Source organism: Pituophis catenifer, unplaced genomic scaffold (assembly GCF_029215685.1).
Source record: "Pituophis catenifer annectens isolate HBS135680 unplaced genomic scaffold, rPitCat1.0.hap2 SCAF_6, whole genome shotgun sequence".
NCBI lineage: Eukaryota > Metazoa > Chordata > Lepidosauria > Squamata > Colubridae > Pituophis > Pituophis catenifer.
In genome coordinates, this window is record NW_027256886.1 from 45,377,004 (window position 1) to 45,446,226 (window position 69,223).

Sequence of the window (69,223 nt, forward strand, 5' to 3'; positions counted from 1 at the left end):
TTGTTTTTTCTATTATAAACTTGTCCATACACTAAGATCTTCAGACTAAAATCTTAAATTATTTTTTTTAAATTGGGCATTCATGAACTGTTCTAAAGAATTCTTTGTTCTATTTTTTTTAATTGTGCTATTTTAGCTTACTTTCCATATATTTTATAGTGCCTACCTTGAATATTCTGTTTGTTTAGAAGGGCAGAATAGTGAAAATACTTTTCAGTGAAATAAATCAGCGCTCAGAACTATTCGGGCAGAGATGTGATCTTGCTTTCATGTTAATAAGAGTCAACTTATTTATTCTGGAGCAGATGGTTTTGGGCAATATAGATAGAGAGGGTCTCTTTAATTAATAATACACATCAGAAATTTGGACAGTTTTCACTCATGGATTGATACTAAAGGCAAATATAGTCATTTTTCATGCTTTACTGAACTGCATCTGCTTCTGCAACTCACAGACAGCAATACAACAAGGAAGGTCCAACAATAAGAACCTGTCCAAGAAAAAAAAGAAACTTCAGTCAACATATCATCTAGCGTAACTTTTATTTAAGACTCAATGAGGAAACGGATGTATAGGCAGTCCTTGCTTATCAACTTGCTTTGTTTAACCACCATTCAAAGTTATGACTATAAAAAAAGCTATGTGATCAACCCTCACATTTATGACCATTGCAACATCCTAGTCATGTGATTACCATTGCAAGAAGCAAGTTAAGAGAGTGTGGAAATATAATTGTAACTTGTGGTCATAAAATGCTTTGCTTAGCAACCGCAGGGCTTCACTTAACCAAATGGGAAGGTTGTAAACTCAATGAAGCCATTTGATCTTCTGCTTAGTGACCATAGTGCTTAGTGAGCAAGTTGCAATCTCAACTATAATCGCTAAACAAGGACTATCTATAGACACTACATATAAATAAAAACAGGCTCACTAACGTTTATCAGAAGTGACAGAAAAGTTCTTCATTAAGTAAGGAATTACAGAATTGACAGTATGGAATGATATATTATTAGACTGAAAATAAAATAGGGTAAGCTTCAGTACATTGACTAAAAATAGCTAAAACAGGTAGACCTTGCTTAGTGTCTGCCTCAGCCAGTGATCATCTGAAGTTATGACAGTGAGGAAAAATAAACTTTGTGATCAAAGCCCACTTTTATGATCTCAGTGTCTCTTTGTCACGTTTGCTGATTAGTAAATGTTGCCCTGCGCCTGACCCATTGTCCTCAAAGAGGATAGGCTAAACAAGTGAGCTGTTTTGAGCTGCTTTTCTCCAACCAAGTGCTAAGTAATTAAAAAGGGCTAAGCAGAAATTAACAAGTTCAGCTAACAAGCAGAAGTTGACTGCCTGTAGCTGACTAGACTTGAATCAATTTCACATCTTTGGGTTTTGTTTGCAGCTCAGGAGCTTGCTAGGCAAACAGCTGGTGCCAGCTCATTACTTTCAATATGTATTCCCCATTGTGTGCCTCCTTACTCCTTGAAATTCCTTCATCTCCAATAAATATAAATGCAAACATTAATTCCCTTGCTAATTATCCCAATGCTGGGGTGAGCATTCTAAAAGGCGGAGAAGTGGGGGGGCCGGGGCAAAGGATTTCAAGATTTGCTCTCAGAGTAAAACTGCCTGAGAGACAAATTCTGGAAACCTTTTGGGCTCACTCAATTGTTTCAGGTCAAATCCTTCTGATACTGTAAAGCAAAAGAAAGCTAAAGTAACATTGTAAGCTGATTGTGGTTATATGATTTTCTATGTTGTGACTGCATCACTTAGCAACCAAGTAGCCACTTCCAACTATGGTCACTCAATGAGAACTAGCTGTAATTAAACCCTTTTCTTAAGCAAGCTTCATAAAATCTTTATGTAACGAGAAAATTAGGAAAAAAGTGTTACTAGATCCAAGTTACTGTTTATTTACCAAATTATGACACTTACTTATTTGTGTGAAATTTCCTTAGGTTTCCTCATTTTATATCCAAGGAAGAACACTAGAAGGCTTCCATATGTAAGGATCACATACTAAAGACAGAATGCATACAGGTCAGATCAGCCAAAATTTCAAATGGATACTGTAAAATTATAATGGCAGATACTTACATTTCTTCTGCCTATTATTGTGTAGCTATTGAAGTATTTCTTAAATCCTGTAAATTGGTGTTGTATTCCAGAATCGTGTCCTGCCATTATTGCTTGATCTAGATGCAATAGAAATTAACCTTAATTTCAATTTAAAACAATTTTGTTATATTTATCTGATGAACTTCTAATACATAACAAAATTACTGGTAACTGGTAAACAAATAACAATTGACATACTAACAGTTACAAAGCAGCCATACTTGCTTTCTTGTAGTTCTGTCTCAAGTAAGTAGTCTAACAGAAGACCCCATGGATATTTAGCCCAGGACTGAAGCAGGTATACAAATAAATGAACAACTAAGACAGGTAGAAGTATTACTGATTCTAGGAGAAATACCAGTTATGAACAGGTTGCATTCTCTCCCGAAGATCAGAGATTTGCAGATTGGGGCCCTCCTGGATCCAACACTTGTGCAGTATAGCAATGACACCAGTAGCAAAGAGAGCCTTTTATCACTTTTGGCTGATAAACCAACTGCTTTCCTACCACGAGACAGACTTAGCTTCAGGATTGTGATATTGTGGTAAATCTCAAACTGGATTACTACAGTGTGTCCCTTAGTTTTTCAATCTAGTTTGAAAATTGCAGCAAGCATACAATGCAATGGGATGTAAAATTATCAACTTTTGAAGACGCTACATAACCCTCTACCATGTATAAAAAAGCTTACTGGTTATTGTGTCCAACTCAAGGTTTATATGCTGTATATGCTGTCCCAACTCCCAGTGATACTCACATGGTATATAAAGGCTTATTTAGCTTAGGGCCAAGACCCTTACATGACCATCCAATATAATCTGCCTTCCACTCCTAAACAATTAATGGGGCAAATTTTAGATATGTTGCAGATAATTCTGCTTTGGCAAAGCTCATAGTTGAGGAACAAAGTGCTATTGGAGTTGAAACAATCCCTATCCTTATTACAATTTAGGAGGAGTTAAAAACATACCTAGTAAGCCAGGCTCTCAATATTTTAATTGTTTTAAAATACATTATTTTAATTATATTTTTAATTTTAACTTTAATATTTGTAGAGTAGGTTTCTAGTTAGCCAGTTTTATAAAAGATCCAATCTCATGAACCAAATAATCCAACTGCTCCGGCTTGATGAAACAACCACATTTTGATTAGTTTTCTAGAAGCCAGGTGGAAGGGGCCTATCACACACAGGGGCAATGCTATTCCCATGAGTGGGGCAGCACTGAGAAAACATGCTGTAGAGTCCCTAAAGTAATAAATTTGTTATTAAGAAACACATAAAAGATCTGCCCTATTGAATCTTATCAAGTGGATAGATGTTATTGGGAGAAGGCTACCCCATAGATACAGGCCCCAAAACATTGAAAACTTTAAAGGTGACAACAAACTAAACCTCAGTCTCAGACTAAGCCAGAGTGGCTTTGAATTGCACCCAGAAACCAATAGATAGCCAATGTGGCCATTAGAAGTGTTACATGTGCGTCTAGAGATGCTAATCACTACCCAATCATTGCAGGCCCCAAATTCCATACTAAGCTCATTCCAATAGTCTAGTTGAGAGGTTATTAAGGCATAGGCAACAGTAATGCCTTTCATTCCAAGAAAAAGTGCAACTGAAATACAAGATGAAACTGTACAAAGACCCTCTTGGTTACAAATACTACCTGTTCTTTGCGCAGGGGCTATGAGTTCAAGAAGTCTGCATTGTAAACCAATTCCACCTGCTCAGATTTAACAATGGAATCTCATTGAAATTGACAGATCTTGAAACCCAATGCCACTCTGTCTTGCTAGGATCTGTTCCTCTCCATCCAGTCTTGGAGAGTCTCCTGGCAATTTGACAGCATCATTTATTTGATCATAGTTGAGAATTACATTATCAATGACCCATGAAGGATGTTAACCAGCTGTTTCACCTAAATGTTGAATAGGATTGGGGAGAGAATAGAGTCCTACACCATCCCCCCTATTACCAATTAAGGCTTTAAGTTTGATCACTCCCCCCTCTTCAACCCTTGAAGAGAACTTAAAAGAATACTATAATGGATGGTATTGAAAGCAACTGTGAGATCAAACAAGGCCAGAAGGACCAGAAGCTATACATAAATGCAATGAATGCTCTCTCTTAAGCTGAATGTTGACTTAAAATAGGGGTGTCAAACTGGCAGCCTGCGGACTAGATGTGTCACCTGCAGGCTACAACCACCCTAGCTCTGCAAAAGTTAAAAAATGTGATACATCACGTGACGTGATCAAGTTTGATACCTGTGACCTAAAATCTGTCTGAAATGTGTCCAGATGTTTCCTCCAGGCACCTCTACAGTTAAAGTTCAACAATGACTTGTTCCTCCCACTGGAAGCCTTTAGCAAGTTGTTAGTGCTAGACAAGACAGTGTACAGATTTTAACTTCTTTGGTGTTTGTTTCCACAATGGACCAATCTGTTTCCCAGTACCCTCAAAAGCAACCTATGACAATCAAGATACCTAGCCTAGCTTCATCTTCTCCTAGGCTAACCACATTTCCAGACATCCAGTAAAACAAAAAGTTGCATGCAACTAGGAGAGGGAGCTACGATGTACAATAGGTAACAAGGGAGTATTCTGCTTAGGCTGGGGTGTAGGATAATGCTGTTTTTGGCACAGGAGGATGTTGTAGGTATTCTTAGAGCACCAAATTTTTCAGCCAGTAACAGAAAAAGCAAAAGCAACATCCTATTTAAGGATCAATTAACATTGTACTCAATTATGAACTTTGAAGTGAATGACAATTCATTTCCCCAGATAAAGGGGCAAAATGTCATAGCATTCAACACATCCGTATCTGATTACAGTGAATAGAAAAGTAGGGAGGTATATTCCATCCCTTTAGGATTTGAGATGGGGGGCCTGGGGGGGTATAAATCAATCCAGTACAACAACTGAAGCAAAGTAGTCCATTATATGAAAACCACTTAACAAGTATTTTACTTTTCTATCTAGATGAGCACAGGTAGATTCCTTTTCCACCTGAATTTATATTTATATTATATTCATATTTTAAGAACAGAAAATATGAAATATGAAGGAGACGGTTCATCTCCTATAGACAGGCAGCACTGCTCAAACATAAATTCAATTTAACCATCCAGGAACAAAAAAAATCACTATACAATTCCAGGATGCCGGTTGAGGGAAATAAGGTAGCTCTGCATACCCCAGTACATAGTCCCATTTATCAGGCAGCAAATGATCCTACTGACCATTTTTCGTCCTTCTGGTGCCTTTCAAAACTGTTGGACTGTCACGTTGCCAGATATTGTAATTACAAAAGCTGTGATTCAAAACAAATGGAAGACTCCGGTTGAGAAGGATGCTATAAAAATAGCCACGTTTGTAAAATAGAATAGAATAGAGTTTTTTTATTGCCCAAGTGTGATTGAACACACAAGGAATTTGTCTTGGTGCATAATCATGCAGGCATAATCTTTCAAATAATTGCAGAACAAAATTGGTATTCAACCCCTAGTTATTTATATATTGCAATAGGCAAAGTTTAATTTACTTCAAAGCATGCTGAGAAATATTATTCACAAATACCAATAACAAGACAAGGCGGCACCCACCGCGTTTCCTATCCGCTGCCGCCTCCTGCTCTAGGTATGAACGACTCAATGCCCTTCATGTACAAAATGGAGTCATTCAATTGACCAACCTTCCCTAACCAATCTTCGATAAGCTGGGGCGGGACTTTATTTATCCAAACCGGAACTGTGGCCAACACCGGTTTTTTTAATTGGCCGATGAATATGCTCGTCAAATTACTAGTGCCTACCTTCTGTGACGGAAATCAGTGCCGTTGCTCTATGGTTACTTAGTAATCGGCTTCACTCCCTTCTACCTTTTTTTTTTTCCCCGGCATCGTTTTCCATTCCGGGTCAAGGAACAAATGGTGTCTCTTCTTCAAGCGTGAGATTGATACGTTAAAGTAAGTTTGAGGAATGTAAGATGGGTTCTTTGGAAGAAGGCGGGTGGCGGGGAGAAGGAATGGAGCAGGAGGTAAAAAGGGAAGGTTTACCGAACTGGGAATGGAGGAAGAAAGCAACGCGAGTTCCACGTGTTGAACTTGTGTGAACCACAAGCGTTGCGGAGTGGATTTATAGTCTCCGCTGAAATACACGAATAAGACTAAATATGTACCTGAAAGACCATTCCAAACAGTGAATCAATCATACCTTTTAATAGGAAAGCATAACAGCATTTTCCAGAATGCTTGTTTTAGATGCCAAGTGCTTCAGACATTGTGTTTGCTCAATATTTTCTGTAATATGCTGAAAACAGCATCCCAGTTTTTTACTTATTTTTAACATTTTTTTTAAAAATCATGGAGACAATGCTTAGTGGGGTTTGCTTTGGATTGAAAAAGTTCTGTACAAGAAAATAATAACAATGTTACTTAAAGTTCAGAAATATAATAACAAACCAAAGTAAACGTTAATTTATTTTTATTGCAGTTTTATGCTGATAGTGAGATATAAAAATAGCTAATTAAATGTTTGAGAGGCCAGCTGAGGTTAACATTTCTTTGAAGCAGACACATAGCAAAGACTGTTACTTTCCTTCTCCGTTACAAATTCATATTTATTTGAATTGACTATAAGGATTGTTTCTATAGATAATAGTAATAGGGACACTGTGATGCTGTACAAGGAATTTCAGGATCTAGATTAACTCTTCAGAATTTCCAGGATATTGTTTTTAAGTAAAGCTCATTTTAACTACTTTCACGATATGAATTCAATAATTGACTATGAATTCAGTTGAAACGGTTTCCATCCCAAATTGAAAAGCTTTAGTTTAATAAGTCATAGAAAAATCATCTGTCAATCTTGACAACTAGCCATTGTGAAACTACAGCTCACTGATAAAAAGAACTGAAAATTGTCAGCCACTGCTAAAACACTTGAATTTTAGAATATTTGTATAATGTAGTCAATTAAAATGTCTATGGTCCCTCTGGCCCAGGACTTAGTTATTGATAAAGAATGAATCTTGATTATCAGTATCCCATAATGCATTGGCCTTCCCTTATCTCATGTCTTTTGGTTGTTTTGAACTTCCCATCATTACCCGCTTAACTTACCCAGAAGATGACATGGGGATCATATATATATTTGGATGGTTCCAATTTTTGACACTGTTAGAATGGCTAAAGAGCTACCAGTAATATTTTAATAAAATGAGTCAAATATTTTATATTCTTATGATTTAATGTCTGTCATCTCATTCCTAAAATGAAATAATACTTATGTTCTATGATTTTATCCTGATGATATATAAACTCTAATAGTTTAGTTTCCTTTTATACAGAAAAACAACCATGTCATCTATGGAGGAGACTTTTCCAAGAGGTGGTACACAGAAGAAAGGACAGGAAGAAAAAACAGTCAGACAATCAACAGAAAAAGATGATAATTTATTCAAGGTATGCAAATTAGAAACATTTAACTTCTATTGTCTCAGGCTGTTGATTCCTCCAAATACCGGTAAATAGTTTTGTGACTGATATCAATTGCCTTATTCCTTGACTTTCTTAGAATCATAGGGCTGGAAGGGATCTTGGAGGTCTAGTCCAATCCCCTGCCCCCTTATATCATCCCAGACAAATGGTTGCCCAGTCTCTTCTTGAAAGCCTCCAATGACGAGTATCCGCAACTCCATCAAGCAAGCTTTTCCATTGATTAATTGTTGCCACTTTCAGGAAATTTCTCTTTATTTCGAGATTGAATCCCCCTCTAATGAGCTTCCACCCATTGCTTCTTGTCCTACCCTCAAGTGCTGTGAAGATGAAATCGATACCCTCTTCCCTGTTACAGCTCTTCAAGTATTGGAAGATTGCCATCATGTCTCCCCTAAGCCTTCTCTTAGGCCAAAGCAGAGGGTCACAACCTTTTCTATACCCCGTGCCCCTAGAACACTTCTGATATATTCTCGCATCCTTTAAAATAAATAATTAAATGCATATAGTTATACATATACACTATAATTTTGAAACTTCTAAACCCAAGTTTTTGTACCCTCTGGAATATCGTCTCGCACCTCCTGTTGGGAACCCCCAGGCTAAAGCATAACTTGTTCCCTTAACATTCATCATACTTTTTATCATTTTTGTTGTTGTTCTCTGCACTCTTTCTAGGGCCTCAGCATCTTTTTTTTAATCTTGGTGACTAGAACTGGATGCAGTATTCCAAATCACTAGTATAATATAGAGTGCTCCTATCGTTTCCTGTGATCTTGATGCAGCGGTGGGATTCAAATAATTTAACAACTGTTCTCTGCTCTAATGACCGGCTGGGTAGGCATGGCTGGGTGGTCATGTGAGTGGGTGTGTGTGGCCAACTCAACATCACTCATGCCTGGCCCCGCCTCCCGGCTGCTTGCCTCAGAAGACCTCAACAAGATACAATCTCTATTTACTACTAGTGAACATCACTTAACGGTGGCAAGGAAAATCACAAAACGGTGCAAAACTCACTTAAATCTTGCTTAGCAATGGAAATTTTGCCTCAGTTGTGGCCATAAGTTGAGGATTACCCCTAATGAGAATATGTAAGAAAGCTCCTTGCAGAAAAATGCCCAGCCTCTGTGCACACAGAGAAAAAGCTCCTTTTGCTGTGAAGGGAGAAGGTGAAGGCTAGGCAGGCCGAGGACCTTCAGGGCATTGAAATACCTGGCTCTGTGCTCCCTAAGAAAGGATTTCTAAGAGCCCAAATGGGGAAAAGAGGCAGGGAGAGGAACTCCTCACATGGGAGCTGCATCTTCCAAAATGTTGTGAGTGAAGCTTTCCAGAACATTCACACCTTTGGAGAGCACCACTTCTATTCTGGGCATCTAAAAAAATATAACTTCAAAAAGAAGTAGGCCAAGTCTCAAAGTCTTGACAGTGTGGTCAGATGCTAAACGGAATGGGCACATTTGGGGGTCCCCTGGGTCCCAGAAGCAGGTGTTAGATCAGCCCCCTGCAAACGCCGTCTCTCGGCCGAAGTTTTGTGCGCCACTCACTGAGGTGGAGGGAGAGGCTGGTATGGCCAAGCTAAGTGCCTAAAGGACCCCATCCTGTCGTCAGGAGTCCTGGTGCCTCTGCAAGCAAAACTTCGGCTGGGCTTCTCGGAAGTCAACAGAGTTTGCAGGGGGCCTGCGCCTGCCTATCTGGCGCCCCGATTGGCTACAACACAAGTGTTCATTCTCAGCTTTATTTGAGATTCCTAGCTGCGATGGACAGCAAAACTAGGAGTGATCCTGGCCGCGGCTTCCAGCTCCAAGCCAAAGCGGCGGGAACTGAGGGTTGCCGTGGGATGAGGGGAGTGTCTTCCTGTTGCTGTCCCGGGGTGGCTGGGAAGCCAGGCACTCCCACAACATGACTGGGTGGGCTCGGGCCGGCTGGCACAGGGCAATTGTTCCTTTGCTTGCAGGCCCCGGGGGACTGGCCAGGAACGCTGGGCACGGGCTAGGCTGGCTGTCTCGCATGGTGGTGGCAGGGATTGCCGCTCGGGAGGGGGGGATGGATCCAGGACCAGTAGGCTGCCCTCACCCGGGCAGCTCCAAAAATTAAACGCGGAAAGCTGCATACCGTGTGAGGGAGACCCACTTTGGACCTGCCTGTTCGGCTGAAGGGCCGCCTCAGGGGCAACATAGCAAGGCTTGGCCTCTTTTTGGACCCACCTCTCGGCTGCCGCCTACTCACCCTCCCCTCCACCTCAGATCCCGCATCCTACCCGCAACGGGGTGACTCCCAATTACTAACATCTAGAATTGAGGAAGCAACTTTTGTATTTTTATGTAATCTGTTTTAGACTCAACATGAAGAAGTAACTCGGAAAAGAAAGAAAAAACATGAAGATCAAAAGGAGCCAAAAAAACTTAAGTTTGAAAAGAAAGCTGTTTCAAAAACCAGTGCTAAAGATTTTGAACTTTTGTCAGCAGAGGTTGGTTGGTAATTTGTACTGTAATTTATCTATGGTGCTATGATTTACAATTCTACTTGACTATTCCAATTGATTCTATTAGATGATGTGTCACCATGATAAAATAATTCCTAAGCCCTGTTTACATGGCATAATATTGAATGAATATCAGTTAGTTAGATTTGCACAAGGTGCTAAGGACACAAATAAACCACATGTTGGTAGAAGACAGATGTTTGAATCCAGCCAAAGTTTGATTATACTCTGAAGCTCAGTATAAGCTCTCAACAAGTTACAGATCTTTGATCTTGAAATGGGGATTTGGTTTCCTTTCCACCTAACTGGATTTTTTCTGGGTGCTTTGTTGCATCTCCTTAAATTCATATTACCTGTATTAACAGAAGCTTTGTGTGCAAAACCATGCAAAAGTATATTTATGATTGTTGCTTATTAAGGTTTGCTTGTCTTCAACAGTCTCTCACAGAAGGAACACTGCTGTTAGGATGTGTGAAAAAGAGTAATGAATTTGATCTGGTGATCAGCTTACCAAATGGTCTTACTGGATTTGTGAAAATAACATGCCTATGTGATGCCTATAGTGAACTACTAAATAAGCAGGTGGCCACTGATGAGCCTGTGGAGGTAAGACATGATGTGGAATTGATAGATGAAATCCATGAAGATCAACAAATCTGGCTTTCATAGTTGCCTTGTGGTTTGCTTTGCTCCTAATCAAACCACATTTTGATCTGCAAAGTTCCAGGTTTTGAATACATAGATATGGGTGTTTGTTTGCCAAAAGAACTGAGGACAGCCATTGGAATTAGGATATAAGTACAATTCTTGAACTTAATCTTAATTGTGATATATATTTTGCTGTGAGTCCAGTCTATAACACAATTTGCTATGAATCCAGTCTGTAACATCATTTGCTAACAATGTCAAAATACATTCAATTTACCGAATATACCCTGGGGAAAAAGTGTTATTATGTTACTTGCTGTGAAAGCTAGAAAGCACCTTGCCACATTTCTTTCCTTATTTTTTCTACTCCCTCTTGAATTTTCTTGCAGGAACTGAATTCTCTCTCAGACTTGTTTCCTCCAGGAATGTTGGTGAGATGTGCTGTGGAAGGCACAGAAAAGAATGCTATGGGACATCAGAAGATACACTTAACCATTAATCCAAAAGATGTCAACAAAGGTTTGAATCCTACAGTTTTGAAAGCAGGCATGGTTAGTAACTCAAGATTTTCCTCATCTTATTTTTCATATTTATTAAATGAACAATTTCTCCCAAATTGTTTGAGACAGTTAGGAAAAAAACACATTTTTGTTAAACTGTAAGCAAAAGAGTGATTACAAATGACAGCAGTGCAATTAAAGAAAACAAAGGTGGGTTAAAAAGTCAAATTCCAAAATTACATTTTTACCTGTAGAGTTTTATAGGAAAATTCAAAGAAATAGCATTAAGATAGTGCATATTGGTTTAAAATGCTGAAATATACAAACAGGTTTATAAGGTAATGAACAAGTGCCACACATAAAATCTAAGAAATAAGTTTCATGGGAATGGCCTGAACATCACACAGATTTTTAAAAGTTGCTGTTATAAAATGGATTTGTCTTGAATACAGCTAGTCCTTTTTTTTTTTTTTTATTTGATTTATATGCCGCCCTTCTCCGAAGACTCAGGGCGGCTTACAATGTGCTCAGCAATAGCCTTCATCCTTTTTGTATATTTATACAAAGTCAGCTTATTGCCCCCACAACTGGGTCCTCAATTTATGATCACAATTGAGCCCCAAATTTCTGTTGCTAAGTGAGACATTTGTTAAGTAAGTTTTGCCCCATTTTATGACATTTCTTGCCATAGTTGTTAAGTGAATCACTGCAGTTCTTAAACGGGTATACTAAAGTAACCATCCCAAGGCCATTGTGACTGTGAACAGCCTTTAAAGTTTAAACAATTGATATAAATCAAGGATTACCTGTAGCTGCACTCACTACTATGTGGGAAGTCTGTGTGGCTTCTGGGAAAACACAAGTTAAATTATAAATCATTAAAAAAGGCTAGCTCTGGAGATAAACATAATGGGATATATATGTTTGTGTGTGTGTGTGTGTGTGTGTGTGTGTCTATGAATATATCCTTTTGGAGGTAGGGAGGGAAGTAGATAAATGGATAGACAGACAGACACACACATGCACACACACACGTACATGTATTTGTTGCTAGACGTGCTCATTGTGTCACCCATTGTGTCAGCAGGATCCCAATGACAATTTTGTTGTACAATATAATGACAATATTTTTAAAACTCCATTAAGATTTGGGCAATTAGCAATTAAGGTCTTGGGAAAGTCAATGGCTTTTTTCCTTTTCAGTATAAACTTAGTAAATTAATGAAAAGTAGGGGACACAGAACAATATGAATAACAATCTCTTTATATATATTTAATTCAACATTTTATATCTTTGAATAGCTACTCTCTGGATGCGTATCTAGTATAGAAGACCATGGTTACCTTATTGATATAGGTATTCCTGGAACAAAAGCATTTCTTCCTCGGCAGAAAGCCCAAGGCTACCTGCAATCACTCACCAAAGGTAAGACTTTTTATAGTTGTTTTGAGCGTAGCATTGGGGGTGTGGGGAAGAGGAAGTAGGTGAGTCTAGGGATTATGAAATTTTAGCTATGAAAATGAATAGTGACAAAAACCATTACAAAGTTCTGTGTGTCTCTGTATGTGTGTATTTAATTCAATGTACAATAGCTATTTTCCATATTTGATCAACCTTTCTAGGCTTTTTAAATGAGATGCATGTTTGTTTTTTGGTCATTTAAACAATCTATCAGTCGTGATGAAATTGATGAATCAATGAAATAGCAAGTGCTGAAAAGTATGACAATAACAGAAACGTTATAGCAAATAATTACTGAGGAGATATTTTATTCTGCATGCTGGATTTATAGGGACTGAACTGATGATAGGGCAATATCTGAACTGCCTTATTGAAGAAGTAAAGAATGGTGGAAGAATAATCCGCATATCCATCAATCAGTCTGAGGTTGCTTCAGCCATTGCCACAGAAAAACAAAACTGGTCACTTGCCAACTTGCTACCTGGGCTAGTGGTGAAAGCCCAGGTTCAGGAGGTAAAATCATTTCTCAATTGTCTATAGGCATAGATACAAAAAAAAAAAAAAGAAAAGAAAAGAAAAGAAAGTTATATTTATAGTGGGCATACCTCATCCATATTGAAGTTAAGAACCAGTTTTTGATCTATTAATCCAAGAGTCTATATAGTAGGCAGATATCTGCTTGATTGCAATTTTCATTCTTCTAGACTCAAAATGATGTTGGAAACTATGTAGGCAGATACTGAATTTTATAAGCCCTCCTACTAAAATTTGTTATGCAACAATTCTATATTAATTTCATTTCCTTCAAAGTGAGAGTGGGTTTTGAATTGTATCTCATTTGCTTCCCAGAATCAAGGGTAGCAAGAATGCTGATTCTCCTCCTTTCCCAAAGCCCAGTTCCATTCACTGTTGGTAAAGGAGGAGTGATTAAAACTAAGCCACCTGTGCTGTGGACTCCCACAAGACTTGATCCTCTCAGTATTCCTATTTAATATCTACTTAAAACTGTTGGACAAGCTCATCCCTCATCATGAGGTCAGGCTTCAAGGATCTGCTGATACAGTTAAATATCTTGACCCACGCCTACTAAGTGAACCTATCAAGATTACCTGTTGTAATAGTGTGAGGATGTTGGGATCTAGATGAGAAGGAGCAAACATAGGATCAATCCTAGCTAATCTGAATGGCTGGGAGGTCATGGACCATTTCTCTTGGGATTTTTCAATTTTAGTTCTAGAAGGAAGTATGGCACAGTTTGCAATTGGTCCTGGACTCACAGCTCTTGTTCAAAGAGTAGGTGGCAGCTATGGCCAGGAAGGTCTTTCATTGTATTATCTTATACATCAATTGCTCCTTTTCTCATTTAAAACCCAGTATAATGTAAGGATAATTACAAAATAAAATATTTTTGTTGGCAAATATACATACATGCTACTAGCTTTCATTTTCTGGCTGGACTTTTAAAGGATATATAATTTCACATATTCAGTGATATGTGCAATATTAAATTTAATTCAAACATAGTAGAGAATAATTAATATAACCAAATATATAAAAGTTCTAAAATGTCAAAATAAATACTTTGAAAGTTTTGTTAAGTCTTACTTTTCCTCCAGTTCTTTTAAGGAAATCCATCCACAAGATGATTTTTTGTTCCTTTTACATTTTTTTCAGGTGACTTCTTCTGGAGTTTCTCTAAGTTTTCTCTCTTCCTTTACTGGAATTGTGGATTTCATGCACACAAATTCTCTAAAAACAGGACATTTATCACCAAATCAGATGGTAAGTTGGTAAGCAACTATGTTTAAACTATGATGAAAATGTAAATGAATTAGTGCATTTCTAAATAGTAGTTCTTCATATTTCTGGATTCTAGAATTTTTTTTAAAGTAAAAGTGATATTCTTAATGATCTTAGAAAGTGGCAGCATTTATCCATCCTTGTATAAGTATAGAAACTCAGTGGGCATAGGGTTGGTTAATTCTTGGTTGATAGATTACCAAGTTAGTCTGACAAAGTGATAAATGTCTTAGAAATAGTTCATACTTCTGTGTCACTTGTAAAAAAGACTGTATGTACACATGAAATCACCTGGGTCATGACTTTTAACATCTTTACTACCTTCTGGTAAATATATATAAAAATATTTTTCTATATTCCTCCACAAACTGATATCTTTAGTAAATAGAATTAAAATACTTTCTTCCGCATTTCCTCTTTCCAGGTGAAAGCCTGTATTCTTTCAAATAATCCTGCCTCCAAGGCAATTCGTCTTTCTTTGCGCCCAGTTTTCCTTCAGCCTGGCGTCCAGCTTGGCCAACTTTCCAATGATCGGATTGGCGTTGTAGTAACGGACTCAAAAGTAGAGCTGTTTCTCAAAAACGTTGGTGCTGTTTTCAAGCTGGATGATGGCAGTCATGCTTTTTCACATGTAAGTAACATGATGGTAGCTTCAGCTTGTATTTATTTTCTTTGTTTAGAAGTCTCATCAGTCAAAAACCATCAAGGGAAATGCGGTTATCTTCTTAACTGGCTGGAAGACTTCAGCTTCTAGCAGTAATTTTATCCATTAAATGAGTCCTTGCTAAATGTATTTTATTATTTCTTTAAGTACTTGTACAGTGAAATCTGTAGAACAGAAACAGACCACTTGGGTTCCACTAATCACAACATAATTTGCCATCAGATTATGGTGATACAGTCCTGGATTTCATGGGTTCTGAAAAAAATCCCCCCCTCCCAAAAAAAGTTAGTGAAGACTTTTTCAGTTTTCTTCTGCATAATCATACATTCATTCATTCAAAATAATGAAGCATTCTTTAAAATAAATAAACTGGTTCATTGGTTTCTGAGTTGTTTAAAATCTTGGTGTGTCTTTAAAGACCAAACTGAGATCCACTGTGGCTAATAGACAAGGTACTAGATCAGGATTTGGGAGACTCAGGTCCTAATGCAGCCTCAGTATGGAAATTCACTGGGTGATTTTTGGCAATCCCTTCTCTTACTCCAGCCTATTGATGGGGACTAAAATTAAGGATCACTGCCATGTAAATCATGTTGAGCCTTCTGGAGAAAAGATGGGATATAGATTTAAGAAATGGATAATAATGACTATAAACATTCCACAGTGGTTCTGTTATCTATGGCTTGTTCAGATATCATGTTTCCACAGTTGTCAAACAGAACAAGAATTTTGCATACCTATGAAAGTTTTTATGTTTCTGCACTTTGGACCTTTTAGTATTGTTGTTACTGTGCATGTATAAAGCAAAGGACAAGCCTTTGCATGGACTGTGGTTTTCTTTTCTGCATTTGGAAGGAATGAAACCCCCAATGGTAATGAGGCTACCTTTTAATAAAAGGAGAGTGTGTCCTTTTATAGATATATTCTTCACCATGGTCTTCTGACCTTCCCAGGAGTTTGATGCCCTCCTTATTTTTTCAGCATCACACAAAAGATTTTTTTTCTCCTCTGTTGCAGTTTAGATACCTGGTTTAGAGAGGGAAATTTTAATATGGAATAAATATTGTCACTTGCGTTATAAGGTTTTTATTATGTTTTGTTGTTCATTTTATTCCACAATCCTTAAGAATATTTGTTGACTTAAATAAAGTAAATATGGAGTTTTTGAATCTGTCCAAGCATCTAAGATATCATTTCTTTTGTGCTATAGCAGGGTTGATGGTATACTAGAAATTGACCTAATCTTTATAATATGTTTATAGATAAAGTATCTTCCAAAGACTTCCAAATCTTTCAAAACTGAGGTATTTAAGCCTGGAAGTAAACATGCATGCCGAATTATTGACTACAGCTTGATAGATGATATGATTGTGGTGTCTCTCAAACAGTAAGTTTCTTGTCTCATTTCATGTATTTTGTTTGTATGGATCAATGTTTTAAGTTCTGAACATAGTCTAAACGTATGTCCATTTCTGACACTGCCCAAGGCAGGAGGAACTCATAAATATCTGATACATTTCCGTTCCCTTCAGTGCTGAATTCCCATTGCTTCAAAAAGACCTACATATATATATACTTATGCAGACTTAACTAGCTATAACTACACATTCTTATTTTAACATCAATTTTATGTATTTTGAACCTTTGTATTTTAATTCAAGAACCACCAGTTTGGTAGAATGCTGGAAAAGACTAGCAAAGTGACTCACAAATTATTGTGTTTCTTTATTTCGATACAAATATTCCAGTTTTGCTGTTTATGTGAGAAAAAATATGTTACCTGTAAGCAATTTATAAGTATAACATTTGGAATAAAGATGGTTGTAACTGTAATAAAACATTTTCACCACACTATAGAACACAGTTGCAGAGGTTTCCTGAAGGTTTATCATAGTTAATAATGCAATTTTTCATCTTTCAGGAAGCAATGGTTGGGGCACAAAGAGCAAAAGAAAAAGAGAATTGGAACCTATGTTGGGTTGGAATGTTTAGGCTCTGAAGCAGCTATTATTAGATGAGTAAGGTCATATGAATTTTCTGTAGATTTAGATAGTTAATTTGAAGCCAATTTGATCAAATCATTATATCAACTTTCTACAGCATATTGTAAAATTTAATCAGCTATTATTTAAACTTCATCCTGTTTATTTTTTCACACCAAGGAGAATTATTTTCTTTCTTTTAATGCTTGTAGACATATTATTAATGCTCCATTTCTGAGATATCATGATATACATCCTGGGCAAGTGCTGGAAGTAAGTTCAGTTAGAAAACAAATTTGTTTCTATATTTTCTGTGAATCAATTATCATAACTAAACAATTTCAAACTGAAAATGTTATTCAAGTACTTCTGAAAGAATATTAACATTTTTTGGTATATATACAGTATTTGAGTCCAAACTTTGTGTAACTCTAGTGGAATACTGTTATTTTGTTCTGATACATTTATTGCATAGATCTATTAGGGGAGGTATATAAATATCACTATGATTTCTGCTAGGCGAGTTATGAATTGTTGATGTGTTTAAGAAAAAGAATTATTTGTTTATGCCTTGATTTTAATTTTGAGTTACCTGTTGTCTATTTTTGACTCTTAGGGGAAAGTGTTGACTCTGAAACCGTTGGGCATGCAGGTGAAGTTCACTGAGAGTATCAAAGGCTTTGTCCCCAATTTGCATCTTGCAGATGTAAAATTGAAACAGCCAGAGAAGAAGTATAGCACGGGAACTACTGTTAAGTGCCGGGTAAGATTTTTCTGTAAGAAACTAAATTTAAACTCTATTTTAAATATTTTTAATTTAATTTTCTTAACTGTTATTAGTGTTTCTATATAACCTTTATCATTAAAGCTGTTGTGACAATATGGGTAAACTTTCAACTAAATATGCAAACTTTCTGAACCTTGTTGCTTGCTAGGTACTTTTAAGCAAATTGTTATGCTTTAGCCTAACTTAATCTGAGGCGAAAGTAAAAATATGTATTCTGTCCTGTATTTGTGTCTAGAAATATATATAAGCTTCACTAAAAACAAATCCTGACAACTCTTTCTCATCGGTTAAATATTAACACACTACCTATGTCATAATCTTGTATATGTCTTCTTAATACAGGTAGTTTTCGACTTACATCCGTTCATTCAGTGACTGTTCAAAATTACGGGACCCTGAAAAAAATGGGCAATCAAAATTCTGGCCTTCATGGCCTCTCTGTGGTCACGTGATTGTGATCTGGGGACTTGGTGTGCAGCTCATGATGAGGATGTTACAGGGAACTGGGATCACATAATTGCCATTTGTGAATTTCCCACAAGCAAAGCCAATTGAATAGCCGGCCTTCTTTGTAGGCCTCCTACATCTCCCTGTCACAGCCCTGCGCTCCTTATCTGGGACTCACACTTAGCAACCCACACAGCTTTGGGTTATGACACTGACGCCAACCAGGACTTCTGAGATTGTCATTTCTAAGTGATGCAGTCACACTTTATGATTGCATCATTTAGCAATAGCAATCCTGGTCCATCGAAACTCGAGGATTACCTGCACAGTTAAAATCTATTGACTGATGGTCATTCCGAAGTAGGCAAGTGTAAAATTATTCCAATGTATCTCAAAGGTACCAGCTGGGGAAAAGTTTATCTGAAGGTTAATGGTTACTTCCATTTAAAATTATTTACATTCAGAATTAGTTCATTATTATATTTATAATGTAAGGAAATAATTACTTCCCAGTTTTCTTCCAGCTTTAGTGACAGTAATATTTCTGAATTTAGGGAGTCCATCAATTGCATTTAACTCCAGTTATGTACATTAGTCATAACCCGGCTTGAAACTATTTTTGTTAACAAACATGAATCCAATCTCTTGCTTTTCCAGGTACTTGCCTGCAATCCTGAAACAAAGAAGCTTATTCTGACTCTTAAGAGAACCCTTGTTAATTCCAAGCTCCCTGTCCTTGACAGTTTTGAAGATGCCAAGCCAGGCCTGATCACTCATGGTTTTGTTGCATGTATTAAGGATTTTGGATGCATTGTGAAATTCTATAATGATGTGAGGGGCTTAGTACCCACTAATGAACTTGGCTTGCTCCCCTTAACTGCTCCTCAAGAAGCCTTCTATGAAGGCCAGGTAAGTGCTTAATAGAAGTAAAAAATACCCTTGAGTATTGCACTTAAAACAGCTACCTGAAATGCATGTTTGTATAACAGATTTGATATGTGTGCAATAATATTTTAAAATCTAAACAGCAACGTAGAATATTTTTATCTTTTTTTAAAATAGCACTTTTAAGCTATCACTGTGTGAAAAAAACCATTAAATAGTAAATAAAATCTATATAACTAAACAAGTCCAAAGAACAGTTGTGGAATTTCCAAGTAAAGAAGTTGCTAATACAATAGAGATAGGATGTAAAGGGAGCTTAGGAGCAATTATGTAATGCTGTCATTACGGAATACATAGCAATTGTGCATTTAGTATGTATAAAGTATTAGTCGGACTCTAATAGTGACTTTACATGTGGTGATCAGTTGATGCTGGATTCATTGGTACCTGATGGCTCTGTACACAATTAGTTATACAATTAATAACCTTTAACCATGGTTTGGTTAGCCAAGCTAAGCATGTGGTATTAAAACAGGAATCTGATTTCTTTTGCTTAGAAGAAACTAGAAAATGACACCTTAAGTTACGACATTTCTCTGAAAGCAATTAGAGAATGAAGCAGTATTTTTAAGTCTGTAGTTTGTTTACTCTTCATTCTCTGTTCCAAACGTTGAAGCTAAGGGTCTTCCTTCATACCCCACCCCATGGTGGATCAGTTCACAGACAGTATGGCTGCTGGGTGTACATGCTTGCTACTAAAGCAGTTTCATGGGATTGGCAAATTGCTCCTCAGTGTGTAAACTGGATATACTTAACTATAATGATTTTCCTTTAAAAAAAAAATCACAGGTAGTCAAGGTGACTGTATTAAAATGTGAGCCTGAGCAAGAAAGATTGTTGCTGTCATTCAGATTGGAAGAAGATGCTATTGCAAAGAATGCTGAAAGAACAGAAACTTCAAAAGGCCATGAAATGGCATATAAAACTGGACAGGTAATTTTCTAAAATAATTATTTTCTATTACTTGAGAAGCATGCCAGAGGCAAACGTTAAAGCCATCAGGGATAATTCAAGATATTTTTTCAACCCCTGATATGCGTGGGAGGAAAGGTTCCAATTTCAGCAAGCCTGACAAAATTCTTAATTTTCTAGAGCAAATGATAAAAAGGTGAGGGAGATTGATTTTTGAATAGTGACATTGAATTGTTACAGTTCAATTTTTATCCTTTCTCCCACATTGCTTTAAAAGATTAAAATATTTTTCGCCTATAAGAAAGCAATTGAGAGGGTGGCATTTTGATTAACACAACCAGCTCTGGTATTAATCTTCCCATTTTCAGTTCCCTTGTTTTCATTTCTTAATTTCCAGCAAAGAAACATGCATACAGGAAATGCTAGAATTCCCCTTTGCTTCCGTAAAGATACAGCAATGAGCTAATGTTGATCTTCTTGATGAACTAACCTTATAAAATATGAGATTCAGTAAAGATTATTACTGCTCCTAGGCATTTATTTTTTAAATATCTAAACCCTGTTTGTTATTTCCATTGGGATTCTGGATACTGCATTATAAACTGAAAATGGTCTAAAACCTCTGGGGTTTTTTTATTATGCTATTTAGATTGTAGATGTAAAAATTCTGAACAAGAAAGAAGATGGCCTAGAAGTCGCAATCCTACCCAACAATGTTTCGGCCTACCTTCCCATGGCACAACTTTCTGACCATGTGTCCAATAGCAGGTTGTGGTGGCACTGGCTCAAAGAAGGTGATGTTCTCCAAAAGGTTATATGCCTCCATAACAAAGGAGGTCACCTTGTATCCTTTTAATTCTTGCCAATACTTGTTTCAATCCATTTCCCACCATATATAGTGCAATAGCACGTACCTAAAGTGGTTCCCTCCAAAGACTTGTGATTCCCAGCCAAATTTCTGGGTGGGTGGAGAGATTTGTTTGGTTTTTCCTCCCATCTGACTTATATTCAGTTGGCTGTCTGCATCATGATTTATTTCATATTTCCCTAGTCTCTTTTGTCCTTCAGATGGACCACACTAACTGGGAATTCTGGCTCAGTCAAGACACTAGTTAGAAAAGATTGATCAGTGCAGAAAAGTGCTGTCTGCTATAGCACTTTTTCAGCTTCTAATACATTGGTAGTCATGGGTGGAGTGTTTTGTTTCAATTATCCAGTACAAGAAATTCTCAGGCCTGTTTTTTTTTTTAATTCCTTAATTCATTATGTAGCTCTTGAGTAGAAAGCCAGCATTGATTTCCTCTATGGAGGATGAACATGTAGTGAAGAGTTTTGCTGATATCCAGCCTGGATTACTGCTTACTGGCTTTGTGAGAAACATCATGTCTTATGGTGTATTTGTGGAGTTTCCCTATGGTTTGACTGGGCTGGCCCCCAAATCGGTAAGACTCGTTTCAGTGTTCATTATAATGATTGCTTTATTCAGATGCATTGCTTGAGGGGTATTTCTTAATACAAATTTATAAGTTAAAATGTGTTATGTCATATTATTTTTCATAAAATCATAGAACTGCAAAGAGACGATTAAGCTGTCAAATCCAATCTCCCATTAATGCAGAGGCACATCTGTTAAAGGGAAGCCAACCATATCTTTGGGTTATTGGTTCGACCATCAATTCAACTTCAGGAATTGAAACTTTCATTTTGAATGGCTTTGATAATAAAAATTATGAATGGAGACAGAGCTTGGAATTCTGCAGGCAAGGTTTACATTCAGGAACCAAAAACAAAAAAATGCCAGAATTTCGAAGTATATAAAATTATCCAGCTTGGAATGGAATTATGCAACTTTGATTATCTATTAAATGTAAAGCAAGAACAAGCCTACTGTATGCTGGTACATACTAAGAGTAGAAATAAGTCAAAGGGCATCAGGTAGTAGAAGAACAAATACTGCAGCAACTAGTAGAATTTGCCCTTCCATTTGGATTGTATATTGCTATCTTCTTAGAGACCTTGGGGTTGATGCTGATATAATTGTATCCTGTCTCCTTGCCACTGCAGGCAATGAGTGACAAGTTTGTGACGGACACCAAAGACCATTTTGTGGTAGGTCAAACTGTACTTGCCAAGGTGACCAGTGTTGATGAGGAGAAGCAGCGCATCTTGCTGTCCCTGAAGATGTCAGAGTGCTCTGTTGAGGGGTCTGTTCCTGAGAGCTTTAGCCTACTGGAACAGTACTTTAATGAACTGCAGGAGATTCTGAGCTTCATGAGCAATAGAGGTAAGAGTGTTTGGGAACACAAAGGTGGCATGTGACAGTCTTATGTCTGCACTTGGTATTACAGTGGCTGCATTGCAAAGCTTAGAGAGGGCTGTAAAAGCACTATGAAGTGGTATATAAGTTTAAGTGCTATTGCTATGGAAACATTTATATTTTTTAAAAAATAATAAAAATTGAAAGTCATGGGATTCTATTTCAAACAAAAGTTGTTGCTTAGTGACTTTGCCCCCTGAGGGAGGGAGGGAGCGAGGGAGGGAGCGAGATTCAATTTGGCAATTTCTGTTTGCATTTACAATGAATTTTGACAAATCATAAAAAAGAAAATAGTTAATCTTTTGCAGTTATCCCCATAATAAGTTAAATACAAGAAAGCAATTTTCAAGGGACTGTGTTTAAAATGAATCTCTTGGTATGAAGCTACTTGTGATCCACCAGGTGGCACTGCCTTCAGCTTGCATCCTTCCTCAAGGCTAGGTATTAAGAGTTCAGCCTTGTCTAGCATGCTTTGCTCTTCCAGCTCTTATGAGTACTATCCATATAGTGCCCTGATGAATACTGTAGGGAGTTGAAGGCCACAGATTTGTCTTATTCTGGGAGAATTAACTTAAGGAAATTTTTTAGAAGAACTTAATTGCTATGACATTGAAACCTTTGTCAAAAGATGAAGACAAAATGTACATCAACTTTATACACTTTCAGAAGGAAAAACCAACTTGCAAATAAGATTTAATTCATTTTCTTCTTATTGGCAGATGATACCAGTGTGGCTAAGAAACTTTCCAAATTAAAAGTGGGGCAGAGGCTAGAATTGGTAGTTACCGAAGTTAAGGCTGATGGTTCAGCAGTTTTCAGTGGTCCATGTGTTTCTGATTTGACTGTAATAGCCATTCACAGCCACCTTGGAGGTACAGTATTTATTATTCCCACTCCCCAACTCTTGTTTGATCTCTTCTATCTTGTTTGTTACCTGGAAATGAATCACTGATTACCATAGAGTTACATCTTTTCAGAGCAAAAGGAATGAGATAATGAGCACACAAGTGATCCAGTAAATGTTGGATTTCCCTCCCCTGTGCTAGTAAAATTATAGCTCAATTAGATAGCAGCAGTTTTCCAATTTTGGCTAAAGTCAAAAAGCTAAGCATTTAACACTCTTGAGTCCACCAGAAAAGCCCAGTGCACAGAGAGAGAAATAAGAAAAAAATCCAGAAGCAAGTAATAGCTAACCACTTCTATATTGTTGCCAAATAAACCACTCATGTTTCTGAAGTCACTAGGAATTGAGCTTGCTCTTTAAGTAGTAAGGATGTAATTTAACTAATTCATTAGGGCACCATTAATTGTTGCTTTCTTTGACTGAACATGAAACAGTTATCTTCATCTAAGTATTATTTTTTTAAGGCAAAAGTATTGTTGAAGGTCAAAAAGCAAAAGCTGTAGTTCTCTGTGTTGATCTTCTGAAATCAAAAATCTATGTATCTCTTCGAGAGGAACTGTTGTCTCTCAAAGCCAAGAAGGTATGATATCCTTATTCTTTTTTATAGAGTACTTAACTCTAATAAAATAGATACATGCTTACATGAGTAATGATGAAACCACAGAAAATGCATTACTCTTAACAGTTACAGATATGGACAAATCTATACAATGGAATGCTTCCCTAGGTTATATAATAATACCTTTATAAAAGATATTATAAGATACCAAGAGATAACCTCTATGTCTTAGAGGGACTTAAAGTAGTGGTTGATTTAAGTTACAGTATTTCACATATTATTTAACCTTTAGGCACATGTTAGAATAAATTCAGCATAGATGCATACCTGTAAATATCCTAAGGGCGTCCCTTCATCAAAACCTCAAGCATTTGTTGAGGGTATTGAAGAATTGGGAATTTATTAGAACTTTGTCGCATATAACATTCGAAACTTTAGGCTACAGAAAAAGATCCCCAAAACATTAAAAATTATTATTTTTAAGGTTTGTGGGATCTTTTTCACAGCCTAAAAGTTTCAAGTGTTATGTGATAGTTGTGAAAGTTGTGAAATTCCTGAAGCTTTTTCAAAGAAGGATAAAACGTAAGCTTGAAATAGAGCAAAGCAAATATATTACATGTATAACAGACTTTTCTTTGGTTTTCTGACTGTAACTTCTATATATTCCAGTTAATCCTGAATTCTCAGTATGAGGCTTTTGTACACCACGTGGCTACAGAGCATGCAGTTGTTTCCTTGTTAGGAGCAGGTCAGCTGACAGCAATCCCTGTGGCTTCTCACTTGAATGATACATTCCGATTTGATTCTGAAAAACTGAAGACGGGACAGTCAGTCAAAGTGGTTCTGAAAAGCACACAGATTGGTGATCATGGGATGGTACTTGCGGTGCAAAGTTCAGGGAAGAAGAAGAGTGTAATCAGATCACGTCATGAATCGGAGACACTTGAGGATATATCACTTGCAACAAAACAATTGCCAAGCTCAGGAGACTTAGTCAGTGGAGTTGTGAAGTCTGTCAAACCCACCCATGTCTTAGTGGCATTTAATGATAGGTTGACTGGCTCCATTCATGCATCTCAGATCCTGGATGATGTTACTGTAGGCACTTTTCCAACATCATTACTAAAAGTTGGACAGAAGATTACTGCTCGGGTGATTGGGGGCAGAGGTGTTAAAAGTCGCAAGTAAGACAACATTTTATATATTTCTTGTATTGTGGTTAACAGTTATTTTCATTGTTGCTCAATAGGCTAGCAAGCACAGCATTTCTCATGCATTTGCTGTTTTGTTTTTAACTTTTACTCCTAGTTCCAGAAAATTTTCTTGTTAAATTTACTTACCTCTCCCATTTTTCCTTCAGGAATACATACCTGTCCATCTCCTAATTTTTCCCAGAGCCATGTGACATGCCCAGAGCCTTTTAGAAATACCAAAATCACCCAGTCAGCTACTATTGGATTTAGATCCGAGTCTTCTCATCCTTGGCCCAGTCTTTTAAGTGCTGTGATTTCTATTCCCATCTAAGTACCTCTAATTTCAATCCAGAAGGGACAGGAAGACAGCCTGAAATTCTTCCCTGGTGAAAGAAGTTAAATACAATGATTCCCCCTCCCCCTTCCCATCTGTATTAGAGTCAGATCTTATACATAATAACATTGCTTGGTCCCTTTTGTATGGAGAAAACTCCTTGTGGCTGTTTATAAGCTCAGAGTTGGGGTGCCTTTTTAGGAGCAAGCAGAGATAAGGATTGAAAATCTGTCCATGTGATCACAATCAGTTGCCATGAACAACACTTGCAAAGCTTCAGTTGACTTTTGAAATTTAAATGTGCTTTTCTGTATTCATGTTTTATATATTATAGAAATGTTTAAGAAACATCTCTTGTTTCTACATCTATTGTTAAGAATAGATGTATCTACATCTACATCTATTGTTAAGAAACAATAACTTGTTTCTTAACAATACAACACAATACAACAATAACAATAAAACAACACAACTATTGTTTCAAATGTATCAACTAAATTAAAAACTGTTGAAATTTACCAAAGAAAGAAATCTGAAATGTTTGTATTGTAATGAATTTATTGAGATCCAGGGTCTTATGAGCCAATTTGGTATACTAGTTAAGATACCAGGCTAGAAACTGGGAGAACATGAGTCCTAATTTCGCCTTAGGCACAAAATCAGCTGGATGATTTTGCATCAGTTACACTCTCAACCGTAGCTAGGAAGGAGAAAATGGCAAACTACTTCCAAAATCTTGCCAAAAAACCTGCAGGGACAGTCTTACAATGTATGTTATGTATGTTTCTGCAACCTGGAGAATTAACTGTCAATGTGTTTGACAGATACTGGACATGCAAGCATTTAGATTCTTGAAAACAAGTTTTATATAATTGAAGAACAGTTTTCCTTCTGGGGAAAAATCAGTATTTCAGTTAGGCACAAGTATAGGAATTTCTTGCATTATGTATATTTTTCTTTTATTTCTTGCAATTGGTATATTTTTCCCTTTTACTTGAAATTAAAACGATAAATCTAATCTAACATTAACAGGTGAAAAGCTATTGGATGGTGTATTTATTAGTGTGTTAGATGAACACATTTGCTGTTCTATTTTTCATAATTCCAAATGATATTCATATGGTCATATGCTCTTAACTTACAGATATTTGCCCATCACCCACACCCTCTTCACCCGTACATTCCTAGAGCTCAGTATCCGACCAAGGTAAGGAAATCTTTCAGTACAGTGTTTAGGTATTTAGATGAAGCCTCAGAACATATTTAAAATATAAACCATTCTGTAAACTTTCCTTTCCAGCCATTATTCATAGATTATGGTTGTGCTATTCTAATCTGAACAAGTATTTCTAAATAATCCAGAATGTTAGATGAGAATTAAATAAGTTTGTAATACAGGTAGTCCTCGACTTACAACAGTTCATTTAGTGACCATTCAAAGTTGTATCAGCACTGAAAAAAGTGACTCATGACCGTTTTTCACACTTACAACCTTTGTAGCATCCCCATCATAATTTTGATTATGTGATCAAAATTCAGATGCTTCATATTTATGACAGTTGCTGTTTATTAACGTCATGTGATCACCTTTTGAAACCTTTTGATAGGCAAAATCAATGGGGAAGCCAGATTCACTTAACAATTGTGTTACCAACTTATCAATTGCAGTGATTCACTTAACAACTGTGGCAAGAAAGGTAATAAAATGGGGCAAAATTCACTTAAATATATCACTTAACAGAAATTTTGGGCTCAGTTGTTGTTGTAAGTCAAGGACTACCTGCATGTGTCTTGGAATTTGAATACATGTGGCCTTGCAGCTGCTTATTCCTAAATATGAACTAGAACAGTGGTCCCCAACCCCCGGTCCGCGGACCGGTGCCGGGCCGTGGAGTACCTGGCACCGGGCCGCGCAGCGGCCGGGGGACATGAACGCTGCAGCGCAAAGGCTCCTGGGCCGTGCGCAATGGGCCGTGCGCAAAAGCTCCTGGGCCGTGCCCCCACCCCTGCGCGCGCTCAGCGGGCCGCGGCGATAAAAAGGTTGGGGACCACTGAACTAGAAGATACTTTGCAGAAAAGGGAAAAATCAGAAATCAAAATCAAAGTAGAATGCCTGGGCATAACTATTTTACTTTTTCTCATGATCAGTGAACTGAAAGGGGAAAGTAAAGCAGCCTTGAATGCTGAAAATGACAGTCCAGAAGAACCACTGAAACCTGGGCAGACGGTGACATGCTATGTTAAGAAGGTGAGATTTAGAATTTCTCAACATCTATACACTGGAGATTTTTTCTTCTTGCCTTTTAACTTTTGAGTAAAATACAATGAGAAATGTATAGTTAATTTTTTAAAAAAATAATTTGCATCTTTTCCTCTAAAATTATTACTTTGAAGATTTAGGAGTTAAGAGTTTTACTTTTTACTTTGTATTATGTGCATATGTGTGTGAGATTAACCTGTTGTTGAAGGTTACGTTGATGAATTATCTGTCTTTTTCCAATGAAATGCTGAAGTGTGTATTGTATATTTTCTCAGTACAATGTGTTGAAGAAACGGCTGGAGGTGGAGGTCACTCCCACCATCAGAGGGAGAGTTCTGCAGCTGCTGCTTTCTTCGAATCCCAAGGTAATGGTTGAGGGATAAGAGGTTCAGTATCCTTAAGCACATTTTAGGAGGCTACTATGAAAATTTATCATTTGGTGAGAGGCAATATCTTTAAAATATTTTACATCAACCTTACATCTTGGTATACTATATCCTGATTATAATTCTGTTTCCTATTTCTGTGCTATTAAAAGTTCTAGGGGATAACAGTGTTAATCTGATAAAATCTAATCAGATCCCATAAAATCCCCACAACATGCATAACACAAATGGTGGTTTTGGTACCATCATTTCATGAAGTCACCATTAGAGGTATAGAGTTCCTCCACCAACCTTCTTGAATGAGCATTTAGTATTGTGAGTCTTTTTCCAGGGAAGTATATTTATATTTATATAAATTTATATATTATATAAATTATATACATTTATATATAAATTTATATTTACTAGTCCCTTTCTCATTATCCGGGCAAAAAGCATGAGTTAGTTTAGCCCTACGGATGACTCTTTGGACTTAATCTAAGTATCTGGTCACTGTTAACTATCAGTTTGCCTTTTTTTGTATTTTTTTAAGACACTACCCCTCTCCACTGACTCAATTCATACATACTTAGACTTATATACCGCTTCATAATGCTTTACTGCCCTCTCTAAACAGTTTACAGTGACAGTATATTGCCCTCAACAATCTGAGTCCTCATTTGACCAACCTTGGAAGGATGGAATGCTGAGTCAACCTTGAACCAGTGAGAATCAAACTGCTGGAGTGAGCAGTAAATTAGCCTGCAGTACTGCATTCTAACCACTGCACTACCACACTTTTTTTAACGTTTCTATTCTAGTTATGCCGTCTTCTGTGAATCCTGCATTCTTACATGGCCCATAATCTTCCTGTAAAAGTAAAATGCTTGTTGCATTCTTTGAGAGTTAAGGACCCAAAGTAGACACATGAAGCTTTTGTTTGGTTATTCATATGGTAAACTTTGAGATTTCTTATCGTTTGCCATAGCTTGAAGCCTATGCTTAGGCTTAACTTCAGGACTGTGTCTCATGAAAAGCTCTTGTAGTAGCACAAAATATTTTTCAGGAATTAACCATATATCTAAAACTACATGTTTATTGTACAATTACATGTTTACTGTGTATTGCTTGAAAACGGGGCATTTTTTTCTATGTATTGTGAGCACTTTTTGATACTCATGTCTATATATTTTTTTTCTATAGGATATAAAACATGTCAGGAAATGCTTCAAAAAAGGACAAGCGTTGATTGCAACAGTGATAGATTGTGATATTTCTGGAACCAAACTCTCTCTGTCACTAATAGGTATTACTTAAATAGTGATAAATGCATTAAAATCAGATAAATAATGCCAAATTACAATAATTGGGTATGGTGCCTGGAGCCAGGAAAAAGCTGCTGAGTCCATTTACTGGGAGTAAATGCTACAGAGATTATAGGATTACATTGTATATTTTGTTTCTTTTACTGGTAATTTGATAGAATCTTTCTGCACACTATGGTAGAACTTTTAGCACTCATAATTGGGAGTGGATGAAACCTTTGGTATTTAGGAGTTGATCTAAGGCCATGATGGCGAACCTATGGCACGCGTGCCACAGGTAGCACACGGAGCCATATCAGTGGGCATGCCAGCTGATTTTGGGAATTGGGTAGTTTCTGGCGTCTGGAGGGCCTCCAGGAGGGTGGGGAAGGCCGTTTTCACTCTCCCCAGGCTTCTAGAAAGCCTCTGGAATCTGTGGAGGGCGAAAAACGGACCTACCGTGCCATGCCAAAAGTGGGGGGAGCGTAGGGGGGGTTGTGTGTGCATGCATGGGGAGGCAAGGTGAATTATGGGTGTGGGCACACGTGTGCGTGACCCCCCCCACTCCCCCCGCTTTTGGCACGTGACGGCAAAAAGGTTAGCCATCACTGATCTAAGACATGCTTGAAAATTAAGACTAGCAATCCATAGTCTCAAATATCTTAAAGGTATAAGAAAATGTACTCTATAACAGTTATCTGTAGTGTCTGATCTGGATTTCCTCAGGCTCTTGTTCACTGGAGAAAGGAACAATTGCACTGGGCACTGTGAAACGACTGGTTCCCCATGTTGGTCTGCATATTATCCTTCCATTTGGGAGGATTGGCAAAGTCAGTCTTTTCCACCTAAACGATTCATACACAGAACAACCACTTGAAGACTTCGATGTTGGAAAAATGGTCAGGTAAGAGCCTTCTGCAAAAGCTTTAACAATGATCTTGTCTCCTGATTATTTCTTACTTTTAGCATGGAAATTTTATATTGCATTTCAGCTTGTGAAATAAGTCAGTGTAATATCAATGCTAAACAGCTTAAAAGTAACCAGTCCCAATGCTAGAGATGTTGTGTGTGCTGGTTGCTTAGAGCAGTCTTCTCCAACCTGTTGCTTTTCAATCTCTTATGAGCATAATTCCCAACCAGCAATACTTTTGGAAGCCTGGGGATTATGTTTCTAGAATATATGAAGGATGCCAGGTTGTTACAAACCTACATTTTGAATTCCCATTTTGAGATCATTGATTTTCTTAAGCTACTTCGAAAACAAATCTTTTCTTTTGACTGTCAGTATTTCAAGATGATTCCTTGCTCAGGAATAATTTTAGAAAATAGTTCTTTTGTTTTAAACTCCCTCTGCTCCCCTAAAAAAACAACTTCAAGATGACTGGCTATAAAAGGGAAGGGTGAAAGTATCAATTCACAAATTATTAGAACAATAGTAAAAAATAATAACCTCAATTTCGTCTGTGATTTTAAATATATAACTTTTTAAAACTAATTTTGAAAAGTTCATTAAAAGAGGAAGAAGATAAACGTCTCCTGGAAGCAATTTCCAAAACTTAGGTACATTCTTAAGAAAATTCTGCTTCACAGTCCCAACCAGCTGGATTTCTAGGGACACTAAAAAATGTAAGAGAGGTTCTTTGATGATTATTGCAATTGACAAAACAGCTTGAATTAGAAAATGTGATACTTCACCCCATTATTGCAATAGGCAAAACAGCTTGAATTAGAAAATGTGATACTTCTAAACTCTTCCAATTGTAGATACCATCCTTGAATTGCCTGAAAAGAAACAAATCAAAACTAGTACATGAGTTTTAGTAAAGGTATTGCATGATCCTTTAGACTTTGCCACTTTATTCTGAACCATGTCTTCCCTCCCAATGCCAATATTCAATAACTACAATGCTTTGGGATGCTCCAGCATGATGCATCTAAGGAATGTATAGTGTAATCAACGTTTTCTTTTAGTAGACATAATCACATGTGAAGTTACATACAAGGTTACTTTTTCCCCCTCTTCTATATAGATGTTATATTCTTTCCGTTGAAGACAATGCTGTAAAAGTATCCCTCCGACCATCCAGGTAAGGAAATACTGCCTCATCTGTCATCAGAAGAAAAACCTACTCTTAGTCCTAATGCAATTTCATTGTATTATAAATGTGCATTTAGAGAAGAGTATGGTATTTGTCGTTCTAATTTATTTTGCCTATGCAGGAAGAAGGCACTTTACTCATTCTCCTGTTTATTTTAGGATAAATCCTAAAGCCCATCGTAAAGTTGAAGATCCTGAAATTGCTTCCCTTGATAACATTCAGAAAGATCAACTCATCAGAGGCTATGTCAAATCCATTACAGCATCAGGCATCTCTTTGGGGTGAGTTTTGTTTGCAATCATAAAAGTAAATAGATATATTATTTCACTTCTGTGTATGCCTCCTTGTGTGTGTCTGTTTGAATCTTAGCATATTTAATAAATATGTAGATATATTCCTTAAATCAGGCAGATTTTTACCATCTCTTTTTGGAGAAAATTATTTGTGCTTGAAAAAGCATTGTTCCTTCTACCCCATACGGCAACTAGACAATTATAGACTTACATCCTTCGAATAGATAGCATTCCCCACACAAGTGCAGCTTCTGTATTCTTGTTATGGCCATGGACTTGTTGTATATTTTTTAGCCATATCATGGGCACCATTTCAAAGTGTGTGTTTTACCTTTTGAAGTACACTTGAAGAAGTTACAATCTTCTTTCTTGACAGGTTGTCTGATTCAGTGGTGGGTCAAATTCCCTTTCAATATGTCACCCCATTCTTTGTGCCAGATCATTCACTCTGTATGAAGTACATACATACAGATCAGCTTCTCACTGCCAAAGTTCTCAGGTATGTAGGATGTTTTCCCAAAGCCACAGTTCCTCTGTGGTGGCAAAATGAATGGGAGGCCTTGCGTGCAGTAAATGTATGATTAAAAGAGGGTGTGGCACTATGGTGAATTGTGTATGTGTTTTACTTTATGTTAATCATTTTATTAAATGATCATAATACTACTGAAATGGTGTGAAGCTGAGCAGATTAAAAATGTAAAGCATTTTGTACATTTAAGAGGACACTATAGATTTCATAATTATGCTAGGTTTTTCTCCTATCATTTCCTGTGTTCTAATCATTCTGCAGTATAAACAGACAAGAGAACCTTGTGGAGCTCTCTCTCCTTCCTGAAGACACAGGGAAGCCAAGCATTATTCCATGTGATGAAAAGCCATGTAGTGAAATGGATACACCCTCTCAGAAATCAAGAAATCAAAGGAGGAAGCACTCTGAAAGCGAGCAGGTATCTATCCTGGAAGAGACTTTAGGCTTGATTAGGAAACATTTTTTAAACTATTGTTTTAACACATTATTTTCTTTCAATGACAGGAAGTAACGCCAGCAAAAAAGAGAGCTCATTGCACTGAGGACGGTGATAGTGGTGTGGAGGTTTATTATCGGGAGGAAGAGGAGAAGGAAAAGAAGCAGAAGAAGAAGTCTAAGGTAAAAGGCTGAGGGAAAGGGATAGGCCTTTCGACATGGTGGAAGCCATGTTTTTGTACTTAGTGGGGTGGTTGATGTGAGTATATATTTCTGCTTGTTTCTCAGCAGGGAAAAGAAGTTCCACGACTGAAGGTTTCAACCAGCTTTATGTGGGAGGAGGGCTTAAATGTGCTGGATGGAACAACATTGATTCCAAAGGAGCAGAGCTCAGACAGCGAGGAAGAAAATGATGCTGAATCCATGGTATAATATCTCTGTATTGTTTGCTCTTGGGATTAACTTTATGCAATGGCAGTTAGTATGTAGTTGTGCTTCAGTTAACCTTTTGGTAAAAAGGCCCATCTAGTTGAAAGAGAGAGAGAGAGAGATTCCTTTCTTTATAAAGTTAAAGTGATCATGGTGAAGAATGTCTTGGATAAAGCATTTCCATGCACATATATATAATAACATTTTTATAACATTTTTATGTAACTCTGAAAAGAGTTTTGTAGGCATAGCTATTTTTTATGTCTGGATTTTTTTTTACTTTTTTAAAGTGCTGCAGCAGTTTTCACAACACTTAAAAAACCATAAATAATAAAAAGAGACTCTTGTGACACTACTGGTGTTAAGAATAACTTAGAAAGAGACAGAGTGTCATCCTTCTGTAAAAATAGTAAGCTTCTGATTCACTAGTCTAATTGAGCCTGCTAAGTACCCCAAAGGCCCTAGAGTAGTATCTGGTTCTTGGATGCACCCCACTTTGTCTTATAGTATGTTATCTGGCAGCACTACAGGTTTTCCAGTGGTCAAAGCCTTTCTCTTTCTCCCTTTTCTTTCTTTAAGGCCAAGAAACAAACAAAAAAGAAACAGGAGCTGGAGAAGCAAAAGGCAGAGAAAGAACTCTCCAAGCTGGAAGCTGCCTTGATGGATCCCAAGCGACAGCCGCAGACAGCAGATGACTTCGACCGCTTGGTCCTCGGCAGTCCTAACAGCTCCATCCTTTGGTTGCAATTCATGGCTTTTCATCTCCAAGCCACAGAGATCGAAAAAGCTAGAGCTGTTGCAGAAAGGGCACTAAAAACTATCTCCTTTAGGTGACTTTTGTTTTTTGTTGATCTTCAGTTTCCTTGGTAACAGTTCATATCCATGCTATACTTTGCTAGGTGGATCTTAAAATAAGATACTTGCAGCGTAAAGGGAACATGCAACTTTTCTCTCTTACCTTTCTCCAAATACACATTCAGTATAAACTAGCCACAAACAAATTAAGAAGAATAGCAGCATCAAAAGCAAAATCAAGAGCTTTGATCTTTGTACTGAATGTTGCCTTCTTTCCTCTTCAGAGAGGAACAAGAAAAGATGAATGTGTGGGTCGCTTTGCTGAACCTGGAGAACATGTATGGCACAGAGGAAGGACTGATGAAAGTTTTTGAAAGAGCAGTTCAGTACAATGAGCCTCTGAAGGTTTTTCAGCAATTGGTAGATATCTACAGCGCGTCTGAGAAATATAAGGTGATGCCAATTATAGCAGCATGATAAAGAGAATGATCGCTTTTATTCATCTGTGTGTGTATGACAGGAAGAATATTTGTTTGATTTCAAGAAAGAATGCACCTAGTCTGCTGTAGCTTATCCTAGACTTCCCTTAATGTTTTGGACTTGTGGATATTGCCTCTGCTTGGAGCAGCAGATGTCTTATCTCTGTGTGACTCTTTTCAGTGTCAGATTATTGCTCTTGTCCGGATTATTGAATGCAAAATCCACTCTTAAGACCTATGAAATCTATATTCTAAAATTGCAGAATTGGCCGTTGACGATGAAGAAACAGGACATATAGTTGTATATTTAGCTTGTGTTCAGTGAAGCACCTTGTTGAATAAGGTACAAAGGCTTAATGTATATTTTTTATTTTTCTAAATATGAGAGAAGATTTACCCTTCAACTCTTTAGTACTGAATTTAGAATTTCTGGTCAGATTGTAGAATAGCAGTTAGCATTCTGAGCCTATGTTGAATCATTAAAGCCTGGGGAACATTATTATAGCATAGAACTTTTAAGGCTGAAATAAAACAGAAGGTAGCTGTTTTCAAGTCATGTCTGTTTAGCTTCATCCCCACATAAATATCTAAATCTCCTAGCACAAAAGTAGCTACTAGCCATTTCTATAATTATTGGAAGATAGGATAGGAAAACCAGGAGTATTGGTAGTATATTTGTGAGAGCAAGAGCTAGATTGGCCTTTGTAATTTTGAAGCTATGTAAATAAAAACATTTTGCATATTTAGGATGATTCTTTATCTTTTTCTTGATCTGTTCAGGAAGCTGATGACCTATATAATACAATGCTGAAACGCTTCCGTCAAGAAAAGTCTGTGTGGGTAAAGTACACCACTTTTCTTCTGAAACGTGGTTCGGTGGAGGCAGCTCACAGACTTATGCCACGGGCACTGAAATGCTTGCCAGACAAAGAGCGTAAGAGTTCTTTGGTTTCCTTTTTTCTTGAATAGTGCTGTCTATATTTTCCTCATTGGACTTTAATTTAGATTAATATCTGTGTTATCTGTATTGTAACCATTCTTATCTTCATCTCTTTCAGTCATTTTCTTCCATTTCCATTTTTTCACCTTCATTTCTTAATATATTATTTTTTCTTTCATGCCAATAGACAAAAACAAATTCAGCATCACAAGGAACAGTGCATATTTTACAAAAGATTAGACCTTTCCACCTTGTTTGTTAGTCTGCTCTGAAAATTCTTTTAGTGAGGATATATTTCTAAATAATAGTTACACCTTCAAACTTCAGACAGAATTAATAATGACTGCTGGAAATAATCCTTTAAATAATCCTTGCTTCTTTTTTTGTCGCAGATGTGGATGTGATTTCAAAGCTGGCACAGTTAGAATTTCAGTTTGGTGATGCAGAACACGGCAAGGCCATGTTTGAAAACATGCTGAGCACATACCCTAAACGTACAGACATCTGGTCAGTGTACATAGACATAATGATAAAACATGGAAGCCAAAAAGAAATCCGGTGAGTACTAATGTCAGGCCTGGAAGCCATCTTTTGCACTAGGCTTTCCCAGTTTACTACTGTGGGAAACTGGGAGGGGGGATTGTATGGAGCCGGGGTGATATATAGTCATAATGTCAGCATTCCAGAAAGCCCCACGCTGCCACAGTTCTTTCCCAGAAAGTCAAGGACAAATTGCCCTGTACCTGGAAGGCTGGACTTGGGAGGCATCTCCAGTTGGGACGATGTGTGATTGGACCATGTGATGGACTTGTGGGTGTTGGGCAGGGACTTGAACTTTTCTTTGGGTGGGGAAAACCTGGGAATTTTCAGATTCAGGTTTTCCCAGATGTGCCAATATGACATCTCTAATAAAATGTAACTTTGAGGAAACTCAAGCCTCGGAGTTTTCTTTCGTTGGGGGTGTTACTTGGAACCCTGACAACTAACATATATAGGAAGGTTAGAATTCTTAATTTCCAGCAAAGATGCAAATGTAAGCTTGGGAATGTGTATTAATTTAAAACTAAAGCAAGCAGAGTGACTTGATTTTGGAAAGGAAACATTATTAACACTTAACACTGAGAAACCTAAGGAAATTGCTCTAGAAATATATTCTAGAAATATATCTCCTATACATAGGAGAAAGCAAGCAAAACAATTTTAGTCATTTTAAATAGAAAAGATTCATAAAATATCAGATTAAAACTGTTTTCTGAACATTATTTTGGGTTTTTCACAGGGATATTTTTGAAAGAGTGATTCACCTAAATTTAACAGCAAAGAAGATGAAGTTTTTCTTTAAACGCTATCTGGAGTATGAGAAGAAGTATGGTACGGTGGAAACCATCCAGGCTGTGAAGGCAGCAGCATTGGAGTATGTGGAATCCAAGAACAGCCTTGCTGAGAGCTAACCTTTGCGGTAATCAGACTTTGGGATCTTGCTTTTAAACCCAGTATGTTGAGAAGGAAAGTGGACATGCCTCATCTGTAGTACAAAAAGCCTTCCTGCTTTTTTGCATTTCCCAACGAGCTCAATAACAGATTGGAATAGCCAGGACCAGAGATTAACAGTGTAAGTGATGTAAATGTTTTACACCTTTTATATCCCCCCCAAATTCAAATAAAATAATTATATAATTATTTGTCTTTGATTCTTTTTAAAATATGCAATTCATAATTGGGAGAAAGCAACCAGCTGCTTGGTTACAGTAGTAAGTAAATAGTTCTTCCTTCCCTAAAATATTTTGTATTCTATCCAAGTATAGGCTTAGAGGATAATAACAGCACTGCTTTCTAAGCATCATATAAAATATATTAAAGGCTTAAAGACTAAATTAAAGGGCTGTTGTCTGCAGGAGCAAGGTTCTGCAATTCCATTTAATTAGCCTCATCATCATAGCTTATGTATAAAATACTCAGTTTTTATTTTATACACCCTATCTCAGTGATGGCTAACCTTTTTGCCATCGCGTGCCAAAAGCGAGGGGGTAGCAGGTGGGGGGGGGCGTGGACGTGCCAGCCCGCACCCATAATTCTATGCGCCCTGTCCCCCACGCATGTGTACGCGACCCCCCGCGCTCCGCCTGCTTTTGGCACGTGATGGGACGGTGGGCCCAGTAGGCCCGTTTTTTGCCCTTCCCAGGCTCCAGAGGCTTTCTAAAAAGTTGACAAACGGGCCGTTTCTGGCCTCTGGAAGGCCTGCAGGTGGGTGGGGAAGGCCGTTTTTGCCCTCCCCAGGCTCCTAGAAAGCCTCTGGAACCTGGGGAGAGAGAAAAACGGGCGTTTCCCCCCCCACACACACAGGCCCTCCGGAGGCAGGAAACAACCTGTTTCCCTACTTCCGGTGGGCCCAGAAGGCCCGAAAATCAGCTGTCTAGTGCGCACATGCACCCCAGAGCTGAGCTCGCGTGCCCACTGGTATGGCTCTGCGTGCCACCTGTGGCACGCGTGCCATAGGTTCGCCATCACGGCCCTATCCTGTTCTACATCTGCTATTCACAGAATTCTGAACTTCTTATAAATAAGCTAAAAATATCAATGTTAAATATACAGTTTCTAAAGCAGTTTCCATACATTTTTCCATCTGTTATTTTACAACCCAGTATTCGTGATCCATTCTCCTATAGAAGACTATAGTCATTGCCTAAAAAATTGGCAGTATCATGGCATTTGCATAGTAACAGTGCAAATGTGATGCACTGCCAGGAAAATAGCCATAATTTGTTCTTTTGCACTTAATTCCAGTAAGTGACAGTCATGCGCCTTGGAGGAAAATGGCAGGGCATGTATATTTTGGCATATGATATTTGAACAGATTCTTATTCGTTTGTTTTATAACCTGCTTTTTCTTTAGGAATTTAAAGCTGTGTGTGTAGTATGGCCTCCTTCCATTTTTGCCTACATCAACAACTCTATAAAGTTGGTTGGGTTTAGAGTTACTGGCTCAAAATTACCCACTCAGTTAGTATGCCTGAGGTGGGGGGTCTCCCCAGTTCTAACCCAATATTTGACCATTATACCACCATTGGTTCTGTCTTGCCATCCAATTCTGTAATTTTTCATATTTTAATCACTGATAATCCCACATACATCCCACAATATCTTTAAAGGCCAAAGTGATTGTTAATAACTACTATGATTTCTAGCATTTAGCAGTGTTAATTTTAAGATTGAGACAACAAATCAACCTTTCAGTATTTAAAATTTTACTTTCATTAACAAATCGATCAAATGTATACAAAAAAGAAAGATCTTAAAGACCAAGAGAAATTAGAGCAGATTTTACAAATAAAATATTTTGCCAATTTAGTGTGGCTTTTGTCTTTAGCAACCGGACTTACAAATGAGACACAAAACAATTAGGAGAATTTTTCCTCTTTCACCTGAAAAGGACATAATGTTTATTTGTAGGCAGTATTTCAAACTGATTTGAAAGATACTATTAGTCCTTAATTTACGACTATAATCGAGCCCAGAACTATGGTGGTAAAGTGATTGTGCCCAATTTTACAAACTTTTTGTGGCAGTTGTTAAGCAAATGCAGCCCTTAAGCAAACATGTCAGTCATTAAGCAAACCCATTTTAGCCCATGAGCATTTATTTTGCTGGAAACCAGAAATAAATACCAGTTTCTGGCAAAAAAATTTTTTTCAGTAGAACACAGTCGCACGAGCTCCGGACACTACAAACAGTTGTAAATGTGGGCTGGTTGCCGAACATCCAAAATGAGATTGGTGAGCACAGGGAGGGCCCAGCCATCAAAACTTCAAACCCAAATAATAAGTAACCCTGAGGATGGTCTGTTGTAACTGAATAATTGCTAAGCAATCAGTCATAAATCAAGGACCAAATGTACATGTTTGTCTATTAGTATATTTTCTGAAATTATATATTGATGAATAACTTCCTGTTCAATTGGACAGATAAATGATCTCCCCCCAATATTATTTGGTATCAGACTGTTAAGCTGTAATTTTATATAAGAATATATCCTACTGAGCTTCATAGGCCTTATTTCTGATGAGGCAGCATCAATAGATTTGTAATCATGTGACGTAATTCATTTGAAATATATCAGATATACACTTTCTAAGACTTTAGTCAAAGTATAAAATCAAGTCTTGGATGCTTTCCAGCGCAGCTGTCTTAAGTGCTCAAAATGATTTTTCTTAAGCTTGTAGGACAGCTGTTGAGTAGATGCAGGTAGTCCTCAACTTACGACCACAATTGAGCCCAACATTTCTGTTGCTATGCGAGACAGTTGTTAAGTGAATTTTGCCCCATTTTACAACCTTTCTTCCACAGTTGTTAAGTGAGCAACACGGTTATTAAATTAATGTGGCTTCCTTGTTGATTCTGCTTGTCAGAATGTCTCAAAAAGTGATGATCACATGACGCTAGGACACTGCAACCATCATAAATACATGCCAGTTGCCAAGCATCTGAATTTTGATCATGTGACCATGGGGAAGCTGCGACAGTCATAAGTATGAAAAATGGTCATAAATCACTTTTTTCAATGCTGTTGTAAATTTAAAAGGTCACTAAACGAATAGTTTAAGTTGAGGATTACCTATATTAGGTAGCTAGGAAGGCTGTTTCCTGGCTATCAGGATTAGAGCAGTTTCCCATTACATTTTTGGCCCACTTATGGAGGCGGCTATAGAGAGGGTAGCCATTATTCTCTCGATAGATGTAAACTCCAGTGATGGCATCCCATTGTGACCGGGGCTGAACATTTTGCACATTATATGCTTGGATCAGTTCCTGGTCCTCTTTATCTAAATGTACAAAGCCAAAGAAGTTTTTGACGTTATTGGCAGCCACAATCTTAGAATGTACCTCAGCAGTCCGTTCGAACAGCCTAGCTTCACTAGAGCGGTATTGGTTCCAGTAGGCCTCTTGGCGGTAGCTGAGTGGTGAGCAGCAATGCTTTAGGCACTTGGTGATGAACACAAGAACTGCAACCCCACCAATGAGCATCCATCCAAAGAGCTGAAGAGAAAGAAAATAGAGATAGAACACGGCTTGGCTTGGTTTGATTTTTAACAAGTTTGATTTTTAAAAAGCCTACCTTTATTTTATTTCTTTGAAGTAAAAATTGGACTCCAAAGTATAATTGAAAACTCTATTCAAGTTCAGTTACATTTGTAAATGGATAATGGTGAAAGCTATAATTATAGTGGAATTTCATTTTTTCCACCTTGAAACTGGTTAATAATTGCAATGTTTGTGTTTAACTGGTAGTTGAGGATTTTTATGGATTAAATATCTGAAACTAATCAGGTTTTTTTGTGTGGACTTCCATGCAACCAACAGATTCCACAGTTTCCTGAGCACTCATACTTGCTCTGGAGGCTATTAAGATTTAGGAGATATTTCACAAACTGCATTAAAAACATTTGGTAAAATAAAAATGTTCCGATAGATAACCATATTTGTCTTGCAATGAAGAATAGGATCTACCAAACTATCCTGTTTAAGCAGGCTTTTTTACAAGGGATATGCTATGGAAGATTTTTATTGTTATTCTTTGGTTTTTACTGTGGACTAGGCCAACATTCAGTTTTAATTACTTTTTTCATTTTGATGGCTTGTTTGTAGCATGCCATGTTCTTAATCTGAATTAGTAAGTATTGGAGTTCATGTTTGGATTTTGTTTTATGATTATAGTACAGTCATACATCGGTTCTCAACTGCTTCAAAACTTGTCAAATTTTGTATTCGACGCATTTTGAAGCAGAAATCATGTCCCACCATTTGTCTTTCATCCAGTAGTCGACATGCAAGGAAGAACTTGCTGATCATGACTTGCTATTTCTTCTGGCCAAAATAGCAGGTTATGTGGTAAGTCACGTAGTTTTCTCAGTACTCTGTTTTAGTATTCAATGTGTCTTCCAGAATGAATTACTAATGAGGACCGAGTACCACTGTATATTATAATATAGTACATTATATATATATGTAAATAAATTAATACGATGTTTCCCTGAAAATATGACCTACCCTGAAAACAAGCCCTAGCCCGATTTTCACCTAATACAAGCCTACCCCAAAAATAAGAATGCCACCAGGCTCATTGCGCTGGTGCCGATGCTGCCACTCGCGTGTGCAATGACACAACACACCACACAGCCTCCTGCAAGTGGCAGCACTGGCGCAACGGGCCCCATGGCATCCTACCATGAGCAGCGGCAATGGCATGACGAGCCACGCAGCATCTGGCCTCGAGCAGTTGCAGAAAAAGTTGGGCAGCAGTGTGACAGGTGTTGGTGCGTGGGAGGCGTGGCTGCAGTAGTCCTAAGGTAAGCAGGTAAGACATGACCTGAAAATAAGTTAGGCTGCTTATTTTGGGGCCAAAAAGAAATAAGACCCAGTCTTATTTTCGGGGAAACATGCTATTTTATATGAATAAATAAATTACCTGTGACTCGTATCTTAATCGTCTTGTAACTTCATCCTTAAAATGTGTCATGTTGGCTGGCTGATCTTCACAAGGAAACCTGGCCAGGATATCTGGTCCATAGCCAGGTGGAAAATGATCCAGGGAAGTGGGATCTATGAATTCACTTAAGGCACAGACATAAGCTTCTCCACGAAGCAGTGAGATCACTGACCATGTGATAGGAGCCACTGCAGCTCTTCCCATGACAGATCCAAAGATCAAGAAATTTGCTGCTGCAGAAAAGTTCTTGGTTCCTCGCTTGTGACACTCGGCCACTAAGTTCCAAGTGTGGTTGTTCCAGATTACACCGATCACAAACAAGGCCAGAGCAGGCACTCCTATGGCAGCTAGACCGTAGATGTAATTCCGAGTTGGGGAACATGGACAGTGGAATGCAACCACCGAGAACAGTTCCTGGCTTCCAACAGTACCCAGAGCCACCAAGCCATTGAAAATCATCACATCTTTGCTTTTAAAGAAGAGTGAAAGAAAGCGGAAATTTTCGGCAATAAGAGCAGCCATTTTAATAGGGTTCAATTGGAGCTTTTAGTATTTTGATGCAGAAGAGATGTCTATAGACATTCTTGGTCTTCTCACTTCTTCATTTACTGTAAAAACAGAACCATCATTAGCAATTGTAGATTTAAAAATGTATGCTTGTCAAAGATCACTACGCATCCACATATATTTCAACTATATATATTTTAATAAGTAAACTAAACAGCCTGTGAACCTTGTATTATAAAATAAAGTATCTAGTTTACAATTCCTGCAGGTAATATCTTTCAGCAGAGCTTTTCTCACATATTAATTATACTAAAAATAGGTAAAATTTTACAAAATAAATTTGTAAATATTAATTATATAAGAATTTAGTGTACAACTTCAGTGTACAATATACATTCTATTTTAAATGGTTATACATTTTATTACATATAGCCCCACTAAAAGTATTTATTCCCCATTCATATACTGAGAATGTATAACAACAACAACAACAACAACAACAACAACAACAATAGCAACTTTCATCTGTTCTTCCATTCCTTCCTGCTATCTCTCAGCTGGCTGCTTGTCTACCTTCATTTTCCATCTTATAAAACAAAAGTCAAGTGTGCCTTACCTTTTTCATGAATTTGCTGCTATTTATATAATGATCCTGGAATTATCTGAAGTTTTCAATGAAGAAATACCGTTTTTGTGGGTTGAAGAAGCAGTGCTTTTAAACTTGAATTCTGACCTGTTCTGCTACGTGATGCTGAGACACTCATTTTTTCATGACCTTACAACTCTGATATCAGCATTAAATTGTTAACTGAATTTGCTGTATTAGTGTGAATAATCTGGGCTGAGTTTATAACATTTGATGAATTACAGGAAGTAAATAGTTACTGCCTGACTAACTTGAATCAAGGGGAGTAACAAGGACATCTTGAATTTATCACCTTTGGTGACATGGCTCAGTGGCTAATGTCTACAGTCACTGTCCCTCTTCTTTGTAATGTGTATAAGGTATCACTAAATGTTCTTTATTGACAGCATGAGTAATGAGGTATTTTTATGGAAGAAAAAAAAAATCAAGGGAAGGAATCATAGTTGTGACTTCTATGTATAACACAAAATTTATTCCTTGTATTTCAGATCTTAAAATTGCAAACTGGTGAAAAGTAACTGCTTAGAATGGGCAGTTTGATTATATCTTAGCTCAGGGAAAATATGCTGTTCCTTCCTTCCTTCCTTCCTTCCTTCCTTCCTTCCTTCCTTCCTTCCTTCCTTCCTTCCTTCCTTCCTTCCCACTGATGAAACTTTTGGGGGGAAGAGTAGAGTTATTATATTAATTTTTTAACCAAATGAAATTGATAAGATTTTTCACTATTTTTCCCTCTACTCCCAAGTGACAAGAAGAATGGTAACATCCCCGTAGTGGTGTTTTCTTTTTTTAGTCGGGAAGTACCAGATAGGAAGGTGCCAAGTACAAGGAAGAGTCAATGGAGGGGAGTTCATGCCAAAAAGATTTTATCAACAGAAATCACAAGCCCTCAAAGATGGACCCAAGGAAAAAGAAATAACTAAATGGATGTTTCTTTTGCTCGGCAGAGGGAACGTGTAAGAAGCAGGGTAGCTATCGACAAAAGCCACAGTAAGGACACAAAACTAGGCCATCTTCAATTATTATTATTATTATTATTTATTTATTGGTCAAGCATATATAAGCTAACAGGTAAAAGTATAAACATAATTTGAATACATGAAGAGTAAGAGTAAAAAATAAAAAGGAATGTTAGGACAGGGACAGTAGGCACACTGGTGTTCTTATGCATGCCCCTTACAGACCTCTTAGGAATGGGGTGATGTCAACAGTAGACAGTTTAAGGTTAAAGTTTTGGGGGTTTGAGGGAAGAAACCACAAAGTCAGGTAGTGCATTCCAGGCATTGACCACTGTTGCTGAAGTCATATTTTCTGCAATTGAGTTTGGAGTGGTTTACCTTGAGTTTGTATCTATTATTTGCTCGTGTATTGTTGTGGTTGAAGCTGAAGTAGTCATTGACAGGTAGGACATTGTGGCAGATAATTTTATGTACTACACTTAGGTGAGACCGAAGTTGGCATAGTTCTAAGTTGTCTAAGCCCAAAATTTGAAGTCTGGTGGCATAAGGTATTTTATTGCGGGTAGAGGAATGGAGGACCCTTTTCGTAAAATATCTCTGGACTCTCAATTGTATTTATGTCCGATATGCAGTGCGGGTTCCAGACGGATGAGCTGTATTCAAGAATTGGTCTAGCAAATGTTTTGTATTCTCTAGTTAGTAGTACAATATTACCAAAGAAGAAGCTACGCAAGATTAGGTTAACAACTCTTAATGCCTTTTTGGCAATGTTGTTACAGTGGCTTTGGCACTTAGATCTTTAAAAATGAATACTCCAAGGTCCTTGACAGAGTGAGGGTCATCTACAAGGTCCATCTAATTTGTATTTTATGTTTTGATTTTTTTTTGCCAATGTGCAAGATAGAGCATTTGTTGTTGAGACTTGAAGTTGTCACTTGTTAGACCAATCTGACACATAGTCAAGGTCTTTTTGAAGGGTAATTGCATTGTCGGTGGTGTTGAATAGTTTAACATCCTCAGCGAAGAGAACACAGTTACTTTTAATATGATCTCAAAGGTCATTTATTTAAAGTATGAAGAGTGTTGGACCTAAAACACTGCCTTGGGGAACACCACTATTAAGGTGTGTGTGTGTGTGTGTGTGTCAGCAAGCCCTCCAAACTGGTAGGGCAGCTAGAGGTAAGTACCGTATGATGAATTTAGATTGGTCAAAGGACCCACTACATTCTCTGTCACTAGTGATCAGTAACTGTTCCAGCAGGTTGGATGTCTTTCTATATACATCCTCTTTCTTAGAAAATAAGGTCGACCAGATACATGTATGAAAAAGGCAGACTTGGTCAGAAGAAAGAATGGAGATTCTTTCTTCTGAAAGAATGTTGTTAGGGAACAGTGACTCTGAGATGTTTGTTGGAAAGTTAGCTTCAGTTGTTTCTTTTAATTTTTTTAGAAAAATTAACTTTCACTATAAAATAAAATACCGAAAAAACAAAAATTAGAAAATTAAGAGAAAGGAAGGGAAAATGCAAAGGAAGATGATGACAAAAGTGGTGACTTTCGATTTTTTCCAGTATGGTAGACTACAAAAAGAGAGGTGATTTAGGTTGTATGATCAACCTGCCCCTTTGAAAATGAAATGGTGCAAAATGACAAGTTGTTTCCAAAGGAAATCATCCTAGAGAACAGGGATACCTGTATAAATATTGAAAAATATTTGCCGTTAATGTACTCTTCAGTATGGGAGTTATTTTAGCTCTGGCTGTGATTACTGCATCTTGGATACTCTGATGTAATCCTCCAATTCAAACTGGATTTTACATACTTTACTAGTATACTTAATAGAACTGCTTCTATTGTATGGTTTAACTTTTATCTCTTATCCCAGATTTGTAAAAACGTTCCATGTATTCCTCTTTTCTGCTCCCTAATTTTTAACTATAAAAATATTCTCCTGGTTTGTTTTACTGTTATTTTATACAAAAGCACTGCAAGATACTGAATTGCAAGTACTTATATTCATTCAGCTTATATATCTTCAGCAACATATTCCTAGTGCTTTATTTGCTTGCTCATATATCTACAGGATATAAGACTGACTGGAGTTTCTACCCTTTCCTTCTCCATTGGCAAGCTTTCTGCTTTTTCAAGAGAACCATATTTTTATTTCCTTTTTTAGCATGTTATTTTTAACTGTTCTAGGGCAAGTTCCTGCCTTTTCTAGCTGGAGTCTATTACATTGTTCTCTTTTGAAACAATTACAGTATAGTACACTTGAAGGCACTTAGCCCATAAAATAGTATCTCAGCTTTCTTTCAATTCATCCTCTCTTTTGGAAGCAGCAAGGAAACTAAAATAATTTTAAAACAACATTTTCCTATTTTAGATGTCTGTGTATTGAAAGAATTATGTTCACTGTCTCCAAATGCCTAACTAAAATTGTGACTTGCATCAGCTCAAGAGTGCCTGCTTAGCATTAGCTGAAATTTCCAGAAGAAAAGTTTGATACATACATGCTTTCTTTGGACCCTGGGAAGCTTTCCATACACCACTGCGTATCCATGATCAGCAAGCTCAGTTAAAGCCATCCTGGAGTAATGCTTACATTCAAAACATACACTATTTACCAGGCTTGCTCCTCCATTTAAATATTTAAGTGAATCATCGGTTATGTAAATTATTAAAATATGTAAATATGTATATTACAGACACTTCAAAGTGCACTCTTGCCAAAGAGAAGGAACAATTAAATAATATATAAGTTGTAGACCAAAGATAAAACAAGAAAATTTAAGTTTATTACCTAACTACAGAAGGAAAATCTCTTGCTGTTTTATTTTCATTACAAATGTAATGGAGCAGAATCAAACTAGCCTCAAAATAAACTTTCAATCTATCAGGTGTGAACGTTGGCAGGATGAAGCTAAGACAGATGCTTTAGTATGAATGAAAAGGATATGTATAGTGTATCGAGGCATTATGGTGAAGCAATATAGAAGCTTCCATTAGCAAAGAATTATCTGCTTTAGCTATGCAACTTATGGTGATATAGGATTTGGTTTCCCAACTCATCCTATTACTAGCACCTGGAGCATCTTTTTCACATGCATTAGGACTCCAAAGTGTTAACCCTGCAATAGTACATGCTGACAAGGAATTCTGGGACTGAAGTCCTAGGAGGTCTGGGGGTCTTTGGGAAGGATAATCTGAAGGATTCTTGTTCATAGTTATAGAGTCAGCCTGAACTGTCTACATTTTCTTTTTCTGAGCAGCAACCCTGATGGAGCAGGAAATATTAAATAATCAGGCTTCTTTCAAATATGAGTACCTCATAATATTGCTCCATTGAATTTGTTATCCTTGATTGAAATTGTTCTTCTACCAGTGTTAGCTAGATAACATCTTCTTTTATTATCTAACCATTAAAAGACTGTAATCTATTTACTTGTTTATGTACCTGCAATCTTGTACTTGAAATTCAGAGTACACAATCATAATAATTAATATAGACAAACTCCTTTCTACACATTAATATATATGCTTAAATCTTGAGCTCAAGGGCTGAACCCAGATCAGTTCTCTTTTAGGCAATACTTTCAACTTTTGTTGCCTTAAATCTCCAATAAATGTGGAGGCTGTAGTTCGGGGGAGTGAAAATAGTAGATCCATTGTCTGTATCTCTACCCACATCCACATTTGTTCCTTGTTCATTGCTGTGGAATCACTACAATAATTAGTAGGTCATTTAGGACACAAATGCCAAGAAAAGCACATGCCAGGCGTCTCACGTGTCATCCTAGTGCAATAGAACCCCACCCTTAGACTAATGCCTAAAAGTTAGAAACTAGCTAAAATTCAAACCAAAGCAAAACCAAACAAAAATTCTACCCTGTCCATGATTCTAATCTGCAGATTTGAATATATTTCATTTTCATCATTTTAAAGCTGAACAACATCAACACTGTAATATGCCAAGTAAATGGACGTAACACTTTATTACTGCTAAAAAAAAGCTTTAGTAACTCTTGATGATTTGAAAAAAAAAAAGAATCTTATCTATTTCTGGCATCTGAAAGCTTCTCAAACTAATTTCTGCCTAAAAATAAAGCTAAATACCTTATTAGGGTGCAAAACTTTCTCTTCAGAAGATGGAGATGGTCTTGTATTTTAAACTGGTACACTTATTTCTCTGTTGTTCCTTATGTTTTTACTGTTATTGTAAAAAGTCTTGCTTTTTCTAAAACTGAAATGAAACATGATGAAAAATAATCTTTTATCACTTACTTCAGGGGGTGACTAAAGCAATGTCCGGGGCTTCTCTAGTGACCATGTGGATTCTGAATTTATTCCAGGTTTATCCGACTGTCTGGCACTTGAGCTGGGCATTGGGATCAGAGGCAAAAATTACTGCTGTCAGAAGACGGGTTAAAAAGAGCGGGTGTGTTGATTTCTAGCAGTTTCCTTTTGTGCCGAAAAGACCTTTTTTTCATTTGAGAGGGGAGGAGAAAGATTTCACTCAGGGTGGAGATTATGCATGCAGAGAAGAAGAGGAAAAAAAGAGGCTTGCTTCGTTCTGTTGCTTTTTGTGGAGAAAAGTAGGAAAATTATTGGAAAAAATGAAACATTCTACCAGTAAACTAGGATGACTCATAAGCAGAAGGAAAGAATTTCGTTCTTCAGCTGCTTCAAGCTACTCAGTTAAGAAATTGAATATCCTCTGCTTTTCTAAATGTTTAATCAAGAATGGATTTTGAAGTGCCTCTCTCTCTCCCCCCCCTCCTCCTCCCTCCCCCTCTCTCTCTCCCTGTCTCTCTGCCTATCTGTGTAAACAACATTGTTTAGCTACTCCCATAGGAAACAATTATGTTATCAATCAATTCATTGTGACATTTGGTCACTCAGAATCTACTACATCGTGCCACTTTTGAGGCACAACTCCTGTCTCTGACAAGCTAATTAAAACAAAATGCAGCCTTCAGACTGAAGAAGTTGTGAACATTTGTTCTACAGAACCTATAGCAGATTGTGATAGGAGAAACTACATACAAATAAAGAGATCATTAGACTCTGTCCCTGCTTATAGTTGACTGCATTAGACTCACCTCTGACAATGACACCTCTTGTCTTCACAGTTTTGTCTTTATTTCATCCCTACTCAATAGGTGAGATAGTCATAGATCACCATTACATTACATTACATTACAGTACAGAATATTTTTCCCTGAAGCCAATATTATTAAGATGTGCAAAATCTGTAAAGCTTTATTTTGCAGGTGAAGTTGTGGATGACCTGCCCTGGGCGCGACCAGAGACATGTTTTGAGAGTTTTGGAAGACACCATATCCTCTCAGGTCACTGACCATTGTCCACCAATTGCTTTCCATTTGTTTGCCCTCCTGACTTTTTTTTTTTTTTTACACCTGTCGTCTTCCCATCTCCAAGCTACTTTTACTGACAATGTTCCTCTAATCTTGTTTATCAAAAAATGCTATTTAACTCAAAGGGATTTTTTTTTTTGGTATGGACAATTTTCTTCCAACCAGTTGAAGTGCTAACATGATGTCAGAACTCATTTTGCCTAATTTAGATAACAACCTTGCATAAAAGGTTAGCAGATTGTTAAGTACTTCATTTTTCAATATTGTTATTGTCAAGGAAAGAAAGAAGCACTTCTAGAGTTGTCTGCTTTAGTGCAGACTATTTTGCAATTAGTGCAGTCTAATGCAATTAAATGATAGATGGTTATATGCAAGAATCTGTAGATGCTATTTGTTACTTTAACTCAGGCAGCAAAATGTTCTAAACTGACTCTGTTTTGACCATTTCCCCACATGTAATCATAAATATCAATTTTCCATTTATAATCATAAAAGCAGATGAGAGACTGATGTAATATATTGTCCAATAATTGCATTTAACTTCTATTTATCATCATCACAGCTTTGCCATTACAGGGTTTTTTATTTATACAGGAAGAGATTCCTGGTTTCAGTATGATTGCAGACAGCTGGAGTAACAGATAACAACTTAAAAATAAAGTCCCAGAGGTTTGTATTACATTAACTGTCACCACAAAAAGAGAGAGAGAGAGAGAGAGACAGAGACAGAGAGAGAGAGAGAGAGACAGAGAGAGAGAGAGACAGAGAGATAACAGCCTTAGACAGTGGCTGCCATGTTTATGTGGCTATAACATCGCAGATAACTAACATCTGCTATGATATTTATGTCAGCAATTAATTAAAGAGTCAGGAGTATGTTTAATATCAAGATTAGTCTTGCTATTAGAAAGTTGCTAGAGAGAGTGAAAAGAAATTGCGGTACTGTACACTGGAAATAGAAAAAGAAGAAAAGAAAAGAGATTAAAATTAAAAGAGATTTTTTTGTATTTGAGCTAATTTTGCAGCACATACATGATATCCCTAATATAGGGTTGATAGATGTTCTTGGAAGTATAAGTTAGGCTTGTGATGAATGCTTTACTTATCTTATTTACTATGCTTATTATCTTTATTTTGTTGAAATAAAATAATTTTAACATGCATTTGTATGATGAAGATATAGCTTCCAATTTCCTTTTTCAGAATTTAAAATTATTTTAGAAAGGGAGGCAGGAAGCATTGCCAGACGATGTTGGAGTTCAGACACTAACCCGTAAAGCAATTTATGAACAGATAAAATAGATACCAGAACTCGAGTATTACCCCGGTTTGGTAATATTTATATATATGTTTGTAAAGTCTATGTGTGCATATTGGACATACTGTAAAGTGAAGGACATGACTCATTATAGCCAGCTTTTATTTTTAAAGGTCTAAAAAACTTCTGGTGTTTTTCTCTTTTGGGGGGGGGTGATTACCTTCTCTTGCAAATAGAGAATGGTTATGATAAGCTTCTGCATATTCAAAACCTAATGCATTTACTAAAGTGATCATCAAAATTAAATGTCCGTGCAATGGGTGATTACATTCTCTTGTTGATTCAACCCCTTTGCAAAACTTGTTATACTGTACAGTAATTCATGGGTTCATTAGAAACACAATGGATACGTGCCTCTGTGTAGTTTCCATCTGTCAGGATGGGAACTACAATAGGAATGAAAGGAAAGTAAAAGATAGCACTCTTTAAAAAAATGAACCCTAGGGGTTATATACTGGATTTTTCAGTTATATTTAAGTTAAACTGATGGATACCACAGGTAGTCCTTGACTTTTGACCCAAAATTTCTGTTGCTAAGTGAGACAGTTGTTAAGTGAGTTTTGCCCCACTTTATGACTTTTCTTGCCACCATTGTTAAGTGAATAACTGCAGTTAAGTTAGTAACACAGTTGTTAAGTGAATCTGGCTTCTCCATTGACTTTGCTTGTCAGAAGGTCCCAAAGATCACATGACCCCAGGACACTGCAATCGTCATAAATATGAGTCAGTTGCCAAGTGTTTGAATGTTGGTCATGTGACCATGGGGAGCCACAATGGTCGGTAAGTGTCAAAAACGGTCAAAAGTCACTTTTTTCAGTGCCATTGTAATTTCGAACAGACACTAAACAAACTGTTGTAAGATGAGGATTACATGTATCTCTAAGAGAGATTGGTTTCCTTCAGTGTTTTTTTCCTCTCTTACATAATTACAAAGTTGGCATAGCAATCATAATGAAGGTGATGATTAATTTCCAACCTGGCCCATAGAATTGCCAAGACTCAGACATGTCTGAATGGATAACATCACCACCTTCTTCATCATCATCCAAATAATCAACATTTTCTTTATGGATGACAGGTATAATTGCATAGAAAATTTGGTTCCTCTTGCTTAGGAAAAAAGGTACAGCCAGAAGGTACAGAATTATTTTCACTTGGTAGAAAATATTAATAATAACAACAAACCATTAACAAAATTTAATATGATACTTTAGTATTATGATCCAATTAGTAAGCAAAAGTTCTAAATGCACAACAATAATATCCTTAATACTGTATAGAATGTAATAAAAATGTTTGTTTATGCCAGGTTTTGTATTTTTTCTTCCAATGCTTTAAACTGTGGTTGGGTACTTAATGATTAATTGACATCAACAAAACTTCTCATTTGAGGATATTACTTACTAAGAAAAAAGTGGTTCTGTGTATTAACTAAATAAGCAAACTACTTGGAATACATTTTAATACTTTAATTTGTGCTATTAAATAAATAAACAAATAAATAAACTTGGAGTACACTCTCATACTTTAATTTATTTTGCCTAATGTACATATTCTATAAGTTAGACCGTTTGAGGTACCTTGATTCAAAAATTGTTGACCAATGATGCAACATTTTGCCCAGTTAAAAGTCATGACAACGAGAATTTGGGTATGTAGATAGATTTATCTTTTATTGCAAAGAACTGTACTGGAAAGCATAGTATCTGTGTTTGTTTCCTTGCCTGCATATTATCGGCTTATGGTAAGATGCATGTTGTTGGTTGCTGAGTGTGCATTGAATGTTGAATGGGCATGAATTCATCTAAACATTTCCTGTGCCTTTGAGCATTCCTGTAATACCTGCTGAACCTGTACAAATATTATTATGAAGATCACAGCCTGTAGCATTTTAGGAGAAAGGAGCATATACAATACACTTAAACAAAAGTCAGGAAAAACAGAGTCTTGTGGGCCTACTATAGCTTCAACCACTATTTATCAGTGATAAATATTTATAAATATTCTCTCAAAACAAATTTCCCATCATCGCATTGATCAAAAGTAGGTCTTTTGAAGATCACCTGGAAAGCCTTAGCTGCCCATAATGAGGAGGCTTCTGTGCTTAAATAGCAGGCTTTGTATTGTTACATCACCAAACTTTTGGGAACGTTGCACGTTTACTATATGTTGTGGAGTGCAATTCAAGGTGCTGATGTAATCTATAAAATCTTAGATGGTGCTTAGATGGCTCTATCCCTTTCCAGGGATACCTGTTGAAGGTTCCCTCCTGTTGTGTGATTTATTTCCTTTTTGATATATTACATTGTTTATGTACACTAGTATTTGTACAGTATTAATTAAAATATTCTATTGTTTAGATAACTTATGAGTATTGGAAATAGAGAAAAGGAAAGGTATATTGTAACAGTATTAATTTAGCATATCGATATCACAAGCCTAAAATTATTTGACTTTTCATACAAAATTAAGTATGATGTTGAAATGAAAAAAACCCTGCAAATTATTTCAAAATGTTCGAGACACAATGTAGGTTTTGGTTCTGGAGATGATTACTTAGTATTGAAGGCATTTCTTACTGGTTTATAACACCCTCTAGTGTCTTTGAAATATGTTTCTGTATTTGCGTAATTTATGCTTACTCATGAACATTTTTTATGAGATATGAAGTTATATATATATTTGCTTTAAGAAATGTTTGACAGTATTAAATGGTAGTATTATTTACTCTGTGTGGCCCTTTTCAGGTAAAATGTAAAAATATATCAATTAACTGTATATGATTTTCTGGTGCTCACTGGAAATTCAGCATACAGCCTTTCAGTAAATAAATAAATAAATAATCATTTTTGGGACCATATGTAATAAGACCTGCTGCTGCTAAAAATGCGAGAAAATAGTCTACAGCTTGTTTATTAATGTAAAAACATTTCCAATAAAATAAACTATAAACCGTTGAGTGGTGGGAGGATGTGACTTCTAGCTATACATCTGGAAAAATGGCAAAATCTAGTCTACAAAGAGGATGCATCCAGAAGCTGTTCCCTGTAATGATTTTGTGTTCTTTGTTCTCAGCCTGTGTATCCTTAAACTTTGCTGTAATAGGCTGCATACTCTTTCCTTGGTGGACAAGGCTGTGGGATCTCTCTTGTCCAACTGGTCCCATTTTGTATCAGCTCTTGATTGAGACACAAAGGGGGCTTACAGTTATGCCAGTTCTTCAGAAGCTCGTTCATGGTTCCTTGATCTACGATGCCCAGCAGTTGTTCCTTTTCTTCCTCTGAGTCTGATGGTGCCTTCTCAGGAATCTGCATATGTGTATGGCCCATGAAGGGGTCTTTGTTCATGTTCTCAAAGAATTGCTGGACGCAAACCTTGGCAAAACTCTTAGCATGTTTTGTGCATGTCTCTTCAAAGAGTTTCCGCTCAATGTCAATGTAGTGGGACCAATATTTGCTCTTCAAAAAGGCAGATTGAGTAAAGCAGGGACGTATGGCTCGGGCAAGGAAAGCCAGCAGAGTTACTAGCAGCACAAAGATCCAGCCTGTTGCCTGCAAAGGGAAAGAAGAGTCATAATAATATACTAAACTATTAAAGTGGGTAAGCTAGGGGTATTTGCTGATTTTACCCATAATTCTAAAGCTATGTATTTTGTTTAGTTTCTATTTAGGATCTTTCCTGTTTTACACCTAACTACTTCACGAAAATATCCTGGCAACATCATTTTTCTTCTGAGTCTCTATGACATTGTCTTCATCTTATCATCAGCCTATGAGTCAAGTAGTCTAAAGTCCCATTAAGTTGAAGGTAAAGTCAAGGGATCAGTATTGGGTGAGATCAAAACAATGTTAATTAGCCATTTTAGGCTGATGCAGGAACACAGCCTCCCTCTAGTCCAAGCTCAGCCTATTTGCCCCTATTCTCATGTCATCTCTCAAAGAACTTGATATAGCACGTGAACAGTGCTATATATTAGTGGTTTATTAGAATTGCACGATAGAGATTCAACAGTCAGTACTTTCAGTACTTAAATAAAAGCATTTACCAGTTTAGTGCAAAGTGAAATAGTGGTGCAGTCGAATGATGAGACCACAAACCTAATTGCCCAGAAAAATCTGAAATTTAGCCTAAAAGAAAACAAAGGAAGAGGAGACAAACCCTGCGTGCTACTTGTGACTTGATTCCCTTTGTGACTCTGATCTGATTCTTTTTCCAATTTATTCACCTTCAGTTAAAACAGAATCGACTATAGGAGGAGGTGGATAGGAGAGTTGATAGGCAGAACTGTATAGCCAGAACTACCCCATTCCTGTGGCAGGTGGAATAATATGCAAACCAAACCAATATGTGGCTTTGTAGTGACAAACTTGATTGCTTTGAATGCTAGATATCTTAGGTTAGGGTTACACTAGGAGCCAGGTTCATATTTCATGGTGATTTCATGTACAAAACAGCATCTCCATGTAGTTGACTGTACAATTGCAGAGATTCCTATTAAGACAAGACTTTCTTTAGGGTAGGGTGAAGTGGAATGCGTGTAGGGTGAAATGGGTTGGGGTGAGGGAAGAGGAGGGCAGCAAATGTTCTGTGTGTCCCCTTGGTGATAACAGAATGGAGTATTTCTTTTCTAATTCTATAAAGATCTGCTGCCTTGAATGTAAAAATACATTCAAGTCACATGAGCAGGCAGTATTCATTGTTTGGGAAAAGCAATAATTGATTTGATTAGTAGGCAACGTAAGAAAGATTAAGGCCTTTAGTGGCAGATTTTAAAAGTTGATAGTGTCCTTATGGGTTGACTACCTGGAAGGAATTTGCATCTCATAAAAGGTGCAGGAAATGAGTGTTGACAAAAAACAACAGAATTGCTTGCTCTGGCTATAAACTGGAATCATGGATTATGTTAAACTTCTTTTGCATGGCAAATGAAATATGGAACGGGGAAGGGTAAAATAGGACGCAACATCCATTCCTTTATTTGCTTTGAAACATACATAAAATCATTAAATTGGGAATTAGGTTGTGCTTTATAGCATATACACATAGTTGGAACACACAATCCATGTCTTCTAATCCTCATTTGGTGCAAATATATCTTCATTTTATTTTCACAAATATAAGTAGGTCACTATGGAGAAAATATGCACTAGAATAAGAGTAATTGGGAACAATATCATGAGAAAAGAATAATGAAACATGATTGCTATAAAGCTAGATCTCAAAAAAGATGAAGGTAGGGTGTTTCACTTATCTCACACAAGGTTTAAGTGTGGTTTGCCAGTTGATCCTTGAATGTATATAACCTGGGAAAATGCTGAAATAATTGAAAATCTGTAATTTAGATCTTGCCAAATGGCTTCCTCCACAACCATAAATGATGTTTTTACCCTGCTATGCAGGGCTTATCTACACTCCTCATCTTCTGTTGCTTAAGCTGGCCAAGGCACTGTCTGTGGTTGGTCAATAGAGGAGTGCTAAAAAGGGCAGCCAGCCAATGCCTCAACTCCTCCTCGTTCATGCTTCAGCACAATTTCTTATCCCAGGTTGAGAGGAAAAAAATTGCAATGGTCACAGAGTGAGGAACCAGTAATTACTTTTTATTGTACAAATGGGATGACTATAAGCTTGCCCTCTGATGAGGAAGGACAATCCCAAGAGTTTCTACCTATGGAAAATCCTTCCTCTGCAGCTCCAGAAGAGTAGGTTGACATTGATCATTTCATCATGGTGCTCATCATGGTGCTCATGGGAGATATGTCAATTTAAAGTCAGTGCTGCCTCCTTATGTAGAAGCATGCCTTAGAAGTGATTTCAGAGGCTGTAGATAACTAAGTCCAACTTTCTTCTAAACCTTTAGAATCAAACACAACAAAATTTTCTATAGCACCCTTCTCTAAACCTGTTCCTCTAGCATTTCAACCCTCATAATATGGCTGGGGCTTATAGAAATCGAAGGCACAGATATTGGGAAAAGCTAGTCTACACGAGCTAACCTGAATCAGTTTCCTATATTCATTATTGTTTGCTTACCTGTGAAATGCAGCGTAGATACCTGGTTGCCACCTCTCTGGCAATCAGTTCTTGGCCACTGTAAATATCATCGCAGGGAATCTGGGCTAAAATCTTCCTGATCTCCTTCTCAGGAAGATGTCTATAACTGCTGTTTCCAAGTTTGTGTATGGGAACGGAAGTACTGAATGCACAGATAAAACATTCCCCATGCAACAGTGTGACTGAGATCCAAATTACAGGAGCAATTATAGCTCGCTGAGCCATGGAGCAGAACATGTAACGCAAGACAGCTGGGTCTTTTTGTCGTTTCCCTATGGGCCTTTTCCATTCTTCAGCCAACATGGAAACATTATTATTCATCACAAAACCAAACAGGAACAAGACTAAGGGAGGCATAAACAGGATACCCATCCCATAAGCCAGATTGTAACCAGGTAGACATGGGCACTTGAAATCAAAAGCCACATAGATCTGTGCACTCAGGAGAGCCATAATGCCACATATGCCATTCATAAATGACTCCTGGTTGGACTGGAGGAACTGGAATATCATTCGGAATTTATCCATCTTCTTTGTTGCTTTATGAGCACTGTCTTGTAGAAATATCAAAGGGGTCCCTCAATTTTCCAGAAGTTACAAAGAAAATCACAGTAATCAGTGTAACATCCAACTTTTTGCTTCTCCAGCAATTTTTTTATTATTCAGAAAACATGCCTCTCCAGTTCTCTATTGCAGTCTACAAAAAGTTACTTTACCTTTCACCTCTGTTCTTCCCAGGACTTGGACTGTTGTGTATTACCAGCTCTGAACCATCAGTTATGGCTCATTTTAGATAAGTCTTGGCTTAATACAAGGAAGGTTTCTTCTATGTCTCTCTCCCTCCCTGTCTTTTTAGTAGTCCGGATCCCTGATGGTGCTTCTTTCTGGAGAAAGCAGATGTTTTGATTCTGTTTCAAACACTTTTCATTTGTAACAGGAAAGGCATCTCTCTGATTTTGGTGAAGATGTTTGCAAGATGGGCTCATCCCACAGCCCCTAAAAAAACAGGATGCTCCACCTGCAGAAAGAAAGAAGAGAGCCTATGCAAAATGATGGGCGGGATGGGATCCGTTCTGCATAAATGGATTCCTAGGCAACAGAAATATTATTCAGTGGCTTTCTCTCTTCTTTTGGTATTGTTTTGAAATTGAGAAATCAACCTCTGCTTGGTAGAGGAACAGGATGGGCTGCTATTTATGGTTCATGAAAAAAGGAGAAAACGTACATCTTTATTTTTTTTCTGAAAATAGCTGTCAATAAATCTATTCCAGTATTTACTCACTGAGTGGAGACCAAAACAACAACAACAAAACAACAACAACAAAAACCCCAAGCACCTCAATCAAAGCCAAACAACATGCATTTAGCTCTGATGTGGCTGGCAACCCTCTACTGCCTTAAAAGAACTCCCCAGGGCCAGCATTACCCTTAGCCAGAACTAGGGTTTGTATTGGGCTTAGTTGGGGAGTCACAGAGCTATGTGCCATTCAGCCTTCCTATGGCCACTGGGATAATTTACTGGTTTCTCTTTGGGCCTTTCTCCACTGCTGAAGTGAAGCATAATATGCCAGTCCTTGAGCTGGTAGAAAACTGTATCAGCATAAAGTTGGGTACTTCTGCTTCCTCTATAATCACTTACTGCTCCTAAATGATGGCGTCCATAGCATAGAATCATAGGGCTAGAAGGGATCTTGTAAGGTCTTCTGCTACTCTGTACATGGCATATTGAGAAAAGGGATTAGTCAATTCCTTCCTTTCCTTTCCCTTTCTTCCAAATAGTCACCAGTCACTTCCCTTAATGTGGGAGGTGGAGGGGGCTTAGGGTAGAGACGATTTCTCACACATGATGGCATCACATATAAATAGAACTTCAACAGGACTAACAATTCAAATAAATAGCTCAATACATAATATATTAACAAATATAAGGAACCTAATTTACGTTTAGCTCCATGATTTTCTTTTGAAATTCCAATCCTTCTCCAGGTTAAGATGCTTTTCTTACCTGATAGGAACCAGGCTAGGAAACTAGATACCCTGTTATTATGGAAGAACAAAGACAAAACAAGGTCCCCTTCCCTTTAAAAGTTCATTTGATAGAAAGGGAAACCTTCCAGCTCCTGTTTGTTTGCCCAGGGTTCAGTATCTGGTTTCAGTTTAGAGTGAAAGATTGAGTTAATTTTCCACATTTCAGCCTCTTGGAATGCTACTACTGAAGCATTAATAATATTTTCAGAGGAACAATGATTTGTTAAGTCCAGCAATAACAGTGTCACTATCAGAAACCAGACTCAGTATATTTCCATTAAAAAAATATTCTGCAATGTCTGTAAGAATGTAAAAATACCCTTTCAGGGAAATCAGTATGCAAATACAATTGATCTCTGGGGCTTGTTTATCCTCAGCTTATTTTAGGACATAGCCAATTTGATTAAAGCTCTTAGTAAATATGGAAGTTCAGGTTCATAATTCTGTATTCACTATGTGAATGTAATTAAATTAGAACAATCCCAAGATGTATAGTAAGCTATTGAGCTGAATAGATTGGGATAGCTGTAGTTAAAAATGCTTTCATTCATTGCTGACCTACTAAGAAGATATGATGAACTTGGTCCCAAGAGAAAATGTATGTTTGATTCAGGCTCTTTAAAGCAAGTTTTAAAAATATTTATAGCTTGTTTAACTTCTTTTAATTCTGAATATTTGTGTACTAAATGATGGGAGAATATGTACCCTAGTTGGCAACAAGATGAATAATGCAAAATCTGTTCCGACAATAGTAAAAAAATAAATACAGGCATCCCTATTTTAGCTAAATTTGCACATTATGCAAAACCCTTATTGGTTTAGTTGTGGTTTATTGAATGTCATAGTAAACCATAACCTGGATAGTTTCCAAGAGCTAATGAAGATAGAAGTTTCTATCATCTGTCCTTGCTAATTAATGTCAAGAATAATAGAGCTACATATCTAGGTTCCAAAAATCCTGACAACTAGTAGATGGCTGCAAAATTATATGGAAAACCTTCACCTGCAAGTGACAATTATTCAAAGTACAATGCATCAACCTGTGATTGAATGAGAATCATCTTGCACCTCCATTTCAAGTGCCATTAAACCAGTGCTGTCTAAAGACATTTCCATGATCATGAGGCCAGTTACTTTCCCATTGAAATGGTACCTATCTATCTACTTGCATTTGCATGCTTTAGAACTGCTAGATTGGCAGGAGCTAGTGCAAGGACAAGAGGTCACTCTATCACAGGATGTTTGTCTCAGTTCGTAACTGAGGCTGTTGGGTTTCAGCCAATAAGCCCAGTGTCTTAACTGCTCAACCATGGTGGGGACTTTTAAAGAATACTAACTTTGCAAACCTCACTTTCAAATCACTTTGGGAAAACTTCTCATTAACTATTTCTAAGCTATTAGAGACCTTCAGAATTAAAATTTTGAATGGGCCGATTGAGTTTGCCTAATCCTGAGTGTCAAAAAGTGTTGAGTACCAAATTTGATGAGTTTCAAAGCAATTGAAGAGTATGCTGAGGAGGTGGAGAGGGTTGGTAGTTTTAAATTTCTGGGCATTTATATCTCGAAGGACCTCTCATGGACTATGAATGTTAACATGCTTGTGAAGAAGACACAGAAGAAGCTGTACTTCCTGAGAATGCTCAGGAAGATAAATCTATCTCAGCATCTACTTCTGTCCTACTATCGCAGCACCATTGAGAGTGTCCTGACATACGGCATTCTTACATGGTATGGGAGCAGCTCTGTAGCGGACAAAAAAGCTCTACAGAGAATCATTAAAACTGCCCAGAATATCATCGGGCTCCAGCTACCAGCCCTGGACGACCTCTTCGAATCTCGCTGTTTGAGGAAGATGCATAACATTCTCAGAGTCTCTTCCCATCCTGCTTACAATCTTTTTGGACTGTTGCCTTCTGGCAGAAGATATAGAACAATTAAAACTCGGACCACACATTTTCTGAATAGTTTTTATCCCAGAGCTATAATTGCACTCAACAATGAACTAAAGGGCCACCATCAGTGAGCTGTTGGGCAGCATTACTTGGTCTGTTGTGTGGATGTTTGGGTGGTTTAGGGATGGGGAATTGTGGTGGGTGGGAGTGTGTTTGGGGATTGTTATGTGTGTTGGACCTGGTCTTTGGGTGTTAAGTGAATTTTGTTGTATGGGTATACTGTGTATACACATACAATTACAATAAAGTTATTATTATAAAGTTATTATTATTATACTTGGCTCAGACCTTAAAAATGTAAAGCAATAAAAGCTCTTGTTCAAAAAGTACCGTTTAGTGAAGCAAAATAGCTCAGGACAGACTTGAGTAACACAATATATGCATCTTTACAACAGAAAGTGCTAATGTATATTTATTTATTTGGTGCCAGGTAACATGGAAATAAACGCAGCTTTGCTACTATGAGCAGCCTGCTAGGCCAAATGGCTTATTAACTAAAACAGACTCAGAAAAACAATGATGGCATAGATAACCAGAGGAAGTAGATACACAGATTAGTTCAGCAAAAATACAGCACTTTAATAATAATCAAATTATCAAAAATGCAAGTTAAAGATTACTAAAAAATAAGCATGTTATTACAAAACAATTTTCTATTAACAGCATAAAGCAACCTTACAATTTAGTTCTCTCTATCAGTTATTGTAAGGTTCCAGGTTGCCTACTTTAGGTAAAGATATGCATGGTTCTCTTACCTTTCACTCTAGTTTAAATGAGAAATGATTCTTTAAAGTAAAAGATAAACAAAATTCATATAGAGACAGTCCTATATAGCAATAGCGCTTAGACTTATTTACCGCTTCACGGTGCTTTACAGCACTCTCTACAGTCAGCCTATTGCCCCCAACAATCTGGCTCCTCATTTTACCAACCTCAGAAGGATGGAAGGCTGAATCAACCTTGAGCCTGGTGAGGATCGAACCCCTGACAGTCAGCAGAATTAGCCTGCAATACTGCATACTAATCACTGTACCACATCTTATCTCAAAAGATTTGTTTCTTTTTTACTGCATGCTTTCATTATTTACTAACAATTACAATTGTTTTTCTAATAACAAAATTTGCTTTCTGTATTTATTTCTCTGTTGGATAAGACTATCAATTGAAACAAACAAACAAACAAACAGATTCTGTCTGGTGCCTTTACAAGCAATTCTAACACATCAGTACAACTCTACCACACTTGCTTGCTTCAAGAGTCTTTGAATTCTGGTTGATGAACCAGATTATAATTCACCACGGTTGGGTTTCTGCATTGCACTAAGCTGTTTGCTTTTGTCCATTATTGGATTATTGCTTAGGACCGTGGATAAACCCAGGTAGTTGGGACTGCAGTATACCATGATTTTAAAAATTGTGCCTCTGAGTTATGTGTAAGCCAGTCTTGTTCTGGGAAACAATATACTCTGAACCATGTTATGTTCTGTCTGATGATCTATGGACAATGTAGAAACAAAAGTGGTAAACTTAATAAAATAAATTCAATTCTTTATATAATTCCAGTTGCTTTTTGGGAAAGCTCAGCTGCTTAGTCTTGCAGATCAAGGCAGTAGACCCCTGTTGCTGTGGGGAGCCATGTGACATAGGAATTTTCTAAGTGTGATAAGCCCGTTTCAACTTTCTTTTAAACATCTGTTTGATTGGCTGAGGATGGCACCTGTTAAATGTGCTGCCTGTCCAATGCAAAGGTATAATCTCTTTGCCTATATGCTTGGCTTAAATCCAGTGGAGGTTTCCTATTGTACCAGGACAAAAGAAATTTGCTTATTTGCTCCTGGCTAGTGATGCCACTCAAATGACTATTTTCCTTTGCTTTTGCTCCCTTTTCTTCTGTGTAGGCATTAAACCTCCTGAGTTTGATTTCTGTCTGCATGCTCTCAAAGAAATGGAGGATACACTTGTGTGCAAAGTCACGTGTTTTTTCGCAACAGGTCTCTTCAAATATTTTTTCTTCAAGGTCAATGTAATTGCTCCAGTAGCGGGTTTGCAAAAAGGCGGCATGATTGAAGCAGGGCTTGAGAGAACGAGCAAGCAAGGCCATCACGATGAGGATTAAAAAAAGACTCCAACCAAAAGCCTGGAAGAAAATGACAAACAGATCAAGAGCCCTTGGATTTACAACAAGGTGAAACCCAACCCTAGGCTGGCTCTACATCCCTATGCAACTTCAAGTTTCACACCAGTTCCCAGGGTCAATGAATCCATACCGTAATAATATAACTTCGTTTGTATCAATCTTGAGGAGAAATCACATTTTTGTCAGGAAGAAATCCTGGCAAAAAAAGAAAAAAGGGAGGTGCAGAGTAGAAGCGAGGTGGTACAATTGTATAGAACATCCTTCTGAACCTGATGAAATTACAATGGAGTTAGAATAGAATAGAATTTTTTATTGGCCAAGTGTGATTGGACACACAAGGAATTTGTCTTGGTGCATATGGTCTCATGCACATAAAAGAAAAGATACGCTCATCAAGAATCATAAGGTACAACACAACTATTAGAATTAGAATATATTACAACTATTAGAATATCCAGGTTTCCAGTGGGAAATCTGGGAGTCGTAACTCCAGTATGTTTAGAAAATCTGGTGCAGTTAATAGAGACAATTGAATTTGACTCTTTTGAAAACTTAATTTTAGATATAGTTTTTATTTATAAACTGGAGTAAGTAATTTATTCCAAGGTATTTTATACAGGTTTTTTTTAATCCCCATTTGGCAGGAAGGCTAGGAATGACAGGATTTGTGACCCAATGCATTTACTGGGTGCTGGATTGGAAGAGTATTTCTCATAGGACCAAATGCCAATAGATGCCCATTACTTACTTGTGAACAGCATTTGAGATACCTGGACACTGCCTTGCGGGAAGTGTTATTCCTCATCAACTCATCATGTTTACATGGGATTTTGGCAAGGAAGTGTTGTAAGGCATCATAGGTGGTGATGTTGGCAGCAAAACCTGGAAATTTCTCAGGATCAATGGAATTGCTGAAGGCACAGACAAAACATTTCCCATCAAGGAGGCTAACTAGGATCCAAATGGTGGGTGCTATCATAGCCCGTTGCATAACAGAAGAACACATGTACCTGTGTGTTGGACAGATAGGAACAGATTTATCTGTTATACCATAAACTGAAGAGAACATTTCTTTACAAGAAAAGTGATAGACTCATAGAGGGTTATCATCAAGAAAGGAATGATATGCAAGTTAACATTGAATATGTTGATTATGCCATTAGTTTTGCCTGCATTAATCTACTTTGCTATGTATATTTCTGTGCAATGCTTCTATAAAGACCACATTATCTTTGTAGAAAGTGGAAACATGTAACAGAAATAAACAAGAAGGTATACAGAGACCAAACAGAAGAAAAAACAAATAGAAATGATAAGTTATAGAATATTCTATTTATTTGGCATAACATATTTTAGAGAAGAAAGAAAGAATTTCCAGAAGAATGATAAAATAATGGTTTACCCAAATATTATTTTACAGATTAAGTATATAAATGTCTTGCTGTATAAACAAATGCCAAAGGAGGAGTTTAGTTATACAAAAAAATAAGGCAAAGTAAAATTCTTAAAATCTTGCAGCCCTGATCTAAAACATCCCAGCCAAATATGTTTAATTTTAAAAACATATAAGGAATTTTATTTCCTGGAATATATAATATAATATTCCAGGAATTAAAGTGCCAGAAAAACTATGGCAGAGAAAGAAGATGCTGGAAATTGAATTATCTAAGTACTTTGCATTTTTAAGATAAACACATTATTTAAGTATTTGGATTCTTGCAATAAAAATAATTGGAATCTCCCACCTGATAATGGATGGATTCTTCCTTCTATCTCCAGTTGGTCTCCTCCATTCCTCAAGCATCATAACAAATTGCCTGTTGACAATGAGCCCACAGAGAAAAAGTGCTACTGGTGGGATAAACATTATTCCCAAGCCATATGCCATGTTGTATTTAACAAGGCAAGGGCAATTGAAATCAAAGATGGTGTAAATTTTCACACTTGCCAATGCTAATAGGCAACAGATCCCATTTGTCACTGATTCTGAATTAGACTGGAAGTACTGAAAGACCATCTGGAATCGATCCATGCTGTTCAGGATATTTCCTTGAAGAAGGAAGGGCTGAAATAGTATCAAAGGATTTCAGCACTGGCAAGTTCTGTTTTCCTGACAGTCCTCTTTAGCATTGGTTAGGAAAGCTCTATAAGTTCTTAAATTAGTAGGACAATGGTCAGGAAGAACACAGTAAAATAGTCAGATTTTCACAGATGGCCTTTTTGGTTGTCCTGAAATATCATTTTCATTAATATAACATTTTGTTGTGCCCTTCTTGCCGTTGTATTTAGAAGCTTTCTTAATCAGTCCTCATTAGCAAAGTTGTTTATCTGTGTGTTGTTGGATCCTTAAAAAAGACTTCTCTCCACTATCTCCTTTTAAAGAAAAGGGAGAAAATTACAGAATTCTTCTGTATACCAACAAGCTGCACCTGCAGTACAATGCAGGATTTCCTATCAGTTGAAGGATCTGTAGCTGGTGCACTGTAAAGAGTGTTTAAATGATCAGAGCTCTTCCTTATTTCCTTTTTCCCAATGGTCCCTGTGCATAATGAGGAAGCAAGATAATCAAATGAGGGAGTTTGTTTACAAGACTCCTCCCTGTTCTTCTCAGAGAAGATGCTGGAGGATTCTGCAGCATTAACACTATGGCTGCATCCCTGACAACAGCTCTCATCTCCATTTGCCTCCTGCTCTCACAATTTCACTTTTTAAAATTGAGTAGACAATTTTTCTTGTTTCATTGCAGAAACAAACCCATAAGGCAATGCCATGGATTGGGGGATTGGGGCACATTGGACAGTGTAAGAAAGTGCTTTTCAACTGTATAAAACAGAATACAGGAAAAACAAAATACAAGTTTAAATACAGAAATGGGAATTCTGTGCCCCTTCAATGTTGCTGGACTGTTTTTCCTAACATCTACCATAACCAGTCTATACTAGTTGAGACTGAGGAGAATTACACATCCTAATATCCAGAGGATTATAGGATTCCTACTCCTGATGTAGCTCTAGAAACAGTCTTATATTTCTGTTCCCTCCATTCTCTTTCCAAGATTTAAGAGCACTAGATGGAGGCCCACATATTGTACAAGCCTTGCCCAGTAAACTTCTGAAAAAGTTATTTTCAAAGTTGAATATGCATCTTTTTTGCTTCCTTTTAATAGCTGTCTGGATTTTTGTTTTCTGGATTTTGTTTTCTTTTTCTTTTTATATTTTATGTAGTAAAATAAAATTAAGCTAAAGAACCTTTTCCAGAAGATTCTTCAGATCTGTGCTACAAAATATCTTTAGAAAATCAGCTGTTGTCTTTTCTTTGGGAACTATTGCATGATTATCTGCCTCTCCAATTTCAAACCTGCAATTATACATACACAAACATATCTATAGAAAATGATTAATGAAGTATCTAACCTTCTGCGTTTCTCTTAAAGACTGGATGTAAACAGAAATAAGATAAGTTAATATCTGTATTGCCAGCAGGAACAATTATTTATGTTTCTGCACTAATTCTGACCACAAGGAGGCAGTGTCCAACCTGTATTATTAGCCTTTTCAGCAAGGTTCTGTTTTTTTAATTTATTGGTTAATTTTGAATTGATCCTATAAATTGTTATAGTTGTCATTTCATGAGTTTTAACTTTTCACTTACACTTCTCAAAATTAATTTTCTGGTAGAATGAAATCGTTGCTTTTTTTCCTCTAATGCATATAGATGCAAATTTGTGTTCTCAAAATGATGCCCCAAACCCTGGTCTTCTGCCTTTTAGATCTATTTGATTTTTATGGATCAAGGGCTCAAGCAATGATCCTTGATGGGAGATTGACTCTTTTTATTAGTATTGACTCTTTTTATTAGTCTCCCCATTTTTATCTGAGAAATATTTTTGTTTTAAGTTCTCCTGATTTTAACCTACGGCAACTTCCTCAGTCTGTCCCTTTCCAGATTTCAACAGCACAACCTCCACCCACTATTCTGGCCAGTTCTATCTGACTCTGCACTGAGGCTCATAAATACTTCTTTTCTTTCCAAATAGCTGCAGGACAATTTAAAGGTAGTGATTGGTGGATTTCTTGAACTTCCCCTTCCATTGAGCATTACTTCCTGGTGGGAGAAAACATTAGCAATTGCTGTCTTTAGTGCATGGTGTAATGGACTTGGGCAAGGATGGGTTGATGCTAGAACAGAAGATTTACCACTTTTCAACTTGCTTGTGTTATGCATGAGATCATTAACCTGTCTATTGTGCTATTTCTGAACAGGATTTCCTGATCAGAAAAATCAGTAAATGCATGTTCAGAAATAGTCCAAGAGACAGGTCAGTATGTTAGAAGTGGAATCCATGGCAAAATGGGAGGGATGTCATATAATACATTGAAAGAACTCCATCTATCCTGTCCTATTTCATCCCGGACACATCCTTTAGCCCATTGACTGTCAATTGACTATTCTGAGAAATGGTCTTATTGATTTTCCAAAAGACCAGTAGATCCTCTTCAGAAATATTTTAATGACATGTCAAGGTGCACGGGGGAGGATCAAGAATGCTTCCTTCCACTTCACAACCTACAGTTCAGCTATGTCTGTGATTTAACCACAGACTAAAAAGGGAAACTGATAGATTTCAAGGCAATTTGACAGAATATCCCATAGAGTACAAATAATAGCATTGGTATAGGCAAAACAGTGCTCTCAGAAGTAATAGAACTATGAAAATCCTGCCAACAGAATCAACAGAAAATTTGTAATGGGCTCATTTAGAAGACAACTACACAATCATGTCATTCTTTCTCAGATTATTTCTGCCTTGGTGTCTGAGTCTCTGTGTCTATATTCCTGGCATTCCTCAGTTTTTTAAAATTTATTTTTATTGCTTTTTGCTTAATAACAAAAAGTAGAAATAAAGCAAAACAAAAAAGGTAATAGTAATGTGATACATACGTTGTCAAAGAAAAGAAAAAAGAACACATAAAAGTGCTTTAACAAAAAAGTGAAAGAAATATAACTAAGAAAAAACCCTAATACATCATTAGAACAATAAACAGTTACAATTCTGTATATATATATTTATCAAATGCAAATATGATTCAAGTACATATATATTTATAATATATTTATATAGATACATTTTAATCTACTGTTTTCTGTATAAATGAGACCCATACTTGCTTTTACTTAACCACACAAAATCTGTGTTCATGAACAACCTGATTATAAGTGGCAAGTACAGTCAGTCTTCAATCCAGTCAATAAATGGAGCTGTACATTTATCTTCCCAAGGCTGCAATATCAGCTTTTTAGCCAGATAATCCATTTACATTGTTTGATTGTCAGATTCCATGTACAGTACTAGGTATATAGTTCAAAAGAATATTATCCTCTGAAAATGGTAGCAATCCTATTTGTTTAATCCACTGTTTTCTCCTAAAGCTTGGTAAGTTTGTATTATAGAAATAGTTGTTTTAAAGAGTTAATTTATTATTTGTGTATGTACGTATAGATTCATGTTTAGGTTGTGCTGTTGTGTGTGTGTAGTCATGAGAGAGCAGACAAGCCAGTTGAAGGAAGCCAAGGCTGAATCATGCAGCTGTGCAAATGGTGCAGTGTCCAGCTATTGAGGAACCTGAGGATTATTTCTTTTATAAAGAATGCTACTTCAGATGTTTTAACCTACTGTTAAATAATCAGATTTTGTAGGTACAATAGTTGCATTTTCACTACTCACAAAAAGCCACAACCTTATTACAAGTCTTGATGTTTTTAAATCTCAATCCTTAATCTTTTCAGAGAGTTTTTGAGATACTGTTGAATTGAGATGGGCCATGCTAAAGGGAGAGGAAAAATATTCTAATTTTTTTCCTGCAGTTATTCTTCTTTTAACCAACTGGCATGAAGCTTTAACACTTTTGCTGGCCATGCACTTACTAAAGGCTCACTGAGCATTCACTGAAGTGGAAATTTTCAAAGAATGCTATTAGTTTAATAAACTACAGTATAGGAGTGAGGCTGGGGTACAATGACATGTAAATGATAAACTCCAGAAGAGAATTGCTGATCTCTAGCAAAGCTGGCCTGATAATTGTATGAAGGAGAAAGGTGGTCCTTTTTTATTTTTAGTTCAGCAAAGTGTTTTTCATTTCATTGCACTTCTGTAATGAGGAATAAGTGAAGAATAAGCTAACTGAATTTAAGACTTAGAAACAGTTTGATAGCATCTTTTCAGACTAACACATTTTATTTAAAGGCATAAGCACTTGTGAGCTGCATTGTACTTTCTGAGATGCACGGA

At 37.1% G+C, this 69,223-nt stretch overlaps 5 protein-coding genes across 5 annotated transcripts; 1 reads left to right on the forward strand and 4 right to left on the reverse strand.

Moving 5' to 3' along the window:
* Positions 1-408: 408 nt before the first annotated feature.
* On the reverse strand, positions 409-5,833 carry ATP5MK (ATP synthase membrane subunit k). The gene is made up of 4 exons (XM_070945800.1): positions 5,725-5,833; positions 2,100-2,197; positions 1,938-2,021; positions 409-491 (listed from the first exon to the last, which is right to left on the reverse strand). The coding sequence occupies exons 2-3, from the start codon at positions 2,184-2,186 to the stop codon at positions 1,938-1,940; spliced, it is 171 nt and encodes a 56-aa protein (XP_070801901.1). The 5' UTR covers positions 2,187-2,197; positions 5,725-5,833; the 3' UTR covers positions 409-491.
* A 196-nt stretch (positions 5,834-6,029) lies between these two features.
* Positions 6,030-37,160, forward strand: PDCD11 (programmed cell death 11). The gene is made up of 36 exons (XM_070946462.1): positions 6,030-6,086; positions 7,469-7,583; positions 9,952-10,083; positions 10,537-10,704; positions 11,136-11,297; positions 12,549-12,672; positions 13,040-13,221; positions 14,383-14,490; positions 14,933-15,139; positions 16,435-16,559; positions 17,367-17,427; positions 17,771-17,917; positions 19,046-19,297; positions 20,123-20,266; positions 20,895-21,089; positions 21,517-21,687; positions 22,310-22,529; positions 23,282-23,434; positions 23,931-24,046; positions 24,695-25,209; positions 26,697-26,759; positions 27,701-27,800; positions 28,088-28,177; positions 29,381-29,483; positions 30,208-30,385; positions 31,512-31,568; positions 31,739-31,861; positions 32,250-32,372; positions 32,664-32,820; positions 32,907-33,020; positions 33,129-33,263; positions 33,846-34,096; positions 34,346-34,514; positions 35,321-35,474; positions 35,873-36,038; positions 36,760-37,160. The coding sequence occupies exons 2-36, from the start codon at positions 7,479-7,481 to the stop codon at positions 36,929-36,931; spliced, it is 5,442 nt and encodes a 1,813-aa protein (XP_070802563.1). The 5' UTR covers positions 6,030-6,086; positions 7,469-7,478; the 3' UTR covers positions 36,932-37,160.
* A 2,937-nt stretch (positions 37,161-40,097) lies between these two features.
* CALHM2 (calcium homeostasis modulator family member 2) lies at positions 40,098-42,486 on the reverse strand. The gene is made up of 2 exons (XM_070945901.1): positions 41,944-42,486; positions 40,098-40,514 (listed from the first exon to the last, which is right to left on the reverse strand). Exons 1-2 carry the CDS (start codon positions 42,484-42,486, stop codon positions 40,098-40,100), a joined length of 960 nt encoding a protein of 319 aa, XP_070802002.1.
* Positions 42,487-53,852: 11,366 nt separating this feature from the next.
* Positions 53,853-57,345, reverse strand: CALHM1 (calcium homeostasis modulator 1). The gene is made up of 2 exons (XM_070946198.1): positions 56,797-57,345; positions 53,853-54,317 (listed from the first exon to the last, which is right to left on the reverse strand). The coding sequence occupies exons 1-2, from the start codon at positions 57,343-57,345 to the stop codon at positions 53,853-53,855; spliced, it is 1,014 nt and encodes a 337-aa protein (XP_070802299.1).
* A 5,172-nt stretch (positions 57,346-62,517) lies between these two features.
* On the reverse strand, positions 62,518-64,966 carry CALHM3 (calcium homeostasis modulator 3). Its single transcript, XM_070946046.1, has 3 exons — positions 64,680-64,966; positions 63,683-63,944; positions 62,518-62,934 (listed from the first exon to the last, which is right to left on the reverse strand). Exons 1-3 carry the CDS (start codon positions 64,964-64,966, stop codon positions 62,518-62,520), a joined length of 966 nt encoding a protein of 321 aa, XP_070802147.1.
* Between the last annotated feature and the right edge of the window lie 4,257 nt (positions 64,967-69,223).

What these genes read in the sequence shown, in the direction of transcription:
- ATP5MK (XM_070945800.1), bottom strand. Translation starts at nt 2,186, where the DNA reads ATGGCAGGACACGATTCTGGAATACAACACCAATTTACAGGATTTAAG. An exon ending in CAATAATAGGCAGAAGAAAT is followed by an intron (nt 2,022 to 2,099) that starts GTAAGTATCTGC and finishes TTCTGTCTTTAG; the next exon opens with TATGTGATCCTTACATATGG.
- CALHM3 (XM_070946046.1), bottom strand. Translation starts at nt 64,966, where the DNA reads ATGGATCGATTCCAGATGGTCTTTCAGTACTTCCAGTCTAATTCAGAA. An exon ending in AAGAATCCATCCATTATCAG is followed by an intron (nt 63,945 to 64,679) that starts GTGGGAGATTCC and finishes TCCAACACACAG; the next exon opens with GTACATGTGTTCTTCTGTTA. An exon ending in ATCTCAAATGCTGTTCACAA is followed by an intron (nt 62,935 to 63,682) that starts GTAAGTAATGGG and finishes ATTTTCTTCCAG; the next exon opens with GCTTTTGGTTGGAGTCTTTT.
- CALHM1 (XM_070946198.1), bottom strand. Translation starts at nt 57,345, where the DNA reads ATGGATAAATTCCGAATGATATTCCAGTTCCTCCAGTCCAACCAGGAG. An exon ending in ATCTACGCTGCATTTCACAG is followed by an intron (nt 54,318 to 56,796) that starts GTAAGCAAACAA and finishes TTCCCTTTGCAG; the next exon opens with GCAACAGGCTGGATCTTTGT.
- CALHM2 (XM_070945901.1), bottom strand. Translation starts at nt 42,486, where the DNA reads ATGGCTGCTCTTATTGCCGAAAATTTCCGCTTTCTTTCACTCTTCTTT. An exon ending in GATTAAGATACGAGTCACAG is followed by an intron (nt 40,515 to 41,943) that starts GTAATTTATTTA and finishes CTTTCTCTTCAG; the next exon opens with CTCTTTGGATGGATGCTCAT.
- PDCD11 (XM_070946462.1), top strand. Translation starts at nt 7,479, where the DNA reads ATGTCATCTATGGAGGAGACTTTTCCAAGAGGTGGTACACAGAAGAAA. An exon ending in TGCTTTCTTCGAATCCCAAG is followed by an intron (nt 28,178 to 29,380) that starts GTAATGGTTGAG and finishes TTTTTTCTATAG; the next exon opens with GATATAAAACATGTCAGGAA. An exon ending in AGCAGAAGAAGAAGTCTAAG is followed by an intron (nt 33,021 to 33,128) that starts GTAAAAGGCTGA and finishes GTTTCTCAGCAG; the next exon opens with GGAAAAGAAGTTCCACGACT.